This window comes from Eleutherodactylus coqui, chromosome 4, assembly GCF_035609145.1.
Source record: "Eleutherodactylus coqui strain aEleCoq1 chromosome 4, aEleCoq1.hap1, whole genome shotgun sequence".
Lineage (NCBI taxonomy): Eukaryota > Metazoa > Chordata > Amphibia > Anura > Eleutherodactylidae > Eleutherodactylus > Eleutherodactylus coqui.
Genome location: NC_089840.1, coordinates 79724417 through 79793261, shown reverse-complemented (window position 1 = coordinate 79793261; position 68845 = coordinate 79724417). Strand labels below are relative to the sequence as shown.

General features: G+C 44.2%; 1 protein-coding gene across 1 annotated transcript; it reads left to right on the top strand.

Annotated features, from left to right (window-relative positions):
- The first annotated feature begins 8400 nt into the window (after positions 1 to 8400).
- On the top strand, positions 8401 to 48915 carry BAZ1B (bromodomain adjacent to zinc finger domain 1B). The gene is made up of 19 exons (XM_066599722.1): positions 8401 to 8730; positions 11368 to 11484; positions 13534 to 13678; positions 14204 to 14405; positions 15386 to 15507; positions 17053 to 17250; positions 18870 to 20523; positions 21561 to 21699; positions 21808 to 21923; positions 22896 to 23007; positions 26884 to 26982; positions 30709 to 30886; positions 31262 to 31453; positions 35226 to 35373; positions 35469 to 35616; positions 36578 to 36702; positions 39408 to 39583; positions 41738 to 41841; positions 47627 to 48915. Exons 1-19 carry the CDS (start codon positions 8612 to 8614, stop codon positions 47955 to 47957), a joined length of 4425 nt encoding a protein of 1474 aa, XP_066455819.1. The 5' UTR covers positions 8401 to 8611; the 3' UTR covers positions 47958 to 48915.
- Positions 48916 to 68845: the final 19930 nt, after the last annotated feature.

Sequence of the window (68845 nt, the reverse complement as noted above, 5' to 3'; positions counted from 1 at the left end):
CAAAGTCCTGATGAACAACCACTCACACACCTTTCTTATACTGAGGGAGTGGCTGCTTAGTATTATACTTGTACATAGATAAAGCATACAAAGGGTTACTGCAGGCTAACTGAAGTGTAGTGGACAATGCAGGCTTACAACCTATTAATGATGCCACATTTCAGCCAAGCGGAGTGCCCTGCACCGCAGAAGCGAACGACACTAGCACTGACACCCTGGGTTTCCCCAGCATTTAAAGCCATACTGCTTGCTTTAAAAATACTGATAAATACTAATAAAGACAATGAATTAATATTTTGTCCAAAATACATAAGCTCACAAGCCCACGTCAAGGGTCCTTTGTTTTTTTTTTGGTTTGTTTTTTTTTGGCGTGTGAGTCCAGGTAGAAGTACCACAGCCATTCCCCTCAATACAAGGTAGGTATGTGAGTGGTTTTCCATCCGTACTTTGTACCTGTGCAATGCTCCTCCATTTAGCAGTTTGTCTGCATGCTAGGGGTGTGGTGGTAATGCCTGCCCTTGTATTTTCTATTAGTATATTGGTAATTAAATGGCTGCCTTCTGTGGCCAAAAAACAGGAAGATGTCTTGCCATGCATTAGTTCTGATAATTCAGCCTTCTGTGTGACATGCTTAAAGTGTTATAGTGACATGTCAGAAGCTTTAATGGGTGATAAAAACCTCCACCAATCACTGAAACAAACAGACCAAAGCACTCATCTGAGTGCTCTGCCCATTCGGCTATCATTGCAAGTCGTGTATGGACTTTATAGACTTTCTATGGAGCCAGTACACCGCTCCAAGCAGTGATAGAAACAGACTCACAAGCATGGGCTCAGATGAGTGCTTCTGCCTGTTTTAGCGATTGGTGGGGTTCTCAGCACCCTGACCCCCATTGATCAAAACTTCTGACATGTCAGAAGTTTTTAAAAAGTTTAGTTCTACAGGTTTTCCCAGGTTTAACAAATTGGTGGTAGTGGTAATAAAGAAAATCTGTCATCTGTGAGCCCCATAAACTAAAATAATGGGCTTACAGTAGACGTGGTGCTAAGTCCAGGAGTGCCTCTCTTATACTTACCATCCTCACCATTGCCCCTGCTGTCCACTTGGAAGGTGGCCAATCCTTCTATCCCACAGACTACTCGTGTGACCCCCACATAATGAGAAGATTAGTTCTGTAGGGTTTGGACTAGGGACTGTATTTATCGGTCTGTAGTTGTTTTTTGCTGAAGTCCTCCAGAGGAGTAGGTGGCATCAGGCCCACTTCCATGTTATGATATTCTTGTGGGTGGGGTGCCCTACTTGTCAACATTCTTAGATAAACAGGCTGGCAACCTCCTAAATGAGTTGGAAAATCTTCTATGTACCAAAATCTCTGATTTGACAAGGCATTTAGGAGGTCTCCCTGTTTTCCAGAAGCCAACATGGATGGTGGGCAACCCACCCATTGGAATACCATACTTCCCAACTCTCCCAAGACATCCACGTTGGCTCATGGAAGACAGTGAGGCTGCCTGCCCAAGTTGTCAAATCTCGTGTGTTAAAATTTCTCAAGGCAGCAACGTGGCGGTGGTTCGAGGCTCCAAAGAAGAACTTTCTGAGTCCCCCATAAAGAGATTAATTTCAAGTCTTAACTCCAGGCCTGGGCCTGCACATAATGGGGCAGATTTACTATTGCAAATTGTACCAAAAAAAACTGTCTTACATGGTTTGCGACACATTTTTCATATGTTTTTACACACTTTTGGACACTTTTTTTGACTGGCCCAACAAAGGGACATGGCTGTATGAAAAGGGGATATGGCCTAAATGCCCAAAAAATAACGTACTGCGTTATTTCTACTTGTGTATTATACATGATGAAAAACCACTAGTGTGAGTGTAACAGCGAAAATCAATGTATTTGAATTGTTGCGATGTACCTACTGCTTATTATCTGCACGTACATCACGTGTGGAAAACGCAATTCAACATGCAGCGCTTTTTCTTTCGGTAAAGTGCTGAGCGAAAACCAAACGGACCCCATTATAGTCAATGGTGTCTGTTCAGTTCCTTGATAAGATTGACCCATTTGCCCAGGGGATTCTCCTTTCCTGCTCCTCAAATGGAATAGGAAAACAGAACCCCCACCGCAGATGTGAAAGCAGCCTTAGGGGACCATTCAGGCCTCTGATGTGTTCTGCCCACCACCACCACCACCACGCCTCTGACGAAGTCTCTTCTGAAAAATGTTCATGTATGATGTAAACAAGCAGAGAGCTGCCATGATGATATTTGAACCGTAACTAAGAATAATAATCTTTATTTGTATAGCGCCAACATATTCTGCAGCGCTTACAAAGACAGGGACAACCGATAGAAGCAAAGATACAAAAGCCACGGTTACATGTAGTAATTAATTGATGGAAACAGTAGGGGTGAGGGTCCTGCTCCAACGAGCTTACATACTACAAGTAATGGGGTGATACAGAAGGTAAAGGGGCTGGAGATGGGCACAGTATGGCGAGGTGGAGACTGTGGGATGCTATACACATAGACAATGGTCAGACATAATCCAGATAGTAGCTGAATCGGTATGACTGCAGGGGCCGGTTGATTACGGCTAGCAGGGATTGCAGTCAGTAGGACGGAGCATCTAATCAGGTGGAGTACAGAGGGGTTTGTTTTAGGGAATGTGCTATGCCTTCATGAAGAGGTGCATTTTTAGAGCACGCCTGAAGTTTTGTGTGTCGGGGATTGCCCGGATAGTTTGAGGTAGCGCATTCAAGAGGACTGGTGCTGCTCTGGAGAAGTCTTGCAGGCGGGAATGAGAGGTTCGAATTAATGGGGCACTTAAGCTGATATTGTTAGCGGAGCAGAGAGCCCAGGCTGGGTGGTGGATTGAGATGAGGGAGGCAATGTAGGGCGGCGTGGTGCTGTGGAGAGCTTTGTGGGTGAAGGTAATGAGTTTAAATTAAATTCTATATTTGACAGGCAGCCAGTGCAGTGACTGGCAGAGTGCAGAGGCGTCCGAGTAGTGGCTGGGCAGAAAGATGAGCCTGGCTGCAGCATTTAGGGGTATTTCCTACGGACAGATTTCTGCCACGTTTCACGCGACTGAAATCCGTGGCGTTATTCCGCAGCAATTAGGTTCTGTTGAACCTGCTAGCTTTTTGCCTTGCAATGTTCACCCCCTCGAAATTCTACCGCAGAATTCCGCAGCGTGAAAGAAATCGCAGCATGTTCTATTTGCCGCGGAAAAACGCGTGGCCAGTTTCCATTGTAGTCAATGGAAACCGTCTGTCACCAGATACTTCCGCTGTGAGCATAGCGGAAGTATTGCATTATTACGCGTCCCCGCCAGCATGTAATGCGCTGCGCTGCACTGCGGAGGCGTACTAGATAAGACTCGCAGTGTATCCAGAGAGGTCAGTAATGGGGGCTTTGTGGGGGGCCGTGTCAGACTCTGCTGGCGGAGTTCGACGCGGCTATGGGCATGGGGCTTTAGGATGGATTGGAGATGGGAGAGTATGGCACGGGGAAGGCCGATCAGCAGCAAGTTGCAAGCGAGCCGACAGTGAATGAAGGCAACAGTGAGCATTTTTAACGTGTCCATGGTGAGAAAAGAGCGGATTCTTGCGATGTTCTTGAGGTGCAGCTGAGATGTTCGGGCCAGGGATTGGATGAAGGGGGTTAATGAGAGATCGGAGTCAAATATAATCTGTCGCATAGCCATAATAAAGTGCCTGAGAAGTCCGTTTTTGAGCTAAGAGACTGGGCCCGGGATAATAAATAGGAGCGCCAACTTTGGCGTGAACTGCAGTGAAGAAGCACAAATGGTTGGGTATAGTCGGGATAAATCTTGCCACAACGGGGCGATGAGAGGGCAGTCCTACCATATGTGCAGCCATGTCTGCCATACACCTCCAGCACTGATCAGAAACTAAAGCGTATATTCTATGTAAGTTGACTGGGGTTCTATACCACTGAGAACAGTTCTCAGCTTTTCGATGGGCCTCGTTCACATGGTGGATATTTCCATCCGAAAAAACCACAGCAGAAATTTTCGGCTAATCCTTGGATTTCTGGCATGGATCAGAGTTATGAAACGCCATGCATGCTATTATTACCCTCATCCAATTGGGAAATCTGCATGTGTCTACCTGCTGTGGTTCCTGACAGGGAACTAAGCAAAGAATTTTTTCCTATGATGCAGAGTTCAGAACGCAGTGGAATACCATAACTCTCCCAAAACACCCAAGTTGGCTCATGGAAGACAGCGAGACCTCCTGCAGGAGTTCTGGAATCTCTCAAGGGAGCAATGTGGTGGTGGCGGCGGTGTGGGTCTCCAAAAGAGCTTTCTGAGTCCTCCATAAAAAGAGATTCATTTCGAGTCTTAACTCCAGGTCTGGACCTGCACATAATGGGGCAGGTCTACTATTGTAAATTCGACAGTTTTCTGGCGCAAATTGTACCAAAAACCTGTCTTACATGGTTTGCACCACATTTATTATATGTTTTTACACACTTTTTATGACTCACCCAACAAAGGGACATGACGCCAAAAAAATACACATGGCAAAATCTACCCCCTGGGATGTGAGAACCAAGCGGACTGATGCCATTTTCATGCGGAATCCATGCAAATGTTCTGGCATGTAAAAGAAGCCATAGTGGTCGGAGAATACACCATGGGGCCTATTTACTTAGAATGGCGGTGTGTACACCGCTGTAAGTAAGCCCGGGAGCCAGCTACAAGCGACAAATTTATTAACACGTGCACACCCTTTAATACATTTGTCTATTTATGCTGGATTTATAGGAAAGATTTGGGGACCCCACAACGCAATTCTGTTGCAACATTGGGTACACCCCGAACCACCGTCTGCGAGACCGTGATCTTCGCGCTGTGTCACTAGTTCAGCATCCACCACTTTCCACGTGTGAGATATTGTTGGCGATAAAGTTTCTTCCGTTGGGAAAGCACATTGCTTGAGAATGTGGCCATGTCCCGTCCAGCCCATCACATCGCCCCTCCATGTGCCAGACCTGCTGGATGGAAGGCCCTGTGACTGAGACTTGGATATAACCTATACTGGAGGTGAGCTGCCAGCCTGACTCCTCCCCCCTCGCTGCCGGCCCGTTCCTGTACCATCCTTCAAACTACGCCTGTTTTTGGCATAGATTATAGCAAATGCGATGGGCTGTGTGTGGCCACACCCCTTAAAACTGGAATCTGCCCCCTTTTTGAAACTGTGGCGGGATATAATATATAAATTTCTAAAAATTAGGAGTTTTGGCATGTAACTTTTGGACACTTCTAGCATCCAGACTATTGAATAGGCCCCAATACCTTTCCAAGCGACCCTCTGGTCCAGGGAACAAAATGTGTTCTGGCGTCGGAGAAGGGAAGTAATAACACCCAGTGCTATCGCCAATCTGCCATGGGTTTGGCGTTTCCCAGGTCTTCCAAGATGGCTGCAGCATTCCTTTCACTTCTCTTTCGAATTGGCCAACGCTACTCGCACAAGCTGCAGTAGCCAATCAGAGAGCAGCAGATACTGTTGTAGGCCGGATTCACATCTGCGTTGCAACCTCCGGTCGGAGGATCCTTCGCATCCTGCTCAGAACACTGGAAGAAAAAGCTGGGCAGCTGAGCGGAGAGTGAACGGACCCCATTATAGTCAATGGAGTCCGTCTGGCGCTGTTCAGTTTCAGAACGGAGCAGGAAAGCAGGAAGACTGATGAGAGGTCCAAGAACTGGCGGATCTGTAGCAGAACAGCGCTAATGGAGGGTGTAGAGTAACATTACTGCACCCCCCCCTCTGGCCCCAGGATTACCGGAGAGTCGCTTTAAATTGGATTATAATTTTTAATATAACAATGTAATCTAATATAAATATATACGCATTTTAGCCTGATATGGTGCGGTTTGTTATCAAAACAACTCTGCCCTCCTGTGTACACATTATGTAACTACACACTAGGCCTCACACTCATCATCACCATAGCATCTACAGGGTGGTTCATGGAAAATTACCCCGGCAACCACACTCTTATGAAAGCTGTCTAAAAGACAATCTGTCTCTGTTGCCCATAGCAACCAATCACAGCCCAGCTTTCATTTCTTATACTGCTGAGGTAAAATGAAAGCTGTGCTGTGATTGGTTGCTATGGGGTTCTTATACCCAGCGTCCATAACAGCGTGGTGCGGGGATCATTTTCCGTGGCCCCAACAAACTTCATTGGAATGTTGTTTACCGGGAAATATTCTAATTACGGTAGATGCGCTAAGAATAAAAGAAAAGCCTGGAAACCTCTGCCAATGTCTACAACAGTCGGCCAGTGGGGAACACGGAGAGCGACCTCCATGTTGGTTGGTCCTGAGGATTTTGTGTATTCCAAATAGCGGACGCATCTGCATTATAACCATGAGGGCGCGTTCACGCCACAGTTTTTGTGTTCGTTTTTTTCTGAGCCAAAACCAGCAGTGGGTCCAAAATACGGAAGACATGCAGATCTTTCCATTATACTTTCTCTCCACTCCTGGTTATGGCTCACAAAAAAAATGGTGGTTTCACACGGGCAATAAAATTGCGCGATTTTCACGCAGTGCAAGAGTGAGTAAAAAAGCAGATCTATGAAGCCAATGGTTTCCTTCCCATCTGCGATGTTTTCACTGATGCGATGTTGCGAGAACAAGAAATCGCGGCGTGCTCTATCTTTCTGCGATGTGCGATTATTTTTACCCTCCATGTTTCCCCGTGGAGTCTTCTCTTTATCGCATCACAACGCACAAACTTGACATGATTTTAACATTAGAAAGTCCTATTGACTTTTGCGATAAAAAATCGTGCGATTTTTATCACGGATGGCAGCAATGCGAGATTATTCTAAAAAAAAAAAAAGCATCGCTGACCCTTAAAAATCACGCGAACAAAGATGCCATTTTGCCACGATTTTCTCGCCGGTGTGGAACTAGCCTACGGCTAACTTCACACAGGCAAGCGCAATATTGCACTCGCCAACATGTGATTTTGCCGCAGATCCAAGGTGTTTCATCTCAAAACCGCCTCACATCACTGTGGAGTTTCTCCCATTATTTTCAATGGGGCGCCCTGGCATCGCAGACACCTAGCAAGTGGTGCCATGCTGCTGCCAGCCCCGTTGAAAATAATGGGCGATGCGAGGGCGCGCCCAAAAGGAGGACGTGCCGCGATTTGTTTCGGTGCAATGCAGGGAAAGATCACTCATGTGTATGACCCCATTTTAAAAAATGGGGTTCATTTTCGTGCGAGATTTCTACGTCTTGCGACGCATAAATCTTGCGCGGTTTTCTCGCCTGTGTAAAGCCGGCTTTAGGCCACTCTCTCACACGCTTTTTGCAGCGTTTACAACGTACGCTAAACACGGTAAAATGCCCCCATTGATTTCACAGACTAGCGTTCGAATGTCGCCATCTGCTTTATTTTAGTGAGTTTTGGCACTTTTTAACGCACTTCATCACCCATTGTCATGGTGGGCTTTCGAGCGCGTTTAAAAACGCAGCATTTAACAACGGCGTTTGTGAGAGTGACCTTAGTCTATGTTTGCACGGCGGAATTTACCACGGACATTTCAGTGCGGATTCCGCCGCGGATCCGCATACGGATTTAGCCTTGTCACTGGGCACAATCCGTATGCAATATGCTGACGCGTTCCCTTGTCCAAAAGCGACATCACTTCTGCACGCGGAGATACACATTTGCGCGTCAGAAGTCCATGTACGGATTTTGCCCACAGGCCTAAATTCGCATGCGGATCTTCCGCAAAATCATGCGTTTTTCAGAGGAGGAATTAGCAGATGGAGATTATAATACGTATTACGGCCACCTCTTGGGACGCGCTTTCCACTAGTGGTATAATAAGGACACAGCACAATGTAGGCAAGTATTGTAATTTAATGACGTGGGTGTATTTGATAACCATCTTAAGAGAAGCGCCTACACATGCCGCCCCACTCCCAGCAGGCTGTCATTGTCCCTGCCAGTTTAGGCAGCAGGCCCACAACCCGCCTGTAGTAGCCCGTGAGTGGGTGGAAAGGGGCGGCAACACCAGCAGCGCGTGAGAGCCAGCAGCCAGAAAAATAAATACAAAGACAATGCGCCGCGATACCCGGATGTTGTTGTTTCCAGATTTGTCCATACTAATAAAGTTCCGCATATTAAAAAAAATCAATATTAATGACATCTGCGACCCCGTTTCGCGCCGTGCGACCAACCTTGCTAAAGAAAGGTAACAAGAAAAGAGGCGTGACAGAAAAGGCCGGATAGGCCAATAGAAAGCGCCGACACAGAACCCCGCTTTCCTTAGCAGCCAATAGACTTTGTGGTTGGGACGGCGCTGGGCGTGTATTGTGGTGAAGCGTATTCATGGTTGTATGCGCTTCTAGGAGGAGGCGGAGGGAGCCGGCGGCGGAAGGGAATCTCCCGCCATTTTTCAATCCCTGCTTTTCTTCTGTGTGTGAGGGTTCAAGGCGGGAAACCGGCTGGGGCTGCTGCTGTCAGGCGGCTGTACCGACACGTCTCTGCCCTCAGCGGTCACGGATTAGGCCGTCCGCTAACTCCGCACTTTTCCGTGAAGCCTACATTCGGGATGGCGCCGTTGCTGGGCCGCAAGCCGTTCTCGTTAGTGAAGCCGCTAGCGGAGGCGCCGGCCGACGGGGAGGAGGTGTTCGTGGTGGAGCACACCAAGGAAGCGTTCAGGAGCCGGGAGTATCCTTAATCACCGCGTGGGGGCAGCGCTGGAGCCGCACCGGGCGCCGCGCAGCAGTGGAGCGGCCGCCTCACACATCGCCTCACGCTGGATGTCAGTGGGAGCGGCCATTGCCGGCAGAGCCGGCCCCATTGTTCTCGTGTGAGGAGGTCGGGCGCTCCCCCGTAGAGCGGGCACCCCGTGTACGTTATGCCTATGGGGGCGGCTGGCTTCCATTCACTGACAGCAAGTAACCATCCCATAGAGCACGGCACACAGATGGTTAACAAGCTGACAAGTTTATCCTCCAGCGATCCTCTAAGCCCGGACTACTTCTTGTAGTGCTGATGAGGGACTTTTTTTTTCTTAAAGTGACCTGCCATCAGGAAGCAGACATGGATGTAAGTCGGTACCTACCTGTACCTACCTGCGTGCTGTTTGTGTTGTTTTTTTAACTCTGCTCTATTAGGGCTTATTTGCACTGACGTATTTTCGGTCAGTTTTGCGCGCATATTTATGCATGTAAGGGCGATGATATTGCGTACTTGTTGTGGGACGCCGCTCGCCATCTTGGGGTGTGCGCTCGTAATACGCGCCGAGATAGAACATGTTGCAGTCTTTATTGCACCTGTATCATGTGAGGGGTAACACGGGAGTCTATGGCAGATTGCGATGGCGTGTTCCGCATTCGCCATAACACTTTTTAGTGAAGGAGCCGCAGTGCGGACGGCATAAATGCGATTATTGGTTTGCACGGGTTTTTTGAGATGCACAGAAATCGCACTTGGGGAAAAGTTATTTTCTATAAGTTAACTTACATGGGCCTTTTTCCCCCTCTGGATGAGATTCGGAGATGGAACACGCTGTGATTGTTCTATTTTTGGGCAATTCTGGAATTTTAATCCTTTTTTTTTTTTTTTTTTAAATTAAAAGGTTTTTTGTATTTTTTTATTTTTTTTAAACACGTGAAAAATAAACCGCAGCACGTCCTCTTAGCCAGTTGAAGTCAATGGGATCACATAATCGCGCATGATGCGTGTTTGCACATCAAATCAACGGGTGGCCGTCTTGCACTTTTTTTGCACAAGCAAAATATGTAATGAATGCGACCCCCTCCCCCCCCCCCCCCCCCCCCCAATAAGCAGGGAATACGTCCGGTTTTGGTGAGCGAAAATATTGTGTATTTCATGAATGAGCCCTAATAGAGCAGCGCTAACAAACGGCGAGGAGCGAGATCTGAGGAGGGACTAATGGCGGCTGATCCTCCCTGGCTGACTTGCATGTCTATGGTGGACTCCAGACTGCAGGGGCGCTCTGAGTGACAGCCACGGCCCACAAGTGTGTTCATCTAACGTCTATCACAGTGGATTGCAGCTGCCGCTCAGTCGTTAGCGGGGTTATTGTGAAAACGGTGAGATGGCTGCTTCCATAGCCCTGAATGAGTTATGGGACCAGTATGGCACCCAAGCTACGCTGTGCAATATGGTCTCCAGAACTCCCATTCACTTCTATGGCAGTCATGGAAATGGTATAAGACGGCCACACCACTGTTTCCTTAACCCCTGGCCGGGATGGCTGGTACAGAGATGTAGGTATTCTGTGAAGAGCTGAGATGGGAATACCTTTTTTAACCTACCAATGTACTTTTCTATGGCACGGTAAGTTTACCCCCTCCCCAAGTATAGTGGGAGCTTGGCTGGCTGACAGCGGGGCTTCTCTAATGGCCGGGATCGGAGAAACCTATCTCTACATCCCATAGATGTGGTAAATAGGGGCTGCAACATCTGGAGGGAGGGGATTCCCACAGTCACCCGTTGGCTCCCCCATGATGCAGCTGCAGGTTGTCATGGCAGCCCGAAGCTTTACAATGGCCTCTGGCTCGGCCATGTACAATAGCCTGATAGGTGATGTGTCAGTATACTGTTGGCATGATACACTACACTAGATGTGTAATGCAGTGGAATATGCAAGACTTCAAAAAAATGTTGAAGAAAAGTTCCCAAGTTGCAAAAAAAGTCCACGTTTTTGACTTAGAAATCCTTGTAGTGAGAATATTCTACATAACTGGTATTTCCATGTTGTTGGTAATCAAAATTATACATTTATCATGTTTATTCTGCATAGCGAGCGCAGAATTGCGGGCTGTTTTTTTCTTCATCCTGGCTTACAGAACAAGGTAAAAAGTGGTGATGTACCTCAGAATGGTACAACTGAAGATTACGAGTTGTACCCTCTAAAAACAGGTCGGAACTCCGTAGAACAGAGCCAAACAACGAAAGCTGGAAGTGCCAATGTGAACGCGCCGTCACTGAAAGTGCCAATGTGAAGGTGCCGTCACTGACAGCTGTTAAAGGTTTTTCCTTTTCATGACATTGAGAGGAGTTCTTCCCGGTCCTGAAGACGAGGTTCGGAGTTACAGCTGCAGTTTTCACTTCCTGCTTGCTGACATCACAGCATGGAGGCGGATGAGTCAGAGGTTTCATCATGAAGTGCCAGTCACTGCATTATATATGGCTGCTAATACTACATACCTCTACCCAGGTCTAATTCTTATAGGATCTTCCCATCCCTGACTATACAGCACTAATGCACTTCATGTGATACTTGTACTAATGCCCAATATCCGTTGGTGGTTTTCCTTAACCATGTACTTGTAGAGAGTATGAGGCCCGATTGCAGCACTACGCAGAGCGAGTCTGGACATGTAAAAGCACAGGGAGCAGCCAGCTGACCCACAAAGAAGCCTGGGATGAAGAACAGGAGGTGGCAGAGCTGTGAGTAGCACATCTACTAATGCATTGTTCCACCTCATCTACCTGTTTGGTGTCCTTGCATGAGTGGACACTGCCCCAGTTGTATTCCAGGGGTTGTCCAGGCATTCTCTGATTGGGCATGGAGAGATGTAACTGCACTCTGGGTGGGACAGTTGCTTTGGCAGCCATCCAATGCCCATCAAATATTGTGTACGGGTACCATCCTTCTGACTAATGGAACTGCTACATGATACTGCCTGGGTTATGGTCGCCAAAGCAGCTGTTCCACCCAGCATGAGTGCTCTTTCCATACCTAATATCAGAATGGGTAGGAGAGTATGCCTGGCATCTCCTTTGTTATGCAAGTACACCCTGTAATTTCCTATGGGCCCTTCCTGTGTCTAGTTGTGTCTGCACTCTTGTCACAGAGGACTAATTGCATGCACCATCATGTATGGTTTCATAGACTATATTCTCTGTTGCTCTTTAGTATATAGTAATTATTGTAATAACGATAGAATCCTTACAAGCGCAGAGACCTTTTCTTTTTCTCACACTTCCCCTGTATTGCTCTTTAGGGGTGATTACAATGGCACATGGATATGTTGGGGGCTGCAGTATGAAGAGCATTGTTGCAGTGTCTTTCACACCTTGAATCCAGAAAGGCTCAGGGCAAACAGCTCAATGGACCTGCTTCACTGTCTTCTCTGGGACTAGTTAGGGCTCACTCACATGTGCATATTAAAGGGGTTGTCCTGCGCCGAAACGGTTTTTTTTTTTTCAAACCCCCCCCCCCCCCCCGTTCGGCGCGAGACAACCCCGATGCAGGGGTTAAAAAAAGAACACCGGACAGCGCTTACCTTAATCCCCGCGCTCCGGTGACTTCTTACTTACCCTGTGAAGATGGCCACCGGCATCTTCTCCCTCCGTGGACTGCAGGGCTTCTGTGCGGTCCATAGCCGATTCCAGCCTCCTGATTGGCTGGAATCGGCACATGACGGAGCGGAGCTACACGGAGCCCCATTGAGAAGATAAGAAGACCCGGACTGCGCAAGCGCGTCTAATTTGGCCATTAGACGGCGAAAATTAGACGGCAACCATGGAGACGAGGACGCCAGCAACGGAACAGGTAAGTGAATAACTTTTGATAACTTCTGTATGGCTCATAATTAATGCACAATGTACATTACAAAGTGCATTAATATGGCCATACAGAAGTGTATAGACCCACTTGCTGCCGCGGGACAACCCCTTTAAGCCTGTGCCAAAAGCGCATCGATTTGCCTTGGGCCATTCAGACTTGTGTTTTTTCACTCGCGTGAAAAAAAATGCAGCATGTCTTGGTGCGCCATTCTAGTCTGGGGCATAAAATACGCAGGCCAAGTACTTTCGTCTCAGTGAGCTCTTAGTATTTTGTACAGAATAACAACCTAGAAATGATTTGACTAAATACAGGGATATTTTGGACATACTTTCATTAGAGTTGTGGAATATGCTTTTTGATAACTGTTAGAGTTTCTAGATATTCTTTTTAGCACTGGTTCCATCGTCTGTGCAGAAGACAGCATGGGGATGGAAATGAGGAACCATAGGGGAGAATAAGTGAAACTGAGACTTCTTTGACATAGATGTGAGCAGAGTTTTAGGCTCTGTTCACATAGTTCTTCCGATCTGATTGAGATTACCATGTAGGAAACCTCATGGGGACAGAAACCAGCACTGAACTACAGGGGAGAACACACAAGGTCTCCCACATCCTCCCTGATGGTTCAGTGCTGGTTTTAGTCTATTTGCTGCATGGTGGTCTGAACCAGTGCTGAATCGTAAAAACTGCAAAAATGGCCTAAGGCTCTGTCCACATCTGTGTGACAGATTCCGTCAGATTTGATAGGAAGATTAGTGCTGCATCCAGACAAACCAAGGACCACATAATTTAGTGAGGCCTCAGTGGTATCTGGCATATAATGAAAATGGAGACCACAGCACACGTGTGAACAGACTATTGCAGTAAAAGAAATCCTGCTGATGCTTAAACTCTAAAATATGCTTGATGCTTTTTTCTCTTTTTAGATTAAAAGAAGAGTTTCCAGTCTGGTATGAGAAGCAGGTTTTGGAGATTGTGCACCACAACACAATCTCCTTAGACAAGCTGGTGGACCAAGCATGGATGGATATAATGACAAAGTATGCCATCGATGAAGAGTGTGACTTTGAGGTATTGTGCTTTGACTCTACCCATTCCTCTATAGAAGGGGTCCCCAACTCCAGTCCTCGGGGACCACCAACAAGTCAAGTTTTCAGGATATCCTATGGTAAGAGCACCTGTGGCAACGTCTGAGGACTGACTATAATTACATCACCTGTGCAATACTGAGGAAATCCTAAAAACATGACCTGTTGGTGGTCCCTGAGGACTGGAGTTAGGGAACACTGCTCTATAGAGCACTGAAAATAATGTGAATTTATGTAAACGGCACACTATTGAAGGGATTAATAAGACGTTATCTATTCGGTGTATGAGAGTGTTCCGATTCTCAGCACTCAATTTGCATACCTTGTTTAATAGTATGACACTCGCTACACCTTTTTTTTTTTAAACAATAAAATAGCCCCCTGGTGCAAGCACTGAGACATGACTGACTCTTAGGTTGGCATTTTCTTGGCAGACTGTTTTTGCGGGGTGGTTTGCCATTGCCTTCCCCAGTCACCTTTACCCTTTATCTTCATGTTTCTGCCTCAGATGGCTCCTGAAAATTACACCCGAATAAAAATTGTAAAGATTCATCCTCTGGAGAAAGATGAACAGCTGAGTGCAGAGAAGAAAGCTGATGCGGCTTGTGACTCCCCATCCAGTGACAAGGAGAACTCCAGTCAGATCGCACAGGACAACCAGCTTAAGGAAGAGCACAGTCGGAGAGACAGTCTGAGTGCGCTGAGGGAAAGTAAGTTCGTGCTTGGTGTAACTAGCTAACATGTAAAATGCAGATGTGGTTCATCTAATGTGCATGTAGCAGAATGACCTGATCCAGACATGTAGACGTGATGGGAGTCTTCCTCTCCTGAAATGCATTTATTTAAGCTTGAAAGCATCTTTTTGAAGAATTAAAAGTTGATCTTACTAAAGGGACTCTCATTGTGAAGTCAGTGCTAGCTAACGCCTCTTACAGATAGGTCATTTTTGTTAATATGCTGCTTAGTTCTAGTGAGTAATTTTGAAACCGTTTTATGGTTTCACATTGTACCCCTGTATACGTACCAAAACTCAACCAAGGTATATAGCTTGAGGTGAGCGGTAATCCTCCTTCCGATTTTAAATGTTAGATAAATTGAGTTCACACACTAGGTTTGCATTTGGTGAAATAAAAGGGTTGTCCAAGATAATTAAAAATGTTTGTAAATATAAAGAAATGTGCTAAAACGGCTACAGTCACCAATTGAGTCCCTCTGTAACTCTGTGCCCTTCTCGTTGGACCGTGCTTTGTATGCTGCATTGGTGAGCGTGGAAGGATGAGTATGTAATCTTATCTTAATACTGCAAGGTTTTGCAGAACACTATGTCCCCGGATAACATGTTTAAATCATCTGGACAATGCTTTAAAGTATTGTCACTAGACCCGCACTGCCTGTACAGGCATACATACGCATGACAAAGAGATATGTACCATTCTGAAACTCTATGGCATTTCAGAGAAAACCTTGTAAAGAGCAGTCAGCAGAAAGGTCACTGGGCCAATTCTCCATAGGCTCCTCCACATCTGATCCAGCTATGTTGCCGGGTCTCTGTGTGACAGCTCTTCTTTGTAATGTGGGTGCTTTTTCGAGCAGCTTGAAGTTAGTGACTGGTTCCCTTTTAGGGTATTTTTTATAGGATAGTGGATTACACAGATCAATTTATACTTTTTATTTTTTTTTTGTATTCCAGGTGACAGAGCAAGACGCTCTCCTCGTAAGCTCCCTGTAACTTTAAAAAAGGAGGAGAAAAAATGGGCCCCACCTAAATTTCTGCAACATAAATATGATGTAAAATTGCTGAATGAAGATAAGGTGAGAAAAAGATGACTTGTGTTTTGAAATTGTCAAGTCAATCCTGACTTTAATCCTATTGAGATTTTGTGCTGTGCCCTAAATCGGGCTGTGTACACAAGGCATCCCAGAAATATTGATGTAACCGAAACACATATGCAAGGAGGAATGGTTCAAAATCCTGACAACATGCAAATCTTATTTGCAGCTACAAGAAGCTTGGTGATTGCTACTAAAAAGCATCTACGGTTATTAAACTAAAGGGTTCACTTAAAGCATACCCAACTTTTCTGATAATTTTTCAGAATAAGCTACCCTGTGTATATGTGAAGAGTAACACTATCTGCCTATTATGATTCCTCTATGGCAACTACCACAATTCTTTTCCTGCTGCAGGCTCTTTGTAATTCTCAGGTAACTGCAGATTCTGTACTCTATCTGTAACAGAAATAACATCTGTACGTTTCTAGTCTCCTACACGAGCAGTGGAGATGTTTTATTTTTATTTATTTTTTATTTATTTTTTTGTAGCTATAATGCAGTAAATCACTTAGCTGCAGGTACATCTGTGTGTCAATAGAAAGTGAAACCAGCTCGCCCACACCAGACATTGTCCTGGAATCAGAGTAGCATGGTGCAGGGCAGGAAGCCGCCTCAGCCACGGGTGGATCGAATTCCTAAACATTTCATTGTGAGAATTGAAATGCATATAAGCGTCCCCCCCCCCCCCCCCCCCTTTTTATCCATCTGCATCTATAAGGATGCTATAATAAAAGATTTTGTTTTTAACTTCCTATAAGTGCTGGAAGAAATCTTGTGTTTTAGTATTACATCTGTCTCCCTCAAGCTGCTCCGCACCCCCTCCCCTCTCACTTCTGTAGGTAGCATGAGTCATCCCTTTGTCACTCACTGTTCTCCATCTTGTCTGTCACTAGACTGGAATCACTTGGCAACAGGCAGTGGACATGAAATAAGAAGGGAACCCCCCCATCCTTCCCTAAAGGGATTTTTCAGCACACAAACGTCACTTTGGGTTAAACAAATTGCAGTGTTCCTACTTATCCCATAGGGTTTCACGTAAGCACAGGTTGTTTGAATAGTTTGGGATCATTTAATTTTTCCCTGCGCTGCTTACTAAATATGTTCAATAAGATGAATGGTACAACTTTTTTAGTGTATCACAATCCCAAATACAAACGCTAGGGAAACATTCAATGCATAAAAGCATATAGGTGCAAAAAATACTCCTTTTTTTTCCACCAATATGCTGTAATGTACTGAATTCTTCACTTGGATTTTGGGTCCTGTGGATAGACTTTGACTATGCATTATTGATGTGGTAAATTGAAATGATGCTGCTGGGAGTGACTTGTATTGGGTGACAACTACAAACACAATTAATACCACGTTTTATTATCAATACAGAAATCTGTGCAAATACAAAAGGTTCACATTTTTTGCAACAGTAAATAAAATTCAGGCAAACCACACATACACACACATTGTATTGCATCTTTCTAATATTGGTCTCTGCTGTTGCCAACTAATCACTGTTTGCTTGTTCAGATCATCAGCATGGTTCCTGTGGACAGCCTCTACCGCTCTGAACGACCTCCAAACAAGGAGATACTTCGATACTTCATTCGTCATTACTCGCTGAGACTAGGCACAGGAGAGAATGCCCCGTGGGTTGTTGAGGATGAGCTGGTTAAAAAGTACACTCTGCCAAGCAAGTTTAGTGACTTTTTACTGGATCCTTATAAAGTAAGTAAATGGAGGCCCACGGTTATTGTCATCAGATTTTAGATGCGAAATGGGACTTTAAAAGTCACATTACAACTTAGAGGTTGTCTGCTCACCGAAAAAACTTGTCTTTAATGACAGGATTGCAGCCACTCATCCATAGGAAAAAGTTTAAAATTTGGCTTTATACTTCACGCTGTTTCCTGGTTGTGTGGCTGGTGGTATCTAGTGCTTCCTGTAATGACATGATGTACCATCTAATCACATTGGCTACTCTTCTGGTAGCCTCATCCCTTCAGACAGAATAAGCTAACATTGAGTGAGGAATTTACTGCGCCTGTGCTTGAAGTATTGGTGATATAGCTTATTCCGTATGGACAGGGGGCTTCCAGGAGAGCAGCCCATGTCATAGGCAGATGAGATGTGCTAGATATATTGCCCCAGGAAGAGCGATGTTTGTTCCCAAAATCAAAAGTTTTTTTTTATGTATGAGTGACTAAAATCCTACCAGTAAAAACTTTTAAACTTTTTTTTTTCCCAGTGAGCAGACAAGTCCTTTAAGCCAAATTTGTATTTCATTCTTTCAAGTTTTGGTAAAGGGATATGGTCGTCCTTAGAACCATAGTTTGGGCTGTTTATTAATTGGAGTGGTGAAAATGAATGCAAACTTCTGCTCATAGTGACTGTAGAAGGGCTTATTTCCTTTTCCCCTTTGAGGGTTCAAAATCAGCGACACAGTTTCTTCGTACCTGATTTGCTAGACTGAAGTGTTGCCAGCTGAAACCATAAAACTTGGCTTTGAAGCACATAAGGCTGTGATCCCCAAACTTATCCCAACCATCACCTTGTCTTCTACCAAACAGCTTTGGCAGGAGCCACCTGACATGCTGTATGGCACATATCAAAACTGCCATTTGCTGTGGTTGAAAGTTATGGTGTTTTCCATGCTCTCTGCCAAGTGACGTACGCCAGTGATGGTCAATGGTCAAATTTTCGTGATCAGCCCAAGCTTATCATGCAGCCTTAAGTTTGGGGAGGTATAGTGCACCATGTGACTAGGCAATTTCTGTTAGCAAATTTTCCTGATGTACAACATCAATTCCCCATCCTATATCGATTCTGTCGAAACTCCTGTTCTCTACTTAGTTGGTTGTGATTTTTCTACTGCGTAGTTGTTGCACATTTGCTCTGTGTAGCTAGAGCTGGAATTGGATCTGAACAGTTGTGGGTGTTGGCCCCCAAAATGTCCCATAATACATGCTTTGTGAATCCTGCCTAACATGGTAGGTGCTATGCATTTGGACTTAGTGAGGAAAAGGCCAGCCTCCATAGGTAGATAGTGGATGTAATAAACTTTCTGTCACCTGTGCTGGATGTAAAGGAATGGAGCCGGGAATACTGCATTTGTTAGTCCTGTGAAACGTGCAAATCAGAGACTGTGTAGTTTATAGTAAACTTTAAGTGGACTATAGATTAGCAAGTGCAATATGTCCCTATGTGATAGTCTTGCAGGATCTACTCTTGTTACATTCAGAAAGTAAATACAATGATTGGTTACAATACTCAAAAATATATGCTTGTTTATCTGTGTAATGAGTTTTTTTTTTTTTCTTCCTTTCTCATTTTTATTTTATTTTAAGTATATGACTTCAAATCCAACTCCAGCAACTAAGAGGAAGAACTTAGGATCTCCTGACCAAAAGCCATCAAAAAAGGCAAAAACTGAAGGCGATAAACATGCCTTAAAAGGCAAAAAATCCCCACTTGGCCCAACTTCATGGTGTCAGGTAAACCTGAAGAAATTGGCCCCTGGCTCTCCCCTAAAAGGGAAATATTCCAAAGAGGAGCTTGAAAAGTTAATGAAGATCATGAGTCCTTCCAAAGTAAATGCCAGCCTCAAGAAACATGCTGCTGCAGGGAAAAAGAAAAATGTTATCAATGGCCAGAAAATGTCTGGTAAATCTTGTTCCCCTAAGAAGAACCTGAAAAATTCCAAACTTAAACAAATGACTTTATTGGATATGGCAAAGAGTGCCCCCAGAGTTGCGCGAACAGCAAAATCTGGTTCCTCTACTCCTAGGTCTGCAAATAAGCCTCATAAACGGCTCCCCCCTGCCGCTCTCCATCTGATTTCTTACTACCGTGATAACAAGAATCGTGAAGACAGGAAAAGTTCTCTTTCTGCTCTCATCTCGAAGGTGGCCAGACTTCTTTCTGATGAAGACCGAAGTAGACTTCCTGATGAGCTTAAAGAATTAGTCCAGAAACGGTATGAACTTCTTGAGGAGCGTAAACGTTGGGCTTCGATGACCGAGGCAGAAAGAGAAGAGAACATGCGGATGAAGCGGGAGGCATTGAAAGCTCGCCTCAAAGAAAAAGCTCGGGAGCGCAAGCAGAGAGAGAAGCAGGAACGACAAGAGAAACGGAAAAGGTTTGAAGACTGGGAATTGTCTGGAAAGAACCTGCCAACGTTTAAGCTGGTTGATACCCCTGAAGGGTTACCAAATGCTTTGTTTGGCGATGTGGCTATGGTGTCAGAATTTCTCAGCTGTTATTCTGACTTGCTGCTCCCAGATGGACAGCACCCCGTGACAGCAGTGTCTCTAATGGATGCTCTTGCATCTGAAAAGGGTGGCTTTATGTATCTGAACAGAGTGCTGGTTGTGCTTTTGCAGACCCTCCTGCAAGATGAGATAGCAGAAGACTATGCAGAACTGGGCATGAAGCTTTCCGAAATCCCACTTACCTTGCATTCGGCTTCTGAGCTTGTTCGTCTTTGTCTGCGTAAGTCTGATTCACCAGCTGGAGAAAGTGAAGTATCTGATAAAGGCGACGAGGAGAGTGAGGGATCTGCTGTGTTCCAGGATGATGAAGTGGAGGATGAGTTCCTCGAGAAACTGGAGAATTCAGAGTTTTTTGAACTCTCAACAGAGGAAAAGCTTCATATCCTTGCTGCTCTCTGTCACCGTATCCTTATGACTTACTCCGTTCAGGACCACGTGGAAACTCAGCAGCAGCGTTCGGCTGAGTTGTGGAAGGAGAGGTTGGCTATGCTGAAGGAGGAAAACGATAAGAAACGTGCAGAAAAACAGAGGCGAAAAGAGGAGGGAGTCAAAGGTAAAGATGAAGTCACTCAGTCCAAACATTCGGCTAAAAAAAACGAAAAGGCAAACAAAACGGAACAAACCGCGACAGATCTCGAGCCAGAGGATATGGTCAGCGCTGTGAAAAGCAGGAGGCTACAGGCAATGCAAGCTAAGAAAGACAAGGAAGAAAACGAAAAACTTACAAGACGTAAGCATTCCTTTGTAAATTTGGTCTTTACTTTTAAGCATTTGCCCTGATCAGCGGCTTAGAGATGAGTTTGTATGTAGTGTACCTTGCTGCAGCTACGCACCCAAATCCACAGCGTACTCTGCATTGCGGATTTTTGCTGTGGGTCACCCTCAAAATCTGCATAGTTTGTAGATTTTTTGACGTGAATCCACAGCAGATTTCATCCGTTCAATTGAAGGAGTGAAATTTGCTGTGGATTTCTCGCTGCAGGAAATCTGCACCAATTCTGCAACATAGAAAGTACCCTAAAAGGGATTTCCATGGACCCTTTTTTTTTTTTTCTTCCCACAGCAGATTTCATCCGTTCAATTGAAGGAGTGAAATTTGCTGTGGATTTCTCGCTGCAGGAAATCTGCACCAATTCTGCAACATAGAAAGTACCCTAAAAGGGATTTCCATGGCCCCTTTTTTTTTTTTTTTTTTTTTTTTTAGCTGCTCCTGTTCAGCATTAGAGCCCTGGTCCTGGGTGGGTTCATATGTCTTTCATTGTACATGTGACCACTCGGCCAATCATAGGCTTCATGGTGAGTATGCCACAGCCGCTGAAGCCTTTGAGTTGTTTGAGCAATCCTGTGCACAAGAAGCAACACGTACCCGCAGCCGACTTTTTCCTAGTAGTGTCGACTAGACTATAGCATACTATCTTGCAAAATATATCGCCCATTTTTAGGATATTTGTTTTTTTACTTATTAAAGCTCAATACAGTCCCCCGCCCCCCCCCCCTCCCCGAATTTGAATATGAAGGGGGGGGGGGGGGGCTACTATCTTGCATTTGCTGCTGTTAATAGCACTTAGATATGCTTTACAGTACCCGCATGGACCATGGGAGCCTGTAGACTGGAGACGTTCACTGATGTCTTTGGGAGAGTGTTCTAGGCATACTGATATCTGTGCGCAGAGGGGGAGGTGTGCTGTGACTGTCACCTACTGTCATCCTATGTTAATGCTTTTTTGAAACTTTAGTTTGGTAACATGCATGTTTTAACTCTTGCAGAAAGATTTAAAAAAGAGGCAGAAGAGGAGAGGGTGCGCAAACAAAAAGCCTCTGCAGAGAAAGCATTTCATGAAGGGATTGCTAAAGCCAAGCAAGTACTAAGGAGGTCACCCCTTGGTACCGATCGCAACCATAACAGGTATTATTCTGTAGACTTGATATGGACTCAAATTGGCACTTTTAATGCCAGAAATTGTTTTTAAATTACTTCTTGCAGTTCAGCTAAAGAAACGTTTGTTATTTGCAGGTATTGGTTGTTCTCTGATGGCACTCCTGGACTTTTCATCGAAAAGGGCTGGGTACACGACAGTATTAATTACAGCTTCAGTCCTCCTAAAGAAGAGGATGAGCAAGATGAAGATGGTATGTTTTTCTTTTTTCTAAATTCTGAACTTTGTGTTTTAAGGAAGTACACAGAAATTTCATTTTTAAAGATGTCCTGTCCTTTCCCGTGGCCTACCTATTGTAGGACTGGTATTTCTCATACCCTTTGTGCTGTTCCTTATTAAATATTTCCTGGATATTTGCTAGATAGATCATCAGTAGTTGATCTGCCATTCAGGATCCCTGGTGATCAGCTGATCTTCCAGCCCACTGTCAGTGCAACGGGGCCAAATATCCGCATTGGGCCAAGTTCTCCATTACACTTTCAGCTCTTGACTTCAACGAGGAAACGCAAGTGTAATAGAAATAGTTGCTTCTATTGATTTCAGTAAGAGCGAAGCTTTCTATTACACGTCCTCCGACCCCAGTGTGGACGTCTGGCTCGGCTGGAGGGTCAGCGGATCCCCACCGATTGACTGATGACCTATCCTGAAACTAGGTCAGTAGTAAATGCCTGGAAACCCCCCCTCTTAATATTTTTGGATGTATTGACAGATTTTCTAGTTCAGTGAATATTTTGACATTTTATCAATATGCAGTTTGATATTTTGTCACATGAGGGGGGATATCATTTGTCCCTAGAAGTATTTTCTCAGCCATTTGAAAATGTTTTGCCGTTTTATATCCATTACAATTACTGTGACAAATTCTGCAGTTTTCATAATCTAAAGGTTTTCGATTCCCCAATTTCTCTATATAGTGTTGCAATGTAGAATACTCATTATTGGGCGTGTGCAAGTTTTTGACCTCTGGTTTCATTCACAACACATCTTGGTTAGTTATAAACTGAAACCAAAGTGTATTAGTTGCACATAATTTCATTATAATATATATATATAACGTGAAAGCCATTTAATTGCAGGCAAGTAGGTGTGAATCTGGAGAGATCTGAAGGATGCTTGATCTGCTAAACATGCTTCAGGACTAATGTTTTGTTCTCAACCCTGCCAGTTAACGTGGAGAGTGAAGATGCCGACAGCAGTGTTGGTGCCCCAGAGGAATCCATGCCAAAGGAAGATCATAAAGTAGAAACCACAGTACCTAAACAGGGACAGAACCTTTGGTGAGTTAGATCTTTCCTTATTACCTATTGGTTTAACCCCTAGATAACACTATTTCAATGTTCTAGTACCTAAAACATGCACCTGCACATCACACCGTATAATACTCTGGCATTAAGAGATTGGGTTAAAACTGTCGGCCAAATCTTCCTGAAGTGACAGGTAGCTGAAATGTTCCCCTTACTGTCATGATAATAAATGAGCCCTGTGATCTGCAGAGAGACCCAAATGTAGGAAGATTCACGTCTTCGTTTTGGCTGTTGTCATGGAAACTTGTGATGGCAGCACAGGCTTCTGTCTGTAATAGAGATCAGGAGGGGTGGACGTGATCAGCTTCTTCCCATCATTCCTTTGTATGCAGATCATTGAGAATGGTGGTCTAATTCTCAGCAGGCTTTAGATTACTTCAGTAGTCTGCATATTAAGGGGTGCTGAGATGATGGGTAATGTCTTCCCAGCTTTAGGTCGCTCGCACTCTTTTTACAGTGTTGACTGCTGTGTTTCAAACGCCACAGTAAACACTGTAGAACGCCTCCATTGATTTCAATGCGACTTTGGAGACTAGCATTTGAACGTGGTGTTTTCGAGCGCGGTCTGCTCTAGTTTCGTGCGCTTAATGCACCACGTCACCCGTTACAATGATGGAGCGTGTTAAAAGCTGTTGAACGCTGTAAAATGCCGCTCGAAATCTCTGTAAAACTCAGCGTTTCAAACAGTGATTCATCGACTGTGAGAGTTTCCTTAGGCCTCATGTCCACGGGCAAAAGAAGAATTAAAATCCGCAGCGGATTTTAACTCTTCTCCTGCCCGCGGATCCGCATCCCATAGGCATGCATTGACCACCCGCGGGTAGATAAGTACCCGCAGATGGTCAATAAAAGTGACTTTTAAAAAAATGGAGCATGAAAAAATCTGGACCATGCTCTATTTTCGTGCGGGTCTCCCGCGGGCTTCTATTGAAGCCTATGGAAGCCGTCCGGATCCGCAGGAGACCAAAATCGGAATTTACTCACCCGCTCCGGATCTTCCCTTCGCCGCGGCTTCATCTTCTCTCCGTCGCGGCTGGATCTTTTTTCTTCGGGCCAGCGCATGTGCGGGGCACGCAAGCGACGTGCCCTGCGCATCCGCCGGGCTGAAGAAAGAAGATCCGGCCGCAACGGAGAGAAGATGAAGCCGCGGCGAACGAAAGATCCGGAGCGGGCAAGAGGTGAGTTAATTCTTATTTTTATGCCTCATGTCCGCGGGGCAGGAGGGACCCGCTACGGATTCTCCATGGAGAATCCGTAGCGGGCCTGATTTTCCCCGTGGACATGAGGCCTTAGGGTGCTGCTTTTACATGGAGCTAGAAATGGTTTGCACAAGCAAATTAAGACAGTCTGCTCGTTTACTGGGGCGATCAGTTGAAGCCCACAATTTAAAAAAAAAATAATTTTTTTTAAACAGGGTCGTTCAGTTCAATGTATCAGTGAATGAGAACGACTGATCAGTGTTTAAACTCAGCCATAAAGTGAGCAAGCCAATAATTTTTATGCTTGCTTAAAGTGAATTAATGAATTATCATTCAGTCTTTGGCCGTGTAAACATTAAATGATCAAATTCAAACGACCCGGCAAAAAAATAATTTTTTATTTCTTTTTTGATGAACAGTCTGTGTAAAAGCACCTTTAATTCTTTTGTACACATAAAAATTGCAAGAAAAGCCAGTGAAATACAACTGTCCCTAACCCATCTGCATGGCCAGGCACTAATTTCATGAATGTCAAAATGCTTCGTTAGATCCACAGAAATTACCGTTTTCCCCCAAAAATAAGACCTACCCTGATTTTTCAGGATTTGCAGGGAGGCTTGAAATATAAGCCCTACCCTGAAATTAAGACCTAGTCGAATTGCATAAAAAAAAAATACATTACCTAGCAGGCTCAGTTCAGGTCCCCCCTGTTGCTCTGGAGCTCCGACAGAAATTCACTTCCTGGTTACGGGAAGCGATGGCTCTGATTTGGTTCTTGAGCGCTGCTTAGTCAATCAATGCAGCGCTCGATGAACCAGTGAGATGCCTGTGATTGTTTCTTTGACTGCTACTCAGCCAATCAATGCGGCGCTCGATGAACCAATCACAGCCATCGTGTTGTGGACGCAGGATTTATAACTTGGCCAATTAATGGCACGGCTCAGCGCATTGGAGCTCCAGAGAGCAGCGGGAGGAACTTGGACTGAGCCTGCTAGGTAAGTATAGTAAGACCTAGCACCTCTTTTGGGGCAAAAATTAATATAAGACAGGGTCTTCTTTTCGGGGAAACAGTACATGTCACTATCTGGTCTTACATCTACAATAGATATTTGTACATGGGTGCCTTGCACCTATTTACACATTCCATCTAATATCTTTAAATGCAGAAGGTTTGCTATAAAATATAGTGGCTTTTTTCCCTCTCCTTGGGCTTTTGTTGCTATTAAGTACAGATAGTCCCCGACTTGTGAACATTCGACTTACGAATTTCGCTAGATACGAACTATCTGTTTTGCACAGTATGATGTAATGCTATGGCATTGCATCATACTGTGCAGGGACCGGACAGGCTTCTATCAAGCCTGATAGCCTGTCCGGTCAGATCGCGGTTGCTAGGCAGCCGGGGGCCTTCTGAAAGGCCCTAGGGCTGTCTATGCAGAGCGCCTATCAAGCCGTGTGCTTGATGGGCACTCTGCAAAGGCAGCCCTGGGGCCTTTCAGGAGGTCCCCGGCTGCCTAGCAACCGCACAGCGTCCCACGATCTCATCGTGGGACGCTGTACGGGCCCTCTGAACGTCGGGTGCAGGCTGTTTCTTACAGCCGGCACCCGGCGGCAGCAGTTCCGACGAGCCGCGCTGCTCGCCAGAACTGTTATTGCTCTGACAGCGGTATTTAAAGTGTTATTTAAAGTGTTAACAGTTCAAATGCTGCCGCCGGGTGTCCGCTGTAAGAACAGCCGGCACCCGACGTTGTATGGAGCGGGATCCACCCGCGATCCCGCTCCATACAAGCATTTGTTCGACTTGTGAACAAAATAGACTTGCGAACAGGTTCCTGGAACGGAACCTGTTCACAAGTCGGGGACCATCTGTACATGTACTTTGCCAAACTTAATTCTAACGTATGTATTCTAACCTTATTTTTCCCCTTTTCCTGCTAAATAAAACTTTTTCAAAATAAAGATAGAAGTTCTCTCGTAGTACCACACTAATGTAACTGTACTTTGAGAAAACTTGACGAGTCATGGCGACAGTTTTTTCGGTGGCGGTCCTGGTACTCAGCCAAGTGCACTCTGGTAGCTGAAGTCTGAGCCCATCTTCAGCTAGCAAGCAGAGGCTGTGCTTGCGCTGGTTTCTTGTTGGGTGATCACCGTGGGTCTCTGTCTCTTTCTTGGCTTTTGATATGTCAAGGTTTTCTTGAAGTTGCAGTCAAGCTTTCAAGCCTGCATGAGTGCCCTAAAGGGGGAATTGATTGACAAGTGTTCCCTGGGCTCTTGATATAAACGATTGGTGTAAAACATATGCAATTATGCCTCTTAATATACGAGCGGTCTCTCTTGCCTCTGTTACTGTCCAATCTGGCATTGTAAACTTGCTAGGATGCAGGAAGCAACACCCTCTGGAGTTAAGTCCCAAATGTGTTAAACTGGGCATCTACAGGGCCAAAAAAAAATATAGTTGCAATTTTTTTGCAAAACAAGCATTTGCCAACATTTGTGACCTGCCAGCAGAATATTTTTATAAAGTTCTTTTATTGCTGTGAACATTCGGGCATCCAGATGACTTTTGTTTTTTGATAGGCGATAAGACTTCTCAGTCAGTCTGACGTTAGCTTACTTGCTGGTAGTTAATAATGCCCTTGATTCCCTTTAGGTTCCTGTGTGATTCTCAGAAGGATTTTGACGATCTCCTGGAATGTCTACATCCTCAGGGTTTTCGTGAGAACCAGCTGAAGGAACGGCTACAAAAAAGGTCATTTTTATATTCCAGTATATTTACGCTTAAATTGACTGCTCTAAACATGGACTATTTGTGTCAGTGTTTGTAGCTTAAAAGTAGCTGCAGTTTTCCTTGCAGTCAGCAGATGGTGCTAGAGTTCTTCCTTGGCTTCAACATATGCAATATGTTCTGCTTATACTAGATTTGACCTGGTTTAGCATACACTAAATAGACATCATGGGGCAGACTTATGAAATGGTTTAAAAGAAAAACTTTAAACTGCCCACAACAACCAATCAGAGTAGCTTTCATTTTCCAGAGCCAAATACAAAATTGCTATGTGCGACAAACATTTTGAAACTTTTTTTTGTTTTCCGTTTAATCCTTCCCGATACCTTTTTAAGGGCTTTTTTTTTTTTTACTATTGCATTGGATGTATTTAAGGGTTAAAAACACGCTTTTTTATATTTTTTTTTGTTAGAGATGTAGCTCTATTTTGGCTTTGGCATTGGCATGTGTTATAATACATGGCAAATAAGGAAGATGGAAAAATACCTCTGCAGCGCCACCTTTTGCATGGCAGCATTCCTACAAATCAAGGGGACTCTCTAACAAGTCTCGTGCTTCTGACCCCTGTCCCAGGCCTCTCACTAGCAAAGCCAGACTCCCACTGTACACTGAAGGGCAAAACCCCTGAAACGGCTGTCTGCACATGGAGTCTGTCTTTGCTTCTAATTCCGAGTCATTGTTACAAGGCTTGTATAAAAAGTCTGACTTTGGCTTGATTTGGTTTTATTCCATCTCCCTTATTTTCTCTAACAAGTCTTAATGATTGGGAATAGGAAGCCAGAGAACCATGCACAATGCTGTTCAGTCATTTCTGTGACTGGCTCCATCGCCAGCCTCCTCTGTGTCCTTAACACTCCTCAAAGGCCACCTTCACATCTGCATCAGAGGCTTGATTTGGAACCATGGACACAAATTCCTGCATCAAATGGAGCAGCCTGCTGTGCTGTTTCTCCGGGAGCATTTTGACGAAAATCTGAGAGACTCTATTATAGTCGGCGGGATCTGACACTTCTGGTGTTTTTTCTTTTTGGCTACTATACCAGAGCCAAGCAATATAAATCAAAATGTAGGTCTTCATATGTGAATGTGATCTATAGTGATTTCTGATCAAATCGAAGTTAATAAACTTTGATTTGAATTCTATTTGAGATTGTTCATATTTGGAGTAGAAAATGCTCCTACGTGCCTAATTGCATCTAAAAGTAGTGTTGGACAGTGCTGGATACAAAGTGTTGTGGTCATTAACAATCAGAGTGGTGGTCTCTGGAACAGATAGTTTCTAGTACTGTTTCAGAGTATTCCATCAGTCAGAACCCCCTGAATTCCTGCAAAATTGCAGCATTAACTGTTCTAGAAAAGTGCATAGGGGGCAGTGAAAAACTCTTGGCGCACTGGGTGGGGAAGCTTGTCTGTGTCCAGCTTCAGAAATCCTTCTAAACAAAACGGATGCAGTGTTAAAGGGAACCTGTCGCATTGAATATACACAAGTTTGTAGGCAGTATGTTAAAGAGCTGGATCAGCTGAACATGTTATAGTGCGAGTGTATATACACACTTCATTAAAAAAAAGCAGTTTTCCAAATTGAATGAAACTTTCTACTCGTGATTTGTAACATCTATCTTAGATGGTAACAAGTGTCTGTCAGTAACTAAAATAACTACCTTGTACAGGACCCAACTAGAATTTGCTTTTAACCCTTTCCAATCCAATTTGTATCCTGGTTTTCCTAGGGGGCTTACTCTTTTTCTGCCGTTATACAACGGCGTTATCTGCTGGCTAAAGCCAGTACTGCATGAGGTGACATGTTAGAAAGGCGCCGACAGCAGAGAGGCTGGCAATATACAGTAAGAGAGCCCCGACGGACGCCTTCCAACATCGGAGCTGTACAGCCTTAAATCATAATGTCTTCAGACGTCAGACAGTGGATTGGAAAGGGTTAAATGTCCAGTGAAAGGCTTTAGCAGGTAGTGCATGACTCCAGGTCTGTTATGTACTACCCCCTCTGACTTAGGGGGGTGTCATCAGTTTTTCTCTAGTACCCTTTAATCTCCAGTACGCTGGTGCATGTGTGAGTCTCATTTGTGGGAACGAGATCCATGGGTCATAGAAAATAAAAACAGAAGGAAATGGCACCATTATGTTGTGAATTAACTTTACATGACTTGTTCATACACCGTATATACTACACCCCATCCAGGCTACATGTAATGGGTCTGCTCCCCTCAGCGACCTGTCCCCGATGCTTAATTGCTGACGGGACCATCATGCACATGTTCTGGGACTGCGGTGTCATGCGAGACTACTGGGGGGACATTCTTGTATTTATGGAATCTCACCTGGGGGCCCCGAGGATCATGCACCCTGGGGTTTGCCTCTTTGGGCTTGTTGGAGACCTACCAGTGGCAGCCGCAACCTGCACCTTATATAAGCTACTGTTTTTCTATGCTAAGAAGGTGATTTTGTTAAATTGGAAGCACCCTGGTAGGCCGACCAGAAACGCATGGATCTAGGTGGTGAACTCTGTGCTTCCAATGTATAAACTGACTTATATGGCAAGGGGATGTCCTGAGAAGTTTGACAAGGTTTGGGGGCACTGGATGAACTGTCTGGCAACAGCAGCAGAGATGCCTGTCTAGATACTGGGAATGGATATGGTGAGGGATACTCGCTTGAACCAATCTACTGTTTAGGCTAATTCTTTTTTTTTTTTTTTTCTTTGAGTTGCGCAGGGTTGTTGTTTAAGGTGGGAGGGGAGGGGGGGGGGTTGTTCTATCTATTTGTTTGTCCCTTTTTTTGGTTGTTTTGTCTTGTTTTTTCCTTTTTTCTCCTGGTGTCTTGGGGCTCCAGACTAGGAGCCCTCCCTGGTTGGGTTTGTTCCATTATGAGTAGTTGATAAATGTGAAAATGAACAGCCAAGTATTATGTTTTACGAGAAATGCACACGAATATGCGAGACACTCAGTGTTTTCACTTTTGTCTTTTTTTTTTTTTTCAGTTCTCATGTACTGTAATGTATCAGCAAGGTGTGCATTCTTTATGATGTCTGCTGTTACTGTATATTTGTCTTTTGGCTAAATAAACGTTCCTTTTAAAACTTTACATGACTTGTACTAAGATTCCCCAGTCTCAAGTAGTCTTCTGGATACCATTTAGATGATTTATGCTCAAGTAGTATCTAATATTGGGTAGAGGGGGAAGGTGTTTTTTTAATAATAAAGTTGTTTCTTTTGCACAGCAGTGATGTCTAATTATACCGCAGCAGCATGTTGGTGTACTGCATGTTTTAGTGGCTGTAGGAAGGCTGGTCTTGGCCGCAGTGTATTTTGAACACCATTTTGAAGAGCACTTGTAGATATGATATGGTTTACAAACTTATAGGTATTATATCTGTAACTTAGAAGGGGATATATCGTATTATAGTTTAAAGCTGCTTATATAACTGCACACAGACCTAAAATTTCCCCTTACAGCCAGTGTGTTCAGTGATTGTACAGTACTTGCTCTGATGTTTTCTCTACATCGGGTACTGGACAATCTGATGTAGGAATAACTCTCCAAAAATGCCAGTGTATCTAACTCTGTAGAATATATCGCAGTATTTACGGTGCATCTATGACGCAGTACCTCTATTCTATTATGCTTTATGATGGCTGTGCGGTTTCCTCCTACTCATTCAACTACTGTGTTCAGGTATCAGGACATTTTGCATTCTATACACCTTGCCCGTAAACAGAACTTGGGCTTGAAAATATGTGACGGACACCAGGAGCTGCTAAACTTTCTGCGCAGTGATATAATCGAAGTAGCAACAAGACTACAGAAGGGAGGATTGGGTTATCTGGATGACACAACAGAACTTGAAGAGAAGGTAAGAAGCAAGGTTCTGTTGCTATTGTACTTGTGCTTCAAGTAGTTGACTGGTCCTGTTAAAAAATACTAAGGCATGTTTGCACAGAATATCTGCTGCATTTACAGTACAGGTCGCGTGGGTGAGAGTCAACAAATCTTATGTGGAATCTGCAGCAAAACTGACGCAATGTAGATGTTAAATCCGCAGCATGTCCATGTATATTGTGCATTTTTAGCCTGGATTTCACCTCTTCAAATGATGGGGTGCAGTCCATGCCAGTGTGCATGTTACGCTCGCTCATTTTCCTGTTGTCATCAAAATCTGCAGTAGGTTTTCTTCTTTGAAAAATCTGCTGTGTGTGAACATACTCAGTTGGTTTATTTATACAAACAGGTTCGCACATTGGAAAACCTCAAAGACTTTGGGGAGTGTGTCATCTCCCTACAAGCAGCTGTCATCAAGAAGTTTTTACAGGGTTTTATGGCTCCAAAGCAAAAAAAGAGAAAAACTCAACCTCAGTCGGAGGAAGCTGCAGCCAAAGCGGAGGAGCAGGATGAAGAGAAGAAAATGGCTGAGGAGGCAAAGGTAGGTTTGGTTACCCTGTTGAGATACTAAGATGCGTAAGATGTAGTGGCTATATCTGACACTGCATTTTAAAGAGGGGTTTCCATGTTATAAATGTATGCAAATAATTAATAGAAAAGTGATTCTACAGCATCACCTACTGGAAGGAGGCTTCCCTGTAAGTCGGTGTTTACCCTTAATTATGTTGCAAGGCCTGTTTAAAGGTCAAAGTCCCCTGTGCAGATAAGTGGTTTTTCTTTCTGGAGAAGCTACTGGTTTAGCTTCTGCAATAATGTTGCAAGCTATGTTGAAAGGTCTGAAATTGACTTATAGAAAAGCCACCTTCCAATAGGTGGTGCGTGTGCCGAGGTACTTTTCCATGGCCTATATGACTCCCTTTGCCAACTTGGCATTTTCGAAAAAAAGAAACTTTATTTCGCCAGTCCCATCTTAAACTGATGGCATATTCTAAAATATGCCATCACGTTCTGATCAGGGACAAGATTACCTCTGGAACGCTCACTGATCCTGACAATGATGGGGGGCACATTGCGCTGTACCTCTTCACTGTTCCTTCCTGTGTAACTGCCCCCCTGATCACCTGCTCTTTAGGGAACTTCAGCATGATCCCATTCAAGTGAATAAGCTGTTCCTTTAATTTTTGGGAGCACTGGGGGTTTAGGATTTGGTTCCCCATCCATCAAAAAGTGAGTGGTGTGGCATAACGTAGCAATAAGCTACCACTTTATAAGGGGTTTACAAACAAAGCAATGGAAAACAAAAAAACAATTCAACTCAAAATCACTGTCAGTGGCCGTACTTACGATATACTAATACCAAAATGCATAAGGGCAGGTATACAGCACTTCCCAATAGAAGTAGACAGGCAGATTGCTTATGTAGAGGAGCATTGCACAAGATACTCATGAAAAACCACCCACACATCTACCACATATTGGGGGAGTGGCTGCTTAGTATTGTACTTACACACAGTTGAGGCATACAAAGGGTGTCAGGCCCACTGATGCCTGTGGTGCACCATGCATGCTTACAATGTATTCGAAACATTATCTTTTCTTCTTAGGGAGAGCACCTAGACGGTGAGTTCGGAGACTCAAATGGCAATGCATGCTCCTCTGGGTAATAAGCAAATAGGGGAGATGGAATAATACCTCTACAGTGCCACCTATTGGAAGGCAGCATTCCTTCAAGCCAAAGTCAGACTTTTTATACAAGCCTTTAAAATGCTTTTAATTCCCAGTCATTATTACAAGGCTTGTAGAAATAGTCTGACTTTGGCTTAAAGAGAATCACACATACCATAAACGAATTTAAAGAGAATCACACGATTACCAACCAGGGTCGATTCCCTCGTATCTTTGTTACTTGTTTCTTTTTGTATTGTCTCAAATTGTTTGCGAGTGTTATATGTGAGCCCACGTTTTTATTAATTAATAAAAGTTATTAAGTTTTATTATCTATATCTGTGAAGGGACTTTGGCTTAAAGAAATGCTGCCTTCCAATAGGTGGCACTGTGGAGGATTTATTCCATCTCCCGTATTTACAATGTATTAATATTGCCACATATGATATCAAATTGGCGAGTTGCTCTGCATATCAAATGTTAACCACACTGGGCCGATTCCCAGTATTTTCAAGCCCGGCTACTTACTGCAAAATCAATGAGGAATACTGATAAATACGAGTTATTGATATTTTGGCCAGAATATGCAAGCTCATAACCCACATTAAGGGTCCTTGTAAGTACGTCCTATGGTAATGATTATTTGCTTTATAAGTTGGGAAACCTTTTTAATATAGATGTACTTCATCTACCTAAACAAGTAAAATACTCTAGGCATACTGTGCTTTGTAGTTACAAGTTAGTCACTGAGCTTTTCACTCTTTCATAAGAAATTGTTCCCTGATTGTAAAGGAAATCTTTACTTTTTGAGCAAAACCCCATTCCCTAAACTCTTCCCGGTGAGCAGGAATTTTCATCTCAAGTCTTGAAATAACTGCATTAAAGGTTGTAAGCGGATGATTTAATATCTGTTAGTGGAGTCCATTGCGCTACAACTAAATATTTCTGTATGAATGTCATGTGCGATGCCGTCTGGTTATGTGTTTGTCAGGATGCCTGCTTAGTTTAGATTCTCCCTTGTGCATATAGCACTTTCACCGGCCCTTTGATTAGCTTCCAAACATTTTTCCATTCTAACATCAGTATCCTAGTGAAGATGCAAATAACACTTGTTTATGTTTTGGATGGGTGCTCCCCTTTTATGGCCATCCCAAAGTCCAGCTCTGAAGCTGTAAATGTTTCTCATGCTTGTTGCATATTTTGCATGTCCACATGGTGGCAGTAGACTGGTATAGCTGTCTAGCCTAACCTCCTATACAAACTGAAATACACAGGGAATCTGTGTGTAAACAGCAGATACCATTCATTGAGCACAATGCTGAAAACTGGATTTCAGTTGAGCTGGCACTAACGAGTTGTCATTTTTACAGGAAAAGTTTAGGTTAATTTTTTTCTCTTGGAATCTGTTTTCAGTTGGGTGTGCAATGCTTGCATGGCTGAACTTTATAGATAGTGACAAGATAAGTCTCCAAATTCTCTGTTGTTCACCTTAACCCTGTAGAGTAGTTTACTTATTCCATAACTGCTCACTGTCAGAATGGAGAAACTTAAACCTGTTTTTGCTTAAATAATTCTGAAATGCAGCGGTCCCTAGAGTTACAATCATACTGCAGCAAATTAATTTAAGTTTTAAAATTAATTTAACTTGAGACCATAACTTTATGGAAAACCGCTAACTTTTGTTCTGAAGCTCCCAAGAGATCACCTGAAAATAGTGTCCATACATATTAGAATAAAGTTGATAAATGGATGATTTCAACCAAAACAAGTTCATCAGGTGAAATTTAACAATGTCTGCAAAGAAGCTGGCTGTTTTTCCATTTTCAGCCTATACACAAGATCTTGTGTTTTTATTAAAGCTCTCTTCTTGGACATTCCCAGGAAGATTGTTCGTCTGTCGCCTGGCATCACTGAAGTGTAAGGCCAGTTTGAACAACTGCAATGGCCAATGTGGACTAAAATGTGTTTATGAAAAAGTTGCTCACCGAACAATTTTGTTCATTGCTTTTAAAAGGGTCCTGTACAGTATAAGCTTTTCATAACAGTGAACATGGATTCAGCTTCACCTTGTGTCTAATGCAGTACAGGACATGTAGAGGCACTACTTGACAGCCAATTAGTGCATGCATTTCAGTAATACAGGTGTTTACCAGTTAAAGGTCCATACTGACGAGTTGGATCTTCCAGTCAATCACCCTTGTTGAAAAGATCGTACTGTGAGGCCATTGTATCTTGATGGACCACAGTGAAATCTCTCCAAAAGACCACCTCCTTCTGAGAAGTCCGCTTGGCAAGACCAGACTCTCACTCCCATCATATACTATTGGTGATCTTTAAGAGGACACTTGCTGTAGAAGGCCACGTTTTACATATTGTCTGTTTTCACTGTACGTTTGACTTGAAACACTTTCTGGTTTATGCAGCAATTGCCAAGTTGAGTGTACAAGCTACGGGAGCTGCTCTTTTCGTTGGCTCTATGCTCTGCTTCAGTAGAACCTCCCCTCTGATGTACTTTTGCCATAGAGCATACTGAAGAGTTGTATTAATGTGATGACCCCCCCTCTTCTTCTTTTTTTTTTTTTTAATTTCCCTGGCCATGTATCTTCTATATGAATGATTTATTTGTGATTTTGTGCTTTGCCCCAAAGGTGGCTTCGGCCGTGGAGAAATGGAAGACTGCAATTCGGGAGGCCCAAACATTCTCACGCATGCATGTGCTGCTAGGAATGTTGGATGCATGCATTAAATGGGACATGTCGTCAGAAAATGCACGGTGTAAAGTTTGTCGCAAGAAAGGTATTGTAGCAGACTTTAACAAATGATTTTCGGACACCTTAATAAGACTACTTGGTTTTTTTTCTTGGTTAATAATTTATTTCACATCTGTTTAGGTGAGGATGACAAGCTGATCCTCTGTGATGAGTGTAATAAAGCTTTCCATCTCTTCTGTCTGCGGCCGGTGCTCCTGAACATACCTGATGGAGAATGGTTATGCCCAGCTTGTCAACCAGCAACGTTCAGGCGCAGCTCACGTGGCAGGTAAGGACTTCTATTGCAACTACTTGGTGACAACTCGGCTCATCTGTTTAAAAAAAACTGTCATCTTCTTTGAGTCTGTAAACTTAGCTTATAGAAGTCATAGTAGCTGACCCATTAAGTCTGAGGATGTAAGTTCTCTACTTCTCTGCCTTTCTGCAGTGTCCTCACTCAAACCACCTACTGCAGTATGTTGAGGAGCTCTCTAAGTAGTTCTCCAATTCTTTTCTTTGAATCGGGAGACTACTTGGCACAGCAGTCGGTGCACTGTAGTGGACGGTTTGGATGCTGAAATCGGAGGAATGGTGGGCACCATATCCCCAGACTCAACGGGTCAGCTACTTTGAGCACATAAGACTAGCTTATAGGACTCCAAGTAGTTGTCAGGGGCTTTAAACTTTTTTCCCAGTGTGAATGAATACAGTTCAGTAAAATTCCACTGACTTGCACTGTAAATCTTTCGGTTTCTGTTTAATATAACTAATAAGCCACGTGTAAACTTTACGCTAAATGAATTGTCCTGCTCCAGCCACATGAACATAATGGCTTTTTTCACAGACAGACTCTTTTGTAGTAACGTTGTGCACATGAAGGGACCACCAACCATTTGTAAATGGATGCTCTACTGCAATCTCCCTCCTTTGGGACTGGCTAACCAATTAAAGGGATTGTCCAGCTGTTTGCCATTGATGGCCTATCCTCAGGATAGGGAAATTAATAAAAACATCTATAATATCAGTGCTGTCTTAATTCCTGCAGAAATCTGCTCTGTGCAGCAATTCAGAAAACAGCTGAACCGTGGGGGGGTCTCTGACACGTTTCCGCTGAACTACTTTTGATAGCCTATCCTCAGGATTCCGTAGGTCATCAGTAGCTTACAGCTCAACAACCCCTTGAAGACTTCAAATGATTCTTCTGCACTGCGTTTCATAAGTCATATATTCCTATTTTATTTCATATGAAGATGCTATGCAGAGGATTCCACCAATGATGAAGAGGAAAATGAGGAAGACGAAGAAGAGGAAGAGGATGAGATTGAAGACGAGGAGGCAGAGAGTGAAGACGACCAAGATATAGTAGGACTCAGGTGTAAGTGTAAATTACTGACTTTAGTTTACAACAATTTGATTTAAAATCTCCTAGCTTTTATGTTACAGCTTCTATTTCCATAATGAAGGGGTGTTCTCTCACAATCTAAAGTTAATGCTTGTTCACATGATGGGGGACAACCTTATGATCAGTGGGGTCTTAACGGTGCCAGCATAAACGCAGCAGAGGGCACACTGCCTCTTTATTGATGGCACCAGAGGTTGCCGGGCACTCGTATTTAGCAATTTCCAGTAGGCCATTTAAATCAGTGTTTCTCAACTCCAGTCCCCGGGGACCCCAACAGGTCATGTTTTCAGGATATCCTATAGAGAACGTCTGTGGCACCAACAATAATTACATCACCTGTGCCATACTTAAGAAAACATGACCTGTTGGAGCAGGGGTGGGCAATTAATTTTCCCATGGGGCCACATGAGAAATTGGAATGGTTTTAGAGGGCCAGACCAAAAGTCCTGACACTTACCAATGACGAGCGTGGAACGATTGTCCTGGCACTCCCCCAAGGTCCGCAATGAGCATCCTGGCACTCAGAAGTTACAGTGGCATCACTTACTCAGCATCGGGAAGCAGTGAAACTACAAACTCCGAAGCCTTGTCCATTTTGTTAACTTATGTGCTGTTTAATAAAGTTATTCAAGCCTACGTCATTGGTAGAGGTGCTTGAATAAGTAAGGCCTGAATAACTATTAGCACAGCACAGAAGTGAACAAAATGGACAAGGCTTCGGAGTGCATAGTTTCGCTGCTTCCCGTTGCTGACACCGGACTCATTGGTGAGTCACCAGGACACTCTTTGCGGGCCGGTCCGAGCTATTCAGCGGGCCGGATGTGGCCCGCGGGCCGTGCTTTGCCCAGGTCTGTGTTGGAGGGTCGCCAAGGACTGGAGTTGAGAAACACTGATTTAAATGACAGCACTGGAAATTGCTAAATACGAGTGCTAAACATTTACATTATCAGACAGATCTGCAAAAAACCTACAACTTGGACTATCTGTATATTGCAGAGGTCTATGCGGGGTGAAGGGGCTGTACAGCAGAACACTGAATCCTTTTGGCTCAGTAATAACCTCAGGGACTAAGTGTGCCGCCATATGCAGGTGCAGTGTGTCAAATGCTCTCCTCTAAGAAATGCCTTTGTCTTTACCTCCATGTTGGGGTCTGATAAGCAAAACCTGACACTCAACCTGTACGCCTTCATTTGAAATCTATCTATTGTATTTGGTAGTTGCAAGTAACCACCCCTCTATTCATTCTTTGCCTAGTTCCAGGCACTCTCGGCCGCCTCACCCGTTGGGATGGGTAATCATTTTGAAGATGGGGGTGGGTTCCAGAGATGGGACATGGCATCTCTCAGACAGTTATAGCATCCTGTGGATTTGCCATTTGTGTCAAAAGTGGGAATATCCCTTTAATAACTTTAATTTATGGAGGTGCTGCAGCAGTCTGAACGTATCTCCCCAGTGAAAACCCTAATGATTTCTTATACTGTGTGCGTTGTGTGTGGTGGTTTTAAATGCTTTTGATTGATATATCAATTGCAACATCGGGAGCAAATTGTATGGAACCAAACAACAAATAACTTGGTTCTCTTAGGCGGTCAATTGTAGTGAATGATGTAACACACGGCAACTTGGACTTAATACCGTAGACTGCCGGTATATTCATGACTGCACCAATCTTGATTATGCACTGGGTAACCAGTAACTTTAAGCGACCCTCCAATCCTGGGCATACAAAGATGGCACACCGCTTCCCTGATGCACACTGTATGTTATGCATCGGTAGTTTGACACTACAAGCTGCTCTGACTGGCCAGCACTGCTCACATGAGCAGCACTAGCCAATCAAAGCAGTGTGTAGTGTCTTAAACTAATTATGCGTACTAATGCACAGTGTGCATCAGTTAGTCGGAGAAGCGCTGCGGTCATTTTTGTTTGTCCAGCATCGGAGGGTCACTTTAAGGTTATTTCCTTTCAGCCTTGTGGTTCCTATCTTTATGATAAGGAGTTAAACCAAGCAATAAGCTTTGCAATCCGGTGGGATTTTGGAGAATGGGAAATTGTTGGCCCGTGCACACACGGAACGCCTGCATGGCATGCTGTCGGACGTCGTTTCACTTACAAGAGACACGTTTGTATGTGAGTGTGGAACATAAAGATGAAAGCGGAGGGATCGAGCAGGATCAGCATTTCTGTGCCTGTGACAGCCGCCTCTGTGGAGAATGCAGTTACAGGGAGGCAGAAGAAGTTAAAGTTCACTGTATAGACCCGGGGTAGTAACACGACACGTGTTTGCCTCCTACCCTGTCAGTTCAGTTCCCAACGATTAACTTGGCAACTGTGAGATCCTGCTGTGTGGCCCGGTTTTTGTTTTGCAGTCTACTCATCTCTCACCGGCAGCAGCTGTGTCACAGCCATTAATTCAGGAGGGGGTAGATGTGAGGAACAAATGATGCTTTTTTTTTTTCTTCTCCCCCTATCCCTCCCATTCCCAGTTGTCTGCATGGATCATTTGTAATTCTGTGGAAACTTTGCAGCTCTGTGTTTACTGTAGGGAATTTTAGTTTGAGTGTTAATAATACTCGCTTCTTAGTAGAGCAACTTTATTGCTTTTAAATTTGAATAATTTTCTAATGACGTGGATTGTTTTAACTTAAGTAGCTCTAATTGTAACGTTTCCCTTTCAGTGAGATCTCGCAAAACAATTAAAGCAAAAGCTAGTAAACCTAGCCAACCTGTTCAATCTACTCAGTCTGATCAACCTAATCACACCAGACGCCGTGGGCGACCACCAAAAAATCAGTCCACCAAATCCTCACAGCAACATTCTGCACAGGAAAATGAAGCGGATGTAGATGAAGTGGTATGTACAATGAATTTTCCTATGTCCAGTAAATGCACTGCGCTTTCCAATGCAGTTTGATAGATTTTAAAGCGTAATAGCCTAAATCGCATAATGGTGTTTGTTTTTATTTACTTTTTTAAGCCCTGGATGTTGGGATACTCTGGTAAAAAAAAAACTTATTAGCATGTCACTTGACACTTTGCAGAATGCAGGTGCCATAGTAATCTGCTAATCACTGCAGGACTTGGAAAGCCTTGTCTGGCCAGACATGTTATAATACCTAGCGGCCATTCAGATGTATGACAAACAGCACTGACTCCATTTTATAAAAAAAAAACCTTTCAACGCTAGAATTGTCAAAAATCAACACTGCCGGACCTGGTACCGTTTTAAGCAGCGGTAGAACCATGAACGGGAGGGCACCCACTGCCCTAAGAAGAGATTGGCACAATGTACCTTGCTCCTGTAATTTCCCCAATTGTCTACAGAGGGCAGTAAGAGTGCCTTCACACTGGCGATAAAATTGTGTAATGGGCAAGTGAGTGAAAACGCAGAATTATGAAACCAATGATTTTATCTCCCATGTTTCCCTACAGAGCCTCCTTTTTTATTGCATCGCAAAGCACGAACTTGCGTATTTTTTTTTTTTTTTTGTGTGATGTGTTTTTAACATGAGTTTGTTTTAGTTTTGCGCTTAAAAAAACCTGTGAGAAAATCGCAAGTGGCAGCCATGTTTGTGCAAGAAAGAGCAGCTGTGACGCTCTATTGTGGAAAAGAATTGCAATTTTGCCTCAATTTTCTCGCTGTCATATTGCGATCGCCAGTGTGTAAGAGCTCTTAGGTGCCATGAACTGGCCAATAAACCTCAATAGGGTTACTCCCATATATTGACCGTGGAGTAAATAAGAATGTCCTATCTGCAATAATAATTTGTCCAGGCAGCGTTGCGCATGGTGCAGTGTGAAGGCTCTAAACAGATATCTGCACCAGCCATTTATCCGAATAACCTTAAGGAAATTGCCACTATCTGTAACCTGCTTCTTAGTATATGCTAGATGTTACCAGGATGACCCTGTCAAGCCGTCAACCCTTGTTCTTATCCGCACAGTTACGGCAAGCATTTCACGTTTTGCCAGTCCTGTGCATTGTTTCCCCACCCACCACACACACCCGGACTCCAAAGTAAAGTAACTTTTTTTTGGCTTGTTAAAATGAATGTATTGTGATTATAGTGATACTCCATAAGGGAACAGACTTCTATCTTTTCCCCTCCCTTAAAATAATTGCATTTTTATATTATTGCTGCTTACAATTGTGAGTTTAAAGGCATTTTCCTCACAGATATTGATGACCTATCCACTTGCCATTACCTAGGGGTTGGAGTCCTCTTAAAGGGGTTGTCCCGCGGCAGCAAGTGGGTCTATACACTTCTGTATGGCCATATTAATGCACTTTGTAATGTACATTGTGCATTAATTATGAGCCATACAGAAGTTATCAAAAGTTTTTCACTTACCTGTTCCGTTGCTGGCGTCCTCGTCTCCATGGTTGCCGTCTAATTTTCGCCGTCTAATGGCCAAATTAGACGCGCTTGCGCAGTCCGGGTCTTCTTATCTTCTCAATGGGGCTCCGTGTAGCTCCGCCCCGTCACGTGCCGATTCCAGCCAATCAGGAGGCTGGAATCTGCAATGGACCGCACAGAAGCCCTGCGGTCCACGGAGGGAGAAGATGCCGGCGGCCATCTTCACCGGGTAAGTAAGAAGTCACCGGGGTTTGAAAAAAAAACAAAAAACGTTTCGGCGCGGGACAACCCCTTTAAGCTCCAAGCCCAGCATACTGTGGCGATGGCAGTGAGTGCCCGACCAGCTGGGGTCTTGAGCGGTGAACTCCAGCTGATGAACTACTTACCATTTATAGACCTATCCTTAGAATATTTGCCAGGAAAATCCCATGCATTTATAGTCCAGAGCTAGGCAGATATAAAAACTAATAGAATCGTGTAAATGGGTTGTCCTTTTATGATTTTGTAGTCTTTTTAAGCGGGGAAAAAAGTGCAGTCCATTACAGATTGCAGCAGACTTGCCTAAGTAATTTAACTTTAGCAATTTTCTGGTGGCAAGGATGCATAATTAGTTATCAGAGTCTTATTCTTCGTGTGTTACTGTTTACCAGATACGGCAGAGCAAACCAGCTTCTAGGCGTCAGAACCAGGAGCTTCAGAAGTGCGAAGAGATCTTATGTAAGCTCATAAAGTATCGTTTCAGCTGGCCTTTCAGGTAAGTGCTTATTTCATTTCAGTGTTGCTCTGCTAACAAGATTTAACTGATTAAAATTTAATGTGTTCGCATACCCTTTTGCCCTATTTTCACATATGCCAAATGTGTCCGTCTGGCCTTTGGTGAAAAGCACTTGCTCTCCCCATGGCAGTTGCTTCCTCTTTCTGTGACTCATTAGATCGTTGCTGGAATTTCTTGCCAAGCCTGTCTTTAAGATTTGTCTGTTTACTTGGGTCAGCAATACTATTATGCAGTGGCCACTTTTCTGCCATCAGGTCATCATGACTTCCTTTTAGGAAGAATTGATGGATGTAGCCAATCTACTTATACAGGGAAGTAGTTTTGTGAAGCTTCTCTAGATACAAGGAGACTCTTGGCCTTGTGCATTGCATCTGCAGTACCTATTAGCTGTGCTCTTTGGCTCAAGGCTTGGTTAGCTGATCCAGCTTGCTTTCTTACAGGTCTTTCTAACTTGGACTTCCATCTCCGATCTGCTTTTACACAATTATTAGTGAGGCTACTGGAGGCAAGGGCGCTCACTATGCCATACAACAAACCTCAGGTCCTTTCAAGAAAACTGACTTTTCTTTTGGCGTTTCTCTAGCTTCTCTAAAGAAGACAGCACATATGTCACATCCTTCCTGGCAATCCCGTTCTCAGTCTAATTGTTTGACAGGAGCACCTCTGCCTTTAAATGCCAATCCCACTCAGGTCTACTCGGGTGGGGAACAGGCTTCTTCTCTCCTGTTATGGGATTCTTGGACTTCCTACATCCAGATCCTTGGTCCCATAAAGTAATCCCTATGGGCTACAAAATACAGGATGATCATAAACTAGATGTTTAGAGTTCTCTAGTGAAAAAACTATGGCGCAGAACCCAATAAAGGTTGGTTTGTATACTTAGTGGGGTATGGGGTGTAGACTTCTAAAAAAAAAAAAAAAAAAAAAATGGTTCCAAATGTTGCCAACAGGAGAGGAAGGAACGCACATTGAGCCATGTCTATAGATTTTTCCAACATGAAAATCGCTGAGAATCGTACAGTAAGCATAATTTTATCCCAAACACACAATGGATGGTTCTTAGCAATTGTGACATTCTCCTGTATCTGACACTTCACCAGCATCATATACTCCCCTGGTGGCAACATTTGATTCTAATCTATTATTATTTTTTTCTTCAAGCTTTAAACCCTATACCCCCACCAAGTATACACACCAACTCTTGTATTCTGCCCCATAGTTTTTTAGCCTTCTGAACACAGTTTAATTGATCGCACTCTAGTTTGCCACCAGAACTCAGGTGTTTTTGGTTTTTTTTTCCTCCTCCAAAGTAATGCTTGTGGGACTTCTAATGTTTTTCAGACCATAGATTTTCTAGGGGCCTGTCCACACGGTCATCCATGAAAAGCACATGGTTTACTTCAGAAAACCGAAAAAACATAGCGTTTAATTGACCTTTAGGCCGTTGGTTTAATCATAGTCAAACAATGCAAATGTTGGCACTGTGCAAGTTTTTTTTTGTGGCAGTGAAAAGCGTAGCATACCACAAGAAAGCGTATGAAAACATGTTTTTTATTTGTTTGTCTTTTCTTTTTAAACATTGCAGTCAATGGAAAGTGTATAGAAACATGACTGTGTTTCCATAAGCTTAACATAGATTTTCCTCATCCATGTAGGATAGGGTATAGCTCCTGCCACTTAAATGTGGACACTAAGAAGAGTCCCTCCTACCAGCTTTACTCCTCATGCAGGCACTGAGTTAGTGTCCACAGGAGGCAGACTTCCTGCTCTGCAGGTCTTCTCAGATTTTTTTTTTCTTTTCCTTTTTTTCCCCTTCTAGGTGGGGTTGATCTAACTTCGCTAATTGCCCCAAGTGGCGAGGGTGAACAGTGCTGCATGAGACACACTAGTCCCTTCACCAAGAACACACAGTGGAACAGAATGGCACTAATGGCTCTGCTTCCCACCAGCCATGGGGTCATCTGCATTTTCTGCCTGCTCCCCCATATCCAGCGATCCCTCACCATTAAGGGACAGTTGCCGAGGAGGTGACACTGCTGGTGCTGCGGGGAAGCCAAAGAGGATGAAGATGGGAGAAAAATAGCTCCATACTTAAAACATATACCTCGAGTTGTCTTCCGCTATACTTCAGGCATCTCCCCATTCAAGGTGGGCTGGCCCCTTTTTACTCTTAACGTTTCTGAGGTACCTAAGGTCCGCTTGCATTCCCACCCCTCCAGATTTCGGTTCTTGGTGCCGCTGTGTTTCTACTAGCGAACACCCCCCTTCTCGGCCAACTATGGCCTTTCAGTCGCGGTGGGGCTTTCTTCTCAGGGCTATGGGCATGATCCAGCCACCACTTTTTTCTCCAGGTCCCGGCTGTGCGGCCTACCACAACGGGCAGCACCTGTATTTTCTGCAGTCCCACAACTTCTGCCTGGTGTCTCTTCTTTCTGTGGGCAGGCCCTAAATTTAGGCCCTAGCGTGTTCAGCCTGTGGAGCGTACTGGAGTCGGGTAGGGCTTCCTGCGGAGTGCGCTGATGGGCCTAATAGCAGGAGGAGTAATGGAGCTGCCTTTAGTACATGTTCTCTCTGCAGTGCTGGACCAGGTATGCTTGGTCTTTAGGGCCCACTCGACCCCATCACCCCTCTTTCATTGGAGGGCGAGCCAATGTCTGACATGACTACACATAAATGACTGCATCTGCCTCAACTACTCTTCTATAGGAGTAATGGTAGTTCTGTAGGTTTCTAAAGTGGAACGGACTATAGTTATGGCAGCAGTATCTGTTCTCCTTATCCCCTTCCTTAAGGCCTCCTTCCCACGAGCGTGACGGGCTCCGCAGCGTAATATTACGCTGTGAAGCCCGTCACGGCGCCCCCCAGAGCCCCTATACTTACCTGCGGGAGATAGCGTGAAATCGCTTCCCCGCCCACCGCCGCCCGTCACCGCCCACCGCCGCGCGTCACCGGCCGTGTCACGTGACGCGGCCGGCCGTGTCACGTGACGCGGCCGTGCGCGTCATATGACGCGCGGCGGTGGGCGGGAAAGCGTTTTTTCACGCTATCTCCCGCTGGTGACAGCGGGAGATAGCGTGAATGGACGGCTTCCATTGACTGCAATGGAAGCCGTCAGTGCGTACAGCCCGTCCTCACCCGCAGAAAATAGAGCATGCTGCGGGTGAGGACGGGAGAAATCGCGGTGCGTAATTCCGCGGTGGAATTACGCATCGTGAGCATTGTGCTATTAGGTTCAATAGAACCTAATAGCTGCGGGCAACGCAGCGGATTTTCGCCGCGAATTACGCGGCGGAAATCCGTTCGTGGGAAGGAGGCCTAAGAGTGGGGAATTGTAGTCCTGTGATTCTCTGCATTGGACTTGACTACACAATTATTGAGGCCATTGCCTCTTGTTGTAAGTAGTCAGGCATTATCCTGATGGAAAATGTCTCTGGTCTCTTATGGCAGGGCTTCCAACACATGTGGCTGCAGGTTGTCCTTGAGCATATGGCTGAGCTGTCATTGTCCCTCATACCACAACTATGGGTGACCGACTGTTGTATCCGATAACCCGCAGACAATCACACCAGCAGTGGGGGCAGTGTGCCGCTCCACTGCCAAGATATGATTAAAGAGCTTGTCCCTAGGACTCCAGACATGAACACTGCTGTCCTCAGCGCCCAAACTAAACCTGGATTCGTCACTGAAGACAACAAAGTTCCACTCTGTAGCAGTCCGGTTTCGCTGTTCACAAGACTACTGTAAACTGAGGTGATGGTGGGTGTCGGGCAGTACAGGTAATGGGTGCTGTAAGACCAATGTCCTTCAGCCAAGCGCCTGGAAATGGTTTAGACAGACACGGGCTGTAATGATAGTCTCTGGATGGCAGACAACGAAACAGTTGGAGCTGCTTGTCATTGTCTGACAACTAGACAATCCTCTCTACGGTTGGTCTGTTCATGGCGTCCTGAACCTGATCACCTTGTGTGTGCCCTCGTGCCTCCACTGGTGCAACACCTCCTAATTGTCTAGTCAGAACGGCCCAGGTGGTGCGCAACTTGTTGATACGACCATAAAGCTTCTTGCATTCCAATAATGCACCCCGTCTCAAACTCTGTCAACTGGGTGAAATCTCCTTGATTGTGTCGTAGAGGCGTCTAGTGGTCAACAAGCTCTACACAAGTGGAAAAAGGTCACTACACACAAGGAGCCTCTGAGAGCCTTTTTATAGGCCAAGGGGGAACCACTTTTAGGGCTGCAGGTGACAAGACCGTTCATCTGATCACGCCACCACGCTAATCATTTGCATATCTGTTTGAGATGTAACTGCATGCTGGGTTTTGCAGCAAACTCCTAGGTGCTTGATTACATTTTTTGTATTTTTTTTTTTTTTTAAGTGTATTTGCAGTCTTGGCCCCAGATTGGCTGCCTTGGTATAGTCCATCCAACTTCTGGCCAATGTCCTTTGGCATCTACCTTTCAGAAACCCATCAGCATGTAGAGTTGCTGCAGATGAAGCTATTTTAACATCTGGTGGCTTCTGTCATTAGAACCATATTGAAAGCTAGGAAACGTTCCCCCTCTAAGATCCACCACAGAAGTTGGAAGGTTTTTTGTGCTTTGTTTTGCCAGTGGGGACTTGGCTTTTCTTCCCTTAAAAGGCAAGACTTTGCCCTCTCCATCCTTTTTTCAGCACTCTTTGGCCTCTGCACACATTTGGATGTTTCTGCAAGGAGTCGCCCACAAGGCCCCTTTTTTTTATCAACTTTGACCTGGTTCTAGAAGCCACGATGTCGGCTGCTCTTGGCCATTTACATGAGGTTTCCTGCCGATTCCTTTCTTTGAAAAGTCTTTTTGCTGGTTATCGCCTCTTTTAGTCTTGTCCGTATTGGGCACCTCTTGTCACTTGACCATTCTAGTTCTTCACTAGAACAAGGCAGTTCTTATTCTCTTACCTGACAAAGGTGGTATACACCTTCCAGCCTTCTGTGCTCACATTTACCTGAGCGAGATAAGGATTCTTTTTATTCGCCTGTAACAATCCCTTTCTCGCTGGGTTCATTGGAGTCGAGGCTCCCATGCAGTTATTTCCCTGTTTCTAGACTTCTGTGATTCACTGGATGGGTTTCTCTGACTCATCAGGTATTTTGTTCTAGGCGTACATATATATATTTTTTTTTATTGTACTGGTTGCCCCTACTGCTTGTATACAAACTGATTAGGGTTTGTTCATGTTATGGGGTTTGTGTTTTCTTGTTCCTCCTTGGGGCCAGGAAAATAGAATAAGTCCTTTCTATCACAAGACAGACAGACAGATCACAATGACCTTAATGGTGCCCTCCTGGCATATTATAGGATGAAATAGTGCAGCATGCCGCATTGTTTTCTTCCTGGATTTAACTTAAATCTATGTTGGAGGCTCCGAACTGAAACTTGGACAATCCAGGAGGAGCTGTCGCTTTAGGCTTGGTGACTGCTTCCTAGGGGCATCAGTTTTATACCTGCAGTCTACATTGTGAGTTCAACATGAATGGGATTTTACAGGCAAGTAGTACAAAAAGTTCGGTTTTGATTATATTTTTGTTGGCTTTAAATTATTGCTTGAAGAAAGTTGTATTTTGGCCCCAAACCGTTTTGAAAAAAGACTTTACAAGACTGTAGAAGAAATTGAAATTGGCTGTAGTTATCTTTTTTTTTTTGCCCTGCGAAAGTCTTTAAACTTTCATTTACGCTTGTAGTTTTAGATTCTTCTTACTAAGACTTCTGTTCTCATTGTATCCTTCAGGGAACCAGTGAATACCGATGAGGATGAGACCTACCTGAAAGTCGTACCAACACCTATGGACTTCCAGACCATGCAAAGCAAGTGTTCATGTGGTAACTATCAGACAGTGCAGGAATTTGTTAATGATCTCAAACTGGTATTTGGAAACGCCGAGCAATTCTACCAGCCGAGAAGCCAACAAATATCCTGTCTAGAAAAGACTGAGCAGTGTGTAAAAACCCTCCTTGGCAAACACCTTCCGGGACACCCTTACCAGAGGAGGCATCGCAAGCACCAGGCTCCTGAGCCCGAGCCAGAGAGCAATGGCAGGGAGTGCAAGCGGAAGAAATAAAAAAAAAAGAAAAAGTTGAACATAAAAGAAAGGGAGTGTGGAAGGAGTTCAGAGAGGAATATAGAATTCTGTATGTTGACAGAACTGGAAGTTTACCCCTATGTTAGAGACCAAACGTTATGTCATTGCATCGTATGGGAGGTTCAGTGAAGATTCAGATGCGTGGTGTCATCCCCCTTTTCCCCTCTTGGACGTGTGCTGCACCCACTTGACGTTCAATTGCTGTAACATTGAAGAAGACGCTTGTCTGCTTCTTGATTTTAGAAAACCTTTACCGATTGAATCACTTAGATGAAGTCTTAGAGCCGCCACCGGCTCCAGATAATGTTGATGTGGACGCTGCGCACACTTCTGTCAAAGGCACTTAAACTGGTGTGTCCAGCCAGAGAGCAACAAGAGAACTGAAGTTCTACAAATCATGACCTCTTCTACTGCTGTATTACGGGCAGGACTTCTAACCTCCAATCAGCTTCGTGACTCTTCTGTGTACGTTACTTATAAGGATGTCTACACTCCACCCACCTATAGTATTTAGAAACTACATGCCAACTATTTGTAAGTGTGCCCCAGATACACACAGGTGTCTCTGAAGCTGGATAACACCTTTTAAAAAAATCACCAGCATCCCCACCTTTACCTGCCTCCTATTTAACGGCTACCAGCAAGGACTGACAAGAGATCGGAGGATAATCTTAAATTCTCCTCCCTCACAGAAGGGATCTTTTTTTTTTTTTTTTTTTAATCTTCCTTTCTGCCGACACAGGTATCCGACCATCCAAGAGAGAATTAAGTTTTTTTTTCGTGCATTTTTTTTGTACTGACTTTCCCTTTTCTAGATATTCAATGTTTGCTTGTGATCTTGTATAAAGGGAGACTTTGGGTTTGGCACATGTACAGTACAATTTATATGAAAACAAGTGTTTGCCTTTATTAATATTAAAACAGAAGGAACCACGTACACCTGTAGTCTGGATTATAACTCTCGTCTTTTGGTTGTTGCCTAATTTTTTTATCTTATTAGTTTTAATGCTTATTTCTAAACTAGTAGATCAGTGCCTCAAGTTTTGTACTGCTTGGATGGATGCAAATATACAAAACTATCAATGGACAGGGTTAAGGTGGTTTGAGATTAAGAATGGTATCTTTAGCGGTACAATATATATATATATATATATATATATATATATATATATATATATATATATATATATATATATATATATATATATATATATATATATATATATAGTATTGATGCAGACACTAGTACAGTATAGCAAGTACCTCAATTCCTATAGAGAAATCATAGTGCAGGAGGATGTAGAATAAAGTTACGTGGGGACTTGTGGCCATGCAGACTTAAGACTATTTCTGCTAGTAATTCTGCTAGTAATGAACATGGGCATCTTATGACCCATAACTCGCTGCATTGTGATTGCAGAAAGCAAAGTCTAATGTATTTCAGTGCGGCCACAATGATCATTTATTTTAGCAGTGTGACCTTGCAGTCTATGTTGCATGGCCATAAGTCGCCTCATCGCTTTTAGTAACTTGCTTTGGAGTTTCTGGGGCACATTTACTAATACTTTCTAAACGTAGGACAGTGTGAACTAAAATGCACCAGATTCATCACAGCTGGATAGTAGATCTGTCAAAATTTTAAGACTGGTTTAAGTCGCCTGTTAGCCCAAAATTGTTTAATTTTAGGAGGTAAACGTGGCACAAAGCATATACTGGGGCAATTTGCACCAGAAGACTGTCATTTTGAATAGTAACTCTGCCCCTCTGTCTCTAAATGCCTGAGGGCTCTTCCTAGTTTGTGCTAGGTAACAAATACAAATCATCCTCCTTTCTGTGGACTATGGAACGGTGTTTTGGGCTCTTCCGAACCCCACCGCGCGCCCCGCCCCCCCCCCCCCCCCCCATTAACCCTTTCCCTCCCCATGACGTAAGGGTATGTCAAGGGAGTTGGGGTACTTCCCGCAAAATGACGTACCCTTACATCATAGGGATAGCGTGAGATCATGACAGATCTCGCGGGAGCCAGCTTTCACAGATAGCCGGCCTCCCGCTGTTAACCCCTTCTCTGCTGCGATCTAAGTAGATGGAGGCAGGGAAAAGGTTCACAGAGAGAGCGCGCTCCCTCAGTGACTTCAGCCAGCTCTCTCGATGTTGTTGCAGAGAGCCTGGCTGGTTGCTTTGGCAGCAGGACGCGAGATACCGCCGTCCTGTATTGCCATTGCCTAGGATTGCTGTAATAAGCGATAAGGCATTGCAGGAGAAGTCCTGCAATGCCTTATCGTAGCGATCATGGATTAGGTAAATCTACCACTGTGTCCATGCTGCCTGGTGATCCCACAGAATATACCAAGGGGCCATGAATGTATTCTAACCAATCCCACCAGTCCCGTTTAAAAAGTAAGTTTTATTTATATGTAATGAGACTCGGATCTTTTTAATTCATTGCTCCTCTAATATATTACATATCAATAAAAGTTACTTTTACGGGGACCCAACTGTTGGTTTCAGCTTATGGCAAAGGCTGTGGTGGGATTGGTTACAATTTAACCCTAGTAGGCCCTTGAGTCCCCAAGATTTTTGTTCACATCAGTGTATTCTAGTCTGCTTCTCATACCTTATGGTCAATGTCTGCATAAATAAGGTGCTTATTGACCAATGTAGAGGCCATTGAGAGATAGAAACTCCTGCTTTTGTTAGCTGGATAAAGCTTATTTAGAGCGTCATAGAAAAATATAGTTGGCACAACCCAAGATATTTGTTAAATAGGAGGTATAATGTAACGTATTCAGGGCTGGGCCATTCTTTGTGGATAACAATCTGGACACAAATGACTGCTTACATATACACTAAATGATCACTGCGTTAGGAACAGCTGGTCTGTGATATCCTGTGAGTATGTGATGGCTGCACCATGATCTGCTCTCACATAATATGCTAACCTCTCCTCGGCGCAGCAGAAGCCAACATTTGGCAGTCATGGGTACACTTGGTGACTGTCCATAGGCAGATTGTTGGTGCCTGAAAGTGTGGTGTTGGTGTTTCTAAAACAGTTGCACTTGTTGGCTGTTCCCGAACCACAGTAACAAGTGTGTATTAAGACTGGTTGAACCATGGAAAGAGATCAGACAGTCCATGTGGGTTCAATAACTGAAGACTGACAAGGCTGCCCCTCATGACCATGTGTTATCACCAGCAACACCTTCCATGGACCTAGGAAAGACTTCAATTGATCCTGGACACATGGCAGAAGGTTGTCTGGTATGACGAACCTCGTTTCCTACTTAACCGTATGGATGGTCACGTACATTGTCAAGGCTTTTTTGTGTTTTGAGGTTCTGATATGCCTTTTAAAGAAGGGCAGGGAGTTTAGCCCAATTTTAGTAATAGAAGAAACTAATACAGTTGCATATAGGAGATCTTGCATACTCTTTTGTAGTAAAGGTTAAGTACTTGCACATCACCCTGGGCTGTTCCAAGCATCTGTCTGGTCTTCAGCTTGGGAAGTGCCAGTGAAGACAGAAAACCCCAGGGAAATTCCCAACACCGGAGTGGATGTCTCCGGGTACTGAGCTAACTCAATTGGGGCTCCCCAACTTATTTTACACTCAAACCAAGTGCTTATGAATCAATGCTGATGTGGTGTTTACAGAGACTCTCGCTCCTGGTAGTGGTGGCCAATTACCAGTTGCAAGAAAGTCAGGATCACAAAACGTAAGCCTCCGACAAGAATGGCACTATACCCAGATGCTTTCAAGGTCCAAGGAAATCTACAACAAGCTACCTAAAAAGCATAGTTTACAAATATATACATGGCTAAAACTATATGAAATGCAGGCTACAAATAGCCATGTTAACCCCTATTATCACACTGGGTCTCATGGGTGCAACATTGGTGTTCAACAGGTGCCTCTGTTATGGTCTGAGGAGCATCTTCCTGGCATGGCTTAGGATCATTGGTGGTCACACCACAATAATTGAATGGCATACACTACAGGGACCTGTTCATCAGGAAGTCTACTGTCACCATAGGGTACTCTTTCAACAGGACAATGCTCTGTTATTGAGCTTGCTTCACTAGGGAGTGGTTGAAAGTATATAATTCTCCACACTGCCTTGACACCCAAATTCTCCTGACTGTAACCCTATTGAACATGTTTGATATGTTGGATAGGGCTGTGAGATCTGCTCCCACTTAACCATAAAATGTATAACTGAAGGGGCTGCTGCAGCGGGCACAGGCCAAAGAGCATGGAAGGTGTACGCCACCCTGAGGAATCTATTGTTTGGCGCCTTTTGGGTGATCACGGCTTTCAATGTGAACCAACCCGTTAAGTAGCTTCTCTTAACCCCTTAGTGACCAAGCCTGTTTGCACCTTAATGACCTGGCCAAATTTTGTAAATTGGACATGCCACTTGAAGATGGAATAATACCGTAAAGGTTTTGCATATCCAAGTAGTTCTGACATTGTTTTTCCACTACATATTGTACTTCATTTAGGTGATCTACACAAATTTTATCGGTCTTTTTATCAAAAGCTCCAAAATTGGTAAAAGTTTGAAAACCTTTTGTTTTCTTACACCAAGTTTAAGATTGATTGGATGGGCTCATAGGTATCAGAATGATATCCCTACAAATGATCCCCATTTTAAAAAATATACCCCTTAATATATTCACTGAGAGATGTACTCTGTATTTTGACCCCACAGTTTGTTTGTTTTTTTTAATGAATCTAAGCAAAAGGAAAAAAATTACGATTTTCATTTTTTTTTTGGCAATTGTCGTAAATCTTTTTTTTTTTTTTGTACAGCACACACATGAACTGTGTGTTATGTGTCAAATTAGGGGTAATTAGGGAGGCCTGGTTGGGGCAATAAAACTGGGTATCCTGCCTCCCATGCTTTTTTGGGGGGTACTTCTTGACCTCAGTGGTAGGATAGGGTGTAAAAAGTGGCGCTCTGTGAGGCTTCGTAAGCTTGCGGAGGTGCAGCAGTCTCACACAGAAGGCGCTCAGCAAGCTGCTGCTGGAACTGCAGGAAGGCGAGCATTCCCGGGGCTTCTTGTAAATTACATATTACAGGTAGCGGTCTGAATAACCCGGCCTCCCATGGCTATCTGTGGAATCCGCTTGCGGAGGCCCACAGTGGATCCTGGCCGTGACCCTGCGTACCCACACGGCAGTCATGCACAGTACAGGTTCGTATTTTGCATGGGCTGCGGATATATCAGTGACCATAGAGCACAATGGCCTCTGTTGCGGATATCCGCAGTAAAATAGAACCTGCTGCATTCTGTTTGTTTTCTCTGAGTGATTACATAATTCCAACACACCAATGTGAGCAGAATTGTGTAATACAATGCATCTGATTGATCCGCGTATTACCACGGAGAAAACGCATGCGGAATCTGCAATTCCTATCTGGTCATGTGAGACGGGCCTAGGGTAAATTGCCACCTTTTTATACCTGTGGATAATGGCAATCACATGACTAGAGACAGTCACTGCTCCAGGCTTTCAGGTACTTTTTAGTAGCTGGAAGAAAGAAGATTTTAAATTTCCCGGGCCGACGGGCACATGCGCAGCAGCCAGTGAAAGATCCCGTCCGAGGACATCGCCAGGTAAATTCACCTCCCCTCATGGATAGGATCTGCGAGGGAAGGTGAAAGTTTAACTTTTTTTTTTTTTAAACTTTTGCATGATCGCCGGTTTCATTGATAACGGTGGTCATGTGAGCAGGGACCGCATGCTGTAGCCTCCTGTGAGATTTCCAGGCTCTTGGATACTTTTGGTAGCCAGGAGCAGGGAGATTTTATATTTCCTGGACAACCCTCTGTTTCTTAGCATGCACCTGCCATCTTGCCAACAGGCGCGTGCAGATAAGCCAGGGAAACGTCCTTAGAAAAAGATCCCGTTGGGGGACCAATCCGGGGGCCTTGGGTAAGTAATTTGATCTCCCCTCATGGATATGATCCATGAGGGGAGATGAAAGACTAACCTTTTTTTTTTTTTTAACTTTACATGATCGCCATTATCCATTGGATAGTGTTGATCATGTGACCGGGGACTGCATCCCATTGTTTTCAATGGGGCCTCATACACATGCGTTAGAATGCGGTGTTTTCTAACGCTGTGATTTTCAGGCACTGTCTGCTCTATTTCACTGCATTTTTGCTATTTTTAACGCACCATCACAGTGATGGGGGGCATTAAAAACTGCTGATGGATGCAGTAACCTGCGTCCAAAAACGGTGGTAAAATTGCAGTGTTTTGCCAACGCTATGTGTGAGAGTGGCCTAAGCAGTATCCCTCATTGTAGTTACCGTATCTGAGAGACTGTGGCTCACTAAGCAGGAATTGGCAATTACTAGTGTCACACTGTAGCAGTCTTTAGGTCCGCCCATGCGTCAGGGAGGTGGGATCCTTTAGATGCATGCTTAGCACTTTGGTGAGTTTATGGGAGTTGTGAAATGCTAGGCTGTTTCCACAGTATCCACAATCCATAGTAGTGAGGGCTGACTTGGGGAGAAGTAAACCAATGTTTTTGTGATAGATGGGGGGAGTCATAACTTTTTTTTTTTGCTCCTCGCTGTGGCATAGCAACCTCCGTTAAAAAAACAAAACAAAAACGCAGTATTACGCTTTCAATCGCGTATTTACAAAATTTTTTTTTTACACATCCCATATATTTCAATGGGCGATTTATGCGTGAAATCCGTGCTAAAACACCGAAAATAGGACATGCTGCGTGAGATTTTGCACACGTGAAAAACGAGGCAATAAAATACTAGTGTGAGGCCCCATTAACCCTTTCAAATCCACTGTCTGACGTCTAAAGACATTATGATTTAAGGCTGTACAGCTGCAATGTCGTAAGACGGCCGTTGGGGTTCTCCTACTGTATATTGACAACCTCTCTGCTGTTGGAGCCTATCCAACATGTCTAGCGCCAATGCATTACGGCAGAAAAAGAGTAAGCCCCCTAGGAAAACCAGGATACAAATTGGATTGGAAAGGGTTAAAATATATAGAGGTTTAGTGCTGCGTAATACGGCCAACCTTCATTCCAGCCCCATGAAGCAATTCTGTATGACAGTTTGGTCCCGAGGACAGAAACACTACCGCTGAGTGTTACACCAAGTCCATAATGCTTGTTTGCAGGCTTGTGGCTTCCCCTTTCCGCCTACTTCTTAAGTCTTCTCTATTTCTAGGTGATATTTGGTTAAGAATGATACACTTCAAAAATTTTCTTTTTAAATGTATCAGGGATGCTGGCCTAGAAATCTGACGGAAATAACCTTCTAACCCAACCTCAGCATGGGTTTATGAGACCTTCATCTTGATCAGCTGCTTTGAGAAGCGGTTGCATGTCATATTGCATTTGATTTTTGGCGGATGCCCAATATAATCTATGGGGCACATTTACTATTGGTGTTGCAGCAGAATTTGCATCTTTTTGGTGGGAAAAGTGTTACTTTCACAATTGATTTGTGGCAAACCCATGTTAAAGCCTCTCTTTCCACTTTTGAAAAGTGTCAAAAAGCGGTGGAGTTTCAGTGGCGTGACTTTTTAAAAAAAATTAGGGTGCTCTCTCCACGGAAATACTATTGTTCGGTTTATTACTGGATTGTGTGAAACTGAATGCTTAATGTTTCTCAAAAACACCTCCAGCGACTGAACGACGAACGGTAATTCGTTCCTTCTTGCTGGTCCTTCAGTTTGTGCAGACATAAAAAATCAAATGCTGATCGGTCTGTGTAAACAGGCATTTGTTCAACTATGAAAGACTGCCTGTTTAATGTCAATAAAGGTGGATAGCCAGAAATGATCCCTGGCATACTCCACTTCCATTCACTGAACGATCACTCCTGTGTGAAAGTACCCTTGTCAAAAGTCTCAATGTTTTTTAAGCAATCTCCCTCCAGTAGCTGGGTTGTATAAAGTATAGGAACCATTGCGATTCTCCGCTCACGGCTGGCAATTCGCAACATTTGTATAAATTTGCATGCTGCGAATTGCCATGATTCTCTGTGGTCAGCCTATCCGTCTGCCGGCTCTTGCTCCTGGGCGGCGGCTCCTGCGGCGAAGATCCGCCGTGGGATACCGCAACGCCCGTGGACCTAACAATTTGCTGAGCGCTGTACTCCATTAACAGGGAATGGAGGGTAGTTGCACGTGCATCACGACTCCTTTCACTAGGAGGACTTTTCTTATAATCCCTGGGAGCCTTAGTGTTTAGACCCTTAGAGAACAAACCTTTATCATCCATCCTTTCGGATGTGGTTGAGAGAGCCCCTCTGTGGCACCGGCTACTGTTGTGTTTTTTCAGACAATTGGCATCTAGTCACTGATGTGTGAATTCATGTGCATTGGGAAAAGCAAGATAGGGAACCGGCATAGTGTATCTTTACGCTATGTATCGCTGGGAACCTTACCTCTCTGATTACACTCCTAAGTGCCTCTCTGGCTGCTGGAGGTTCTGTGCGATGTCTCCTTCAAGTCTCACAGCTCACCTGATTACATTTTGTGTGTTAATGTGATACTTGTGGAGAACCTGTGGGCACAAAGCTCACACAACCTCCTGCAGACCCACTTCTAATCACAGCTACAGTGAGAAGAGGGCCTCTTCTGCCCAAACTACACAAAGCTACTTTCTCCTGAAACTGAGCAGGGGTTGCAAAACAATGGCTGCCTGTTTTCAGTGTATCTCCAAGTAATGGGATAGAAAGGAGCACCCATGCCATATCTACTCTAGTCTTTATGCCTCATAGGCTTTCCTGATATCATTATGTCCACTACAGGCTCATAGGTGAATTGCAGAAACAGAGAATACAATAGTCCAACAGCGTAGTGAATAAGAAATAGGAAACGCATTCAGATAAAAAATATCCAGTCCATTTTTTTTCCTCTTTCAAATGAATAAGTTTAGGGAACCGATAACACCATGGGTAGCACGGTTGTCTGGCAGCACTGGGGCCCTAGGTTCAAATCTGACTGAGGGTACGTTCACACGTAGCAGAAATGGTGTGAATTTGGTCCGCCTTCATCTTTTTGATAGAAGGGGTGAGGTCTACAGTGGAAAATCTGCACCATTTCTTCTCCCTGGCTGCACATCCAATTGGTAGTACCACAAGGCTCTGTCCTAGGCTCAGTGTTCATCATTTGTATAAGTGATCTAGATGAGGGAATTGAGAGGAGACTGATCAAATTTGCTGATGACAAAGCTAGGAGAAAAGAGCGCATTTGTAAAGACCTGGACAAGCTGGAGCAGTGGGCTGAGACTAGTAAAATTGTATTTAATAGGGAGAAATGAAAAGTCTCTTACATCTGCCTAAGAAAAATGAAAAAAAGCACATACAGAATGAGCAGAATTGGGCTAAATAGCCTATGTGAAAAAGACCTGGGTATACTAATAGATCATAGACTGAACATGAGTCAACGGTGTGATGCAGCAGCCAAAAAAAGAGAAACATAGCGTCTAGATCATGTGAGATAATTCTCCTCCTCCTCTTCCTTAGTCAGACCTCATCTGGAATACTGTGCCCAGTTCTGGGCACCCCAATATAAAAAAAAGATATAGACAAACTGGAGTAAGTTCAGAGAAGTGCTACCAGGCTGTCGTGCGGTCTGCATACCATGTCCTATGAGGAATGGTTAGCTTGCAAAAAAAGGCTTAGAGGAGACTTAATAGCTGTCTACAACTAACTGAAGGGCTGTCACAGGGGACAGGGATCAGCCCTATTCTCATTTGTACAAGGAAAGACCAGAAGCAATGGGATGAAACTGAAAGAGAGAAGACACAAATTAGATGTTAGACAGTGAGGGTGATCAATGAGTAGAACAGGTTGCCACAGAAAGGTGGTGAGTTCTCCTTCAATGGAAGTCTTCAAACAAAGGCTGGACAGACATCTGTTTGGGATGACTAGTAATTATTAGGAAATTATAATACCAGTGTTTCTGGTGGTGCAATGCGCCACACAGCTTTGCTACATGCACGTCCCACACAGCTGTGGTACATGCCATGCGCCTGACAGACCCAGCTCTGCTACATGACACGCCCGTCACAGACACAGCTTTGGTACATGACGTGTATGGTACAAACACAGTTCTGCTACATTATATGCGTGTGACAGACACAGCTGTGCCTCAGTACGTGCACGTTACAAACTCAGCGCTGCTGTATGACATGCGTGTGCTACATGACATACATCCATGCTGAGTATACACATTACATGCACAGCACATTAGACAAACAACCACTCGTAGCTCTACTACATTTGGGGCTAATGTCCACAGGCGGGCTTGAATTCTGGGATTCGCGTGGGGCACCCGCGTGGATGATCTGGAGTTCAAGCCGCTCATAGACAATCATGGGTGCCTGCAACTTAATTAAAACATGCGGGTTTGTTTTTCAGACCTTCCGGTCCAGAAAACAAATCACAGCATGCTCTGTCTTGCTAAGGATCCCGCAGGGACGCCTTCCATTGAACTCAATGGAAGCCATCGGATCTGCGGCACACCCAGAACTGTCACTACAGGTGTGTTGCGGGTCCCACGGGAAAGCAAGAGATTTCTAGAAAAAAAATCTCCACTGCGCATGTGCGAAGGAGACAATGGATGACCTGCATGCATCTGGACTAGTAAGTAGTTTTCGCATGCCACGGGCAGGGTGGGATCCTGAGGCGGGGCTCCTGCCCACGGAACACAACCCGCCTGTGAACATGAGTCCTTATGCTGACTGCACACATAACACACAGCTCCTGGAATACAGTGATGAGCCCCTGGTCATGTGAACCCTGACACCACCCATGCAGGTGATCACATGATGGTGACATCATCACAAGTCCTGGTACATTCTGTCAGCTTATCTAGTATATGCATACAGTACTACCAAACTCCAGAATGGCTCCTCCCACAGCAGTGACATCACCACAGGTCCTTCAGCCCGCCGGATCTCTGTGGTGACGGTAGGTCGGTGTCTCCTGTCAGGACCACTGAGTTGTGTCTGACATAACTGCTTAGTTTGTATTCTCAGTGTATTATGACCTGCCTTAATGGTGCCAGGGGGTGGGGTTATGACGTTTCCAGGGAGTAGGAGCATGAGAATCACTCACATACTTACAGACATGTGGTCGTTAGTAGTTTGATTTAGTGATCCTGCATTGAGCAGGGGGTTGGACCCGATGACCCAGGAGGACCCTTCCAATTCATGAAAAGTGAACGAAAACAGAAAATAAAATGTAACCATCCTTGTATCCAGAATTTACAAAATGAGAGTTGTAATCTGAGTTGGTTGCTGATTGTCATTTTCACTACTTTTGATAAATCTCCCTGCTGGATGTTTACTAATATGTAGTAATAGGTTTTGCAATAAATCCAGAAATGTTGCCATTGTCTATAGGAACCTACTATACAATCACATTGTTGGTGTGAGGAGGTAGAGATGCCTGGTCTTGACATGTCAGTTAGTTCTCCCACTGATCATGAATAGACAGTACAATAAAAGATATGATAAATTTCTCTTGCGGTATGTGCCCAGCAGTATGATATTCATGGTGTAAGGTTCCAATATAACATTTCAGAACAACCTGCCAGGGCATTGCTGCTGCCCGGCTCTAATCACTTATCTACTCCACTAGCATTTTCCAAATTTAGTTAGTATTTTGCAGACAGGAAGTCAGGATTTCCCTTGGCCGGACATTACTAAAGTATACTAGTGACCTTCAGGTCTGTATTATGTACATTATCTGTTTCCCTAGAGTAACTTGAGCATACTAGAGAGTATTATATGTGGGGCATTCTATCTTTTGAATTCAAGTTCTGTAGTACTAAGTTTGCAAAACCTCACTAAAGAACAATGACAGGACAAATGAATTGCCAATGTGAATTCGGTGCAGGAACTACCCCTACTATATCACAAAAACTGCTGGAAAAAAACATATCTAAACATATCTGGAACTAATTAGCCATTTCAATTAGTGTGTTTTTTCACCACGTGCAAATCTGCCCTGCAGACAGAAAAAGCATAGTGAAATATATTGATATGTGTGCAAAAAAGTCTAGTTCATAGCACCAAAAAGTTGCGCTAAGGCATGTGCAATTGCGCTTACACTTGTGTGAAGCCAACCTTAGGGTGCTAATGCACAGCACTGTTTCTCCCACTGATTTTGATTTGCACCTGGACTCATCATAGTGATGCCTGGTCACCCGCAGGCCTGGTACTGGTGAGTCCCAGGAAGCCTGGAAGACACCAAATGAGTTGGGGAGGTAGCTTATGGCAACAGTGATCTAGGCACGTGGGGAAACAAAGTGGCGGAGTCTAAGGCGATATTCACAGCAAATGAGAGCAGAGGAGTGATAAAAGTATTGTTTCTGCAAGGAAAGCGAAGGATATTCATGATGATATTTCGCAGACATTGGGGGATCAATGCCCATATGAAGTTCTATAGTTAGGAACTGGGTTGCCAAATTTAAAACGGGCCACTTCAGCACCAATGATGAGGAACGTCCTGGACGACCGAGAGGGGTTGTTGTTCCAGAGATCGTCAATGCTGTGCACAACCTCATACTAGAGAATCGGCCAATTTCAGCTGCAGGAATAGCAGACATCATGGGGATTTCTTATGAACGTGTTTGTGTTATTATCCATGAACATTTGAACATGAAGAAGCTATCTGCACAGTGGGTCCATAAATGTTTGACAACAGATCTGGGTAAAGCCAAAGACTTATCAGCACTCACTCGCACAGGGGAAAATATCCCTCTGTAGGGACAATAGTCACTAAGAGAGCTGATCAGGGTCTGCTAAGACCCTGCAGCTTTGCTGTAACAGGGGGCACCAGCCCAGTCACGTGATCGCCGGGTTGCATAGTGGAAAAAACACTTCCATGTTCACTTTTTAGTAGACAGTGTTCATTCAGCGCTATGTACCAGGTAAAGGAGAAGGCAGAAGTGGTTAAAAAATGCTTCTCCCTTCTCCTCTGGGTTCTTAGCTGTGAACCTTACCTGCTCCTGCTTAATTGCAGAAGCAGAGGCTTTAATCCTGCACTGTACATCTGCTATCAGTGGGAATTAAAGCCCAGGACCAAGCACTGTATATTTACAACACTTGCTCCTTAAGGGGTTAAAAAAACGGGTCATAATTACTTGGGGAGGGGGTTAGGCTAGGGACACTGAGGGATCACCGTTGGGGTACATTTACACAGCATATACTGGTTCAGACCCACATCAAAATTGGCATCAAAAACTGCATTGTTTGCCTGGAGAACCCCTAAAGGCCTCATGTCCACGGGCAAAAGAAGAATTAAAATCCGCAGCGGATTTTAACTCTTCTCCTGCACGCGGATCCGCACCCCATAGGGATGCATTGACCACCCGCGGGTAGATAAATACCCGCGGATGGTCAATAAAAGTGAATTTTTAAAAAATGGAGTATGTAAAAAAATGCGACATGCTCCATTTTCGTGCGGGTCTCCCGCGGGGATGGCTCCCGCAGGCTTCTATTGAGGCCTATGGAAGCCGCCTGGATCCGCGGGAGACCTAAAATAAGAATAACTTACCCGCAGCGGGCCGGGAATGTCTTCTCTTCCTCACGGCCGGATCTTCTTGCTTTGGCTCGGCGGATGTGCCTGGCGCATGTGCACGGCACGCCGCCGCTGTGCCGAGTACATCCGCTGCCCGAAGAAAGAAGATCCGGCCGTGAGGAAGAGAAGACATTCCCGGCCCGCTGCGGGTGAGTTAATTCTTATTAATTGTTATTTTAAGCGCTCATGTCCGCGGGGCAGGAGGGACCCGCTACGGATTCTCAATGGAGAATCCGTAGCAGGCCTGATTTTCCCCGTGGACATGAGGCCTTAGGGTAGGATTACACAGCATTTTGCATCTAAAAATAGAGTACCCGCATCTGATTTCAGAAGATACAGCGCTCACCTCCGAAGTCTTCAGCTGTCAGCGCACGCCTTCACCTGGTACACGGTGGCCTGTGCTGAGCGCAGCACTGCTGATCAGGTGACTTTGTATGGGCCACCAAGCACCAGGTGAAGGGGTGCACTGACAGCCTAAGGTGAGTGCTGTATGTTCTGAAATCAGCTGCAGGTAGGCAGCTGACTCTGTTTTGGATGCAGAAATGCTGCGGAATTTCCACAGCTTTGGGGCGGATTTGCTGTGGAATGTCTGTGGGGAACCTCAGCAGGGAAGGTACAGCATTTACAGTAGCAGCACATTGGATGAGACTTTGAAAAATCCTGTCGATAAATTGCAGAAAAAAATCTGCCTAAAACCTGTGTGAAAAGTGACAAGCGTTGTGGAATTTAATGCCGCAGCATGTAAATTTTCTCACCGTCTGCACAAAAAATCTGCAATAAAACTTTCAAAACAGCTATGGGGTTTTAAGGCAGACTTCTCTCTGCCGATCTGCTGCAGAATGTCTGTTGCAGACATTCTACAGCAAATCAACCCCGTATGGACCCAGCCTTAGGCTATGCTTAGATGTAGAGGAAATTATGTGGATTTTCTACGGCAATATCCACAGCACTTCTGCAAAAGGCGCAGACTTAGGGCTCATGTCCACGGGCAAAATATGATTTAAGATCCGCAGCGGATCTCCCGCATGCGGATCCGCGTCCCATAGGGATGCATTGACCACCCGCGGGTAGATAAATACCCGCGGATCGTCAATAAAAGGGATTTTAAAAAAAATGGAGCATGGAAAAATCCGGACCATGCTCCATTTTCGTGCGGGTCTCCCGCGGGGACGGCTCCCGCGGGCTTCTATTGCAGCCTATGGAAGCCGTCCGGATCCGCGGGAGACCTAAAATAGGAATTTAAAGTATTTACCATCCGGCGCGGGCGGAGAAGATCAGCTGTTCCTCACGGCCGCATCTTCCTTGCTTCGGCTCGGCGGATGTGCCCGGCGCATGCGCGCGGCACGTCGGCGACGTGCCGGCGACGTGCCGCCGGCGTCAGGAATTCATCCGCCGGCCGAAAATGAAGATCCGGCCGTGAGGAACAGCTGATCTTCTCCGCCCGCGCCGGATGGTAAATACTTTTAAATTCTTATTTTCGGCGCTCATGTCCGCGGGGCAGGAGGGACCCGCTGCAGATTCTACATGTAGAATCTGCAGCGGATCTGATTTTCCCCGTGGACATGAGGCCTTAGAGTACGCACGATCGGCAGTCCTTCCACAGCTCACTTCAGAAGATACTGTGCTCCCTATCGCCTCCAAAGTCTTTGTGCTCTTTGCACCTCCTGCACCAGGCACCCGTCAGCCTCTAGGGAGCGCAGCGCTGCTGATCAGGTGACGCGGTAGTAGCCAGTCGGGCTGTGCTTACTAGAGGTCACCGGGTGCCCGGAGTATCAAAGGTAAAATCATACATCCTACGGAGGAATCAGTTTTCCACACATAAAGGACTATAACCTCGCGTCACAGGCCCGCATCATCCAAGACGGGATATACTCCTAGTCAAACTTCACAAACCTAACCTTAGAACAAAAGATGTCTACCTCCACGCTATTACAGAACATCCTTCACCTCCCATATACAGAACTACCAGAAACCATTAGAAATAACCCCCTGATATTCACTGCATGGAAGGCATGGGGCAGACTACGTTGTGACAGCCACACACCTCCCCATATATCCCCCTATCTGTCCCTCGTAAAAAAAAACTATTTTCAAAATAACAGCCCATACAGGACTTTTCACGAATGGCACATTAATACATAAAAATGAAAAGTGTGTCCTGTCCTACGAGGAGATGAGGCAAAGATTCCTTGAGCTGCCAATGCCATTTTTTTCTTATCGACAGGCTAGGCATTATGTCCAATAACTTTTACCAGAATTCCGAGACGTTGATTGGGATATGATGGAAAACACCTGGATCTCTAAGCCAATGACTGCACAGGGCTTGATCTCTAGATTGTACAGATCGATTCGCAATATGGGAGAATTAGATGACATTGATTCTGGAGTTAGAAAGTGGTCTATGGAAGCTCCAGATCTGAGCCCTGTCATGATTCTGGAATCAATGTCATCTGCTCATAAGTATTTACCCTTGGCCAGATTCCTAGAAATGAGACTACAGATTACTCATAGATCTTACCTAACTCCAGTGAAGGGACACCACATGGGCATATACACCACCCCAAACTGCTTAAAATGTAAAGCACCAAATGTAAACTTGTACAATTGTTTATGGTCCTCCCCACTAATACAGGCCTTCTGGTTATAGATCCATAACTATACCACAACACACCTGACAAATTTTTGCCCGCAAGAACCTCTATGGTGATTTCTGGCCACTTAGACCCCAACAAATATTGTTGTCCGGTGGGGGTGCGCAAACTGCTACACCTAATAGTGGCAGCAGGTCTGAAGGCTATCTTGCAGACATGGTTGCAGCCAACAGCACCTCCTTTCAAACTATTTCTGGATAAATTGAACTTTCTATTCCAAATGGACTGGGCCGAAATATCACTCTTTACAGAGAGAATGGTACGGTCTTTTTCATGACATGGGGAGCTTTGTCTAGATGCTACCACAGAGGATTAGGGATCTGCTCAAAAATTGTTTCTATTATACAGAATGGTTTCAGGAACAACTGGGGTTGGGGGAATCACCCCTTTAGGGAGTTTAAATGCTTGACTGGGGCCGGGAGGGATTTCCGCATCTACCTACCATACGTCTAGAACAAAGTCTAATAAATCAATCTTCTTTAGTATTGAGATGGACTTCTGGAAGGACAACTAGCACTGCTTCCCTCCATTTTATGGGAGGGAGGCACACATTAACATGGTTTATAGTAGGCCTGGCTTTACTGTTATTTTTCATGTTTTTTTATTTTCTTTAAAAATGTTTTTCCTAGACTGCATCTGAGCCTTAACCATATTACTGAAACTGCTACATGCATTTTTATTATATCATTACTGATCCAACCAACAGCACAAATCAGAGCATGGATGAACGAATCCAATCTATTACCAAAATCTTATAGAGGCAATTATCTTAACTTCATATGTTATATATTGATGTATGTCTTGGAAAAGTTTAATAAAAACATACAAAAAAAATAAAAATCACACGTCTTGATAAGCCCCGCACCCACTTTTTTTCCCCCATAGTTGCTCTTCATTGTCCCCCCAGTTTCACCTGTTGGAGGAAATTAGGTCCAGCATGTTGGATTTTCACATGCCTGATTATTCAACTAGAAGATACGTTCAGCAGTGTATGTGGCCGCTGCATATCTCCCATCTCTCTATGGTGATAAACAGACGCACATTCTACCGGATAGCAGTTCCAGCAGGAGAATGGAAGTCTGACCTCTAGTTATTTGTTGGTACAAGTAACATTGTTGGAAAACTGCTTTTAAGGATGTGTTGACACTTAGCTGATTTGTTGCAGATATTGATGCGGAATTCAATCCCCATAGGGATAGCGTTGTGACTCAGAAATGTCCACGCAAACTGATTCCATCCTGTGTGAAAAGTATGTTTTTAATCTTTGTAAACTTCCATGTCTTTGTGGTGTAAGTGTCTAGGAATGGATGGAGGCAACAGGTTGGTAGTAGCCCCTTGGTGGTGGAAGCCACTGGGCAATTGCCTCTTTTTTCCTGCTCATGTAAGGAGGTGACCAGTACGGTCTACATGTTTTATTTCTTGCTATTGTTGTTTTTTGTGTTGTAGCATTTAAGTATTATGTTGCCCTCAGGACTTGGGTTAGAGGGGCTTGAGTGCCGCGAGTAGAAAGAGCAGGAAACAGAAATTGCTGTGTAACACTCTGTGAGATATAAAAGATACTTAGTTCGAGAAGTGGTCCGGTGTGCTCTAGTAGAGAGAAGAAAAAAGTTGAGTTCTGCCTGGTGTGCAGGCTCATAAGCAAGGCTAAACAAGAGTCTGAAAGAACCAATTGCTAATTTAAAGTGAATTAGATAATGCTTACTGATCACGACATTGGGGAAGCTCCACATACTAGTTCCTGAGAAAGACTTGAAACAAGATGTTTGCCATTTCTAATAAAATTGAACCATCTATTGCATCAAAATAGAATGGATTTTTCCTTTTGATACCCAAAAGCTGGTCTGGAGTAGCCTGTTATTGATCATTTCCACAGAGGTTTCCAGTCACAGTGAATGTCATACTTGCTCTACTTGGTATCAGCCACCTTGCATCTGAACCGATGAGTGCCACTGGGCAACCAGAACCCCCCCTGTCCCCTGAAGGCCAGAAAACGGTCCTGTCACCACTTCCAATGGCTGAACCTCTGCTGCACTCAGACCAACCAATCATATTGCTCTCTTGATCTGATTGGAGAAAATATCCCCATATGTGAATACAACCAAACAAGGTCCTAGTCCTATACAGTCAGTATTTTTGAGCTAATATTGACTTTTTTGGAATTGTATGAAATGAACATTTCTTACGAATTGTGATTGCAAAATAGAACGTGAACTCCGATGATTCAACAATAGTTATCTTTACTACACAGAAATAATTCCATAAGTTGTTTCATATCACCAAAATTAGGAGTCAGTACATGGAACATGGTATACATTATATAAACCGTCTGAGACGCACTTATCTACTAGGCTGGAAATTTAATCACACCAACTATTTTGTCTCATGCTGGAAGTGAAAATGTCTGAGATTTTAGAGTAACACAAATATGAGCACATAATCTTTATGGAGGTTCTTCTGGCTCTCGCTATATTAAGGCATTGTCTACTTCTTCACCGACACATCATTAACCAGGAGTTCAGCTCCAGCATTACTAGTACTAATATTTATGTTGAGATGATGCCGATGATGACATGAGCATTCCTCGGGACAATCTTTTTTTCGTTATTTCTGACCATTTGTTAGCACTCCCACATTTTAACTTGTTTCTCTGCCAGGAGATCTTTATGAATAAACTCCTAGACAGAAGCAGGTCTGAGTGACCCAGGCGTCATCTCTGAACATACAATTAGATTTATGAGACAATTGGCAGCTGTTCAGTGCATAGCGGTAGGACCTTATATACATGTAGGCCTCTTTAAGAGGAAGTCACTCATGCTAAATGGATATTCTGTATGTCCAGAAAACACATTTTGAGTAACTCATGTGAGAGGAATGTGTTATTATAGTGTCTGAAAGAGTATAAGAGAGCTCTGGGTGGACAGGAAATGGCATTTACTACACACAATGGATGGCAAAGTCTGACAACCATCTCGTTAAACTATATAGAGTAGATACAGTGTGTGCTTGCTTTGCAAATTAATTGATATGCCAGTACTTACCATGTAGTACCGTATACTCTCATTGACAAAAATAATGCACCAAGAAGTTGTTAGAATGGAATGAAACTTTATATATGTGACTGTAATGATGATATATGTAAGTGATTACAATATTAGAGCAAAAGTATAAGTTTAATGGGGAAAACTGTACAATTCAAAGAAGGCTCTAGTACCCTGTTGATCCGCCTCTAGCCTGGACACATGGTGAGATATGGTGGGGCATGGAGGCATACAAGCTCCTTATGGTATCCTGCAGCCTGTTTGCACACAGATAATGAGCCACTAGTTCCTGCAAACCTATGGCTGGTCCCATAAATGCTTGATCGGTGATAAATCTACCGACCGGGCAGGCCAAGAAAGTGTGGCAGCCTAGCGGAGGCATTCCAAGGAAGCCCTTGTGGGGGAGCATAATCCTTCTGAAAAATGCCTGTTGGAAGTCCTACTATGAGAGGCAACACACATGGCCTCTTGATTTCCAGCACATATCGTTGAGCTGACATTGTCCCACGTATCACTGCTAGAGGTGACCAACTATTGTATGTGATGGATCCTTAGATCATCACACCAGCAGTTGGGGCAGCGTGCCGTTCCACAGCAAAGGTAGGATTGAAGCGCTCACCATACGGCCTTCATACTTGAACACGACTTTCATTGGCTCCCAAATGCAACCTGGATTTGTTGCTAAAGACAATATGGTTCCAGTCTGTAGTACTCCATGTTTCTAGTTCACGACACCACTGCAAATGTAGACAAGGGTACTAGGGTGTTAATGGCAGGGCAGGTAATGGGCGCCAAGACACCAAATTTCCTTCTGATAAAATCTGGAAATGGCCTGGGCAGTGACACGTGTCTGTAATGAAGTTGCTACCTGTGTCTGGTTGGTGGACAACAAAACTGCTGGATCTGTTCATACTTGCCAGCGGATCGAACGATCATCTCTAGTGGTGGTCTATCTGAGCCATCTGTAGCCTGTCTGCCCTTAAAGTAACTACTGCTCCCAACACCTCCTAACAGCTTGGTCAGAATTAGGTAGCGGCAGTTCATTAAAAGGACCGTCAGAGGCATGTCCAGCAGTCAACGATCTCTCAAAAAGAGATACGCTACACAAAAGTAGCCTCAGAGAGCCTTTTAACAGGGCAATGGGGGGAGCACTGGTGGCAAAACCCAGTATCTAATCAAACTACTACAGTAATGACATAACTGCCTTTCGAGGTTTACAGCTATCTGACAGTTCTATCTGGGTGCATTTTTTTTTGGCAATGGGTGTATATATAGTAATTTTTTTCAAAGATCCAACATTTGCAACAATATAAATAATTTCATTTAGAAAAGTTCTTTGGGATTTAATATTGAAAGCCAAGAAAGTTGGATTGGTGAAGGTCTGATTCAAGGAAAACAGCCCCTCCGATAATTGCACTATTACTCCTTTTATTGTTTATTTAAGCACAATGATGCCCATAATAGCTCTCACATGTAAAGGTAGCCTGAGGAGGGACCTCCATGTCCTACTTACTTGTAAAGTGATAAGCACTTACTGCTGAGTGACGGCCTTTAGATGTAAAAAACTCTATAGCGCTTTATGTGAAAACCACATAAATA

What these genes read in the sequence shown, in the direction of transcription:
- BAZ1B (XM_066599722.1), top strand. Translation starts at nt 8,612, where the DNA reads ATGGCGCCGTTGCTGGGCCGCAAGCCGTTCTCGTTAGTGAAGCCGCTA. An exon ending in AGGCGCAGCTCACGTGGCAG is followed by an intron (nt 35,617 to 36,577) that starts GTAAGGACTTCT and finishes TTTCATATGAAG; the next exon opens with ATGCTATGCAGAGGATTCCA. An exon ending in CGTTTCAGCTGGCCTTTCAG is followed by an intron (nt 41,842 to 47,626) that starts GTAAGTGCTTAT and finishes TGTATCCTTCAG; the next exon opens with GGAACCAGTGAATACCGATG.